The sequence below is a fragment of the Tamandua tetradactyla genome, chromosome 5 (assembly GCF_023851605.1).
Source record: "Tamandua tetradactyla isolate mTamTet1 chromosome 5, mTamTet1.pri, whole genome shotgun sequence".
Classification (NCBI taxonomy): domain Eukaryota; kingdom Metazoa; phylum Chordata; class Mammalia; order Pilosa; family Myrmecophagidae; genus Tamandua; species Tamandua tetradactyla.
The window spans coordinates 37,156,237-37,222,559 of record NC_135331.1 but is presented as its reverse complement, the minus strand read 5'-3'; the positions used below and the strand labels follow the sequence as shown (position 1 = coordinate 37,222,559).

At 52.6% G+C, this 66,323-nt stretch overlaps 1 protein-coding gene across 2 annotated transcripts; it reads left to right on the top strand.

Moving 5' to 3' along the window:
* The first annotated feature begins 8,167 nt into the window (after positions 1–8,167).
* On the top strand, positions 8,168–55,193 carry MN1 (MN1 proto-oncogene, transcriptional regulator). 2 transcript variants are annotated; one of them, XM_077160718.1, is made up of 2 exons: positions 8,168–12,480; positions 52,082–55,193. In XM_077160718.1, exons 1-2 carry the CDS (start codon positions 8,730–8,732, stop codon positions 52,261–52,263), a joined length of 3,933 nt encoding a protein of 1,310 aa, XP_077016833.1. In that variant the 5' UTR covers positions 8,168–8,729; the 3' UTR covers positions 52,264–55,193. The 2 variants fall into 2 exon arrangements, 1 of the variants encoding a protein (XP_077016833.1); XR_013175815.1 differs by lacking the exon at positions 8,168–12,480 and adding an exon at positions 49,731–50,133 and having other exon boundaries at positions 52,082–52,169.
* Positions 55,194–66,323: the final 11,130 nt, after the last annotated feature.

Sequence of the window (66,323 nt, the reverse complement as noted above, 5' to 3'; positions counted from 1 at the left end):
GAAACAGGACAGGGCTGCAGAAATGGGGACCTGTCAAACACACGTGGCCGTGCTGCCTGCTGCCGCTGCCACATGGAAGCCTGACTTCTGACTCCAGTCCGCTTGCGGGATTCCTTCTTGGGAGACAAGTCCTGGAACCCCAGGGTGCTGGCGAGCCGAGTGTGGGCGACCTCTCCCTTGCCTTGGGGACAGATTCCTCCAGCCCCTGCTCATACGCAGACGAAGGCATGCCACGGGACAGTCTTGACCAGCCCTACAGGACCAGGTGCCTGTCGGGGGGATGGGGGAATCAGAGGGACAAGGGGTGGGCTCCACCGTTGGAGAGGCTGTGCCTGGTGACTGGCTTACCCATAGTTTCCCGCATCATATATGCTTGCTTGGTTCTGTTTATGAAGCTGGTTTTCCAGCTAGATTCTCCATCGTAATGAGCCTGCAGAGCTGATTGCTTCAGGGAGAGGAAACATGGAGGTGGGAAGGGGGAGGGAAAATCAGACTAAATAGGTTTGTTGAATAATTATACCAAACTTTTGTATTTTCTGACGAATTGGGTGGCGCACTGATGCTTTCTTTACAATGTGATGCCTGGTTGTATGTGTGTGTGTGTGTGCGTGTGTGCATGTGTTTCTGAGTGGGAACTTTTTTGAGGGGAGGCTGGTTGGACAGGGCCCTGGAATCGATGGGGCCTCTGTCCCAGCCTGTGGGGTTGGTTTGAGTTATTTTGGGAGCAGGGCCTGGGTTCGGTGTGCTCCACTTAGAGAATGGAAAATAGATGTTCAGAGCTGGACGCCGTCTGGGGAAGAGAAATCCATAGAGACGGAGACGTCGGTGGAATGTGTTTGGGATCCAACGGAACCGAGTTTGAAACCAGGTCCTGCTCTGCACAAGCTGAATGCCCTTGAGGAAGGCGTCGAACTTCTGGGAGCCCCCCTTTCCTGGGATAATGGGGTGGCAGATCTCCTAGGGTTGTTTTCCATATCGGATAGGTCTGGGAGAGTTTCTGAGCTGAGAGAAGGAGCGGGTTTTCCTGATGTGACTGTCCAGGCTTTTAAGCAATGGCCCCTTTTCCCTCCAGGCCACAAGCTTAGCTTGATGTTGATACTGGCTCTGAGCTACAGTCGCGAAGATGTAGCGTGCTCAAGGGAAGGTTGGGTTGTCAACGAGAGCTTGAAGCTGGAAACACAGCTACGATGTCCTGGCCCCTTTGTGTCTGGGACTTGGAACATTGAAACAGCCTCTGGTGTTGAGAGCTCTTTTCCTGTGCAGTAACACCATCGGGCCAGGGGACTCGTCCAGGGTCTTCCAGCCAGATGAGCTGGGAAGCAGCTGTGTCTCCTTCCAGGTGTCATTCAAGGGGCGATTCAGTGGTTCCCCCATCCTGGAGCCCTGTGGTCAGGTCCTGGAGGCCTCTGGGAAGTTAAAAAGTATAATAAGGAGTGGAGAAGGAGGGGAGCCCTCCCGGGGCTGGGAGTTTCCAAGGGCCACCTGCGTGGAACAGACCCAGGCCCAAGCTGCAGATTGTGGGCCAAGCTTTCTCCTTCCAGATTTGGGGGTGTGGGTCTTTCTGATAGGACGTGGGCTGATGGCCAGTGGCAGCATGCTGCGTGCAGTGTGCACGGGCTTTGGAGTCAGCCAGGCCTGCTTTCAGCCCTGGTTCTGCCTCTCATTTGCTGTGTGACCTTGAGCAATTCCTTTCACTTCTCTGTGCTGGTTTCCTCCTTTAGAAAGTGGAACTTATGATGGAAACTGTTTCACAGGGCAACTATATAATAGAATAAATATAACGAAATAAGAATAGCAATAAGCATATGGGCTGGATGCTTTCCCACGCTTTTAGCCTCCCTGACACCTCTGGAGACTAAGTCCAGACATGGAAACTCTAGGCAGGGTTTCCCCCATGGTCAGGGGCTGGCAGAACTGGGTTTTGAACCCAGGTCTGTCTAGTTTTCTTCTAAAGCCCCTCAGTCTCCTCCAACTGAGGGATGGGAGGGAAGTCCTGCCCAATGGGGAGATATATTTGTGGTCACCAAGGCAAGAGGGGATGCCAGTCTGTATGAACAGCTCGGAGACTGGAGAGGTGGCGGGCACTGCCTGCTTTGTACTGGCTGCTCAGGGACAAAGGTGGGGACAAACTCAGGAACCGTTCCTCTCCTCTTCCCAGTTTCCAGGAAGCCAGATGTTGGCTCCTGGGGCTACCTGAAAGGACAAAGATAGGGAAACTCAAGTTTCAGGTTTTCAGGGATCTTTCTAAACCTGCCTCTAACTATGTCACTTGCTTCACTCTAAACCCTTTCAGGGCTCTCCAGAACAATGTCCAAACTTTTCCACCTGCCTTTAAGATCCTCCTGACCTGGGTTCTGCTGAGCTCTTGAGCCTCAGGTCCTGTTCTTGCCTCACTCCCTCACTAAACTTCACTGTTTCCCATGCCCTAACTCCTTCTTCTGTTTAGGAAGCCCTTTGACCGTGCTGTGATTAACAAACTCCTATTCTACCTACAAAACCCACCTTTGGGAACCCTTTAGCACAGTTATTTTTTCCCTTACAGGTGTGTAATGTAGTCTGTCTCATTTTGAATATTAGGTTTCCTTTGATCCAGATTAAGGGTTGGGGCTGCATCTTCCTCTACTTTTTTCCCTGAATTCCAAGCCCTAACTCTGGCACACAGTCAGCACTCAGTATGCGCTTATTCAATAAATGGGTAGAAGAGAGACCTCAAAATGTATCAGGCATCATGAGTAAAGCGAAGGAGGGGGTGCTGTTGCTTAGAAACTGACAGCTTGCAACATATGAGGATCCTGGATCTTTTCTGACCTCCAGCCAGCCACTCTTTGCCCTGTCCTGGACATAGCTGGGGCCTCCTTGGAGGCTTTAGCCATGCATGTGTCCTGAACAGACACTGAACCCGTACCCCAACTACAGCAGAACTGGGATGGGGGAGGATTGAAGCAGCCATCTAAGAGAGTCATGCTTTCTCTCAAAGATTAGCTGGTGAGGCAAGACCACTTGTCCAATAAACTAAATTCCAAAAGCAGAAATAATAATAATAATAATGGTAATAAAAGAGGTTACCACTCAATGAACGCCTGCCATATGCCACATTCTGTGCCACTTTATAACCTGTTTCAAATTCTTGCAGTCCATGCGGAGTGACTACTGTTCCCCTTTCCAATGGGGAAACTGAGACTTGGAGAAGGAAAATGCCTTGCCCAAGGTCACACGGCTCATAAATGGTGAAGACAAGATTTGAATCCGGGTGTACGGTGCCGAAGCCCATATTCTTTTTACCACAGACCCACTGGGGGAAGGACAGACATTCTGTGGGTAGTCTGTCCTAGGGTGTCAGGGGAAGTAGGTTCCTGCCTCCCCAGGCCAGGTCTGGGTGCCCAATACCCTCCTTTGCCTGCAAGAAAGATCGGGCTGCTGTGATTCCTGATGGTTTCCAAGCTTCAAAGGGGTTGAGGTTAGGGGAGAAGACTGAAGATATTGTGTGTGTGTGTGTGTGTGTGTGTGTGTGTGTGTGTGTGTTGGCATACATGTGTGCTGGTTTCTCAGGTTAGTGTGGGAGAGACACACAGAATAATGCTAATACAGTAATATTCAAAATAATAGTAGCAGCAGCAACAGTGGCAACTTGTAACTTTGCTTAGTACTTTCTTGCATTTATTATTCTTTTGGTACTGATGACGCCCTGTCCTCACCCCTGCTCAGATGTGACCTGCAAAAGCCAGGCCTCAGAGCCAGGCAGATTGGTCTGAGCTCTGCCACCATTTGACTTTGGGAAAGTAAGTCACGTGACCCGCCTGAGCCTCCATGTTCTCACCTGTAGAATGGGTTAAGACCTTGTGGGGGCTGTTTTGAGGAGGAAACGGGCTCATAGCTGTAAAGGGCAGTGCACAGAGCCCTTCACAGGGGGAGCCTTCAATGACCAACAGCCAATGTGCTGACACACCCACTGTGAAGGTGTGTGTGTGTGTGCTGATGCATCACCATGGAGGGGTGTGTGTGAGTGTGTATGCGTGTCTGTGTGCTGATACATTCACAGTGGAGGTGTGTGTGCCTGTGTTGGTGCTGGAACCTGAGGGGCAGGCAGGAAGGCTGTGTCTATCACGTGTCGGTTGTTTTGTGTTTCTATTGAACAGATCAGCTGATGCCAGGCTCTCAGTCCCAGTGGGGAGAACTCTGGGCAGCTCACAGGGGCCATTCCAGGCAATTTTGCCCCTGGTGCAAGGGGCCTCAGTCGAGCTGTGTCTCCTCCTTTCCCCCACCCAGGGGACACCTTCTGGCCGGAGTGGCATCCCAGAGCCCCTTGAAGAGAGGACTGGAGGAAAAGAAGGAAGGAGAAGGGCCCAGGGTGGATTCTCTGGTTCCCGCTGCTCTGGGTCTGGCCGATGGGGCTTTGAATTCGTCTGAGCGCTAGGGGGCAATGTGTCTGTTCCAAAGAAACTCCGGCAGCCCTTGCAGGCGAGTGCACACACAGGCACACGCAGGCACACGCAGGCACACACAGGCACACACACAGGCGTCCATGCCGATGCGTCCCTGGGTACGGATGGGTGCAGGCAGAGGCTCACACCCTCACACTCACAGAGAAGAGAGACCCGTGAGCAGCAGAGCAGGCACACAAGGGGCGAGGCAGCTGCATGCCCACAGGCACAGAGATACACACAGAGAATATCTGTGGGGGATACACGGCATTCAGACATGCACATACAGGGACACACCCAGACACAAGTGCGCACACACACACAGGCACATACAGCAACGCAAGCGGATATCCTGCCACCCGCACGCAGGCGGAAACGCAAACGCAGGCACATGCCACACACCCGCTCAACATTCTCAGGGCTAAGAAAAGGTGAGCCAGACACATCCTGAACTGAGACTCAAGCAGGGGTCCAAACACTTCCTCCTTTCAGACACTCACACACCTTAGAGCCCTGACGCTTGGAAGGAGGCCCCAGAAAAATATTCCCACACACTCTGTCCCTGGACCGCACAGAAGTGTTCTGCAGGAAACCTGGGCAGGGGACCCCTTCTCAGTTCCGGTGTGAAGCCCTGTGCCAGGCGGTCTGAGCATTCTAAGGGGGACTCCCTAGGCTGCAGGATCTTAAGCCACTTTTCCCTCCCCCAGGCCCCAGAAGCACCCCAGCATTTCCTGATTCCCTCCCAACATGGAGACACAGGCTCCTGACATCACTCACCAGCAGCAAAACACCGAGGTGACTCAGGCAACACTGGTTTTGCACAGACCCTTGCTCATGCCGGGTCTTCCACCTGGCAACTGTGCTCGCCACCAATCTCTTTCCTTCCAGAAGGCTCAGGGTCCCCCCACCCCACCCCTCCCACTCTCCTGCTCCAGGGCCCAGAGCCCTTGGGCACCAGGGGGGAGGGGAGGATGTCACTAGGGGTCTACCCAGACCCTTCATTTCTTTGTGCCTAAATCCGCCAAACCTCAGTCTTTTCTTTGGCTCTCACTTCCCTGTCACTTTGCTAAGTAATAATTTCCATGTCCAATTCCATTTCTTTTCTAGTTCTGAAACCTCTAAGCTATCAGCAAGAGGATAGTTCACATGAAAACTAATTACACAAAATCAATATTTAATCACAGACCAACAACCTGATCCTGCAGAAAAATCCGTTTAAAACTCCACCGCCCTGTACAAACACTTCTTCCGGCTGCTTATTTATGGAACCTATTTTGGGTGGGGATAATTTTCATTTTTAATTTCAAAAAGAAAGGGAAAAAAAATCTGTAGACAACCAGAACATGGAGAGTTCTGGGGAAGGCCCTGGGATCTGTGTTTGCTTCAGCTCTGAGTTTTAGAGGTGCTGGGTTTTAGTGTGTTTTTGTTTTTATTTGGGGGGGGGGGGGGTCTGTTTTCTTTGGAAGTGTCTCAAGACCCCATTTCCTGCTCACTCCCTCACCCCCTATGCCCCAAGTTGAGCCCATTTACCTGGCCTGTGGGTTCGGGGAACACCCAGCTCCTGCCTTCCCAGCAACCACTCCAGGGAGCAATGAATCTGTGCGCATGCCGTGGTGTTAACTTTTTAACTTGTGCCCCCAATGGTGGAGTGCTTGAGCTGAGGTTTTTAAATAAAAAGGGCTCAGGGGTTGGTTTTATTATAACGTTTATTTCATTTCAGATTTCATGCACAATTTAGCAAAGCCAGAAAGACTTGGGCGATAAACACTTTCTTTCGTGGGGGAAAAGGCATTTTTATACACCGTGCTTAACTTATTTAGATTTAATAGTGATATCGGGGATGCTTCAAGAAAGTTCTTTTTCTCTCCCTTTCTCCTAAGAATACTGGCCTGCTAGCAAAATCGACAGGTACTATCTTATAGGGAAGAAAATTAAAGGCTTTTTCCCGACTCTCCCCGCCCCCCCCACACACACACATAGACACACTTTAGGGTGTAAGACACACACACACACACACACACAGTAAACACCTTTTGTAGCTCCGATCACCTCTAACTCCCAACTTCTCATTGCCTAATTGCGAGATAGATTTCAGCCACCGCGGGGATCCGAAAGATCTAAACATTTTAACTAAGATTATTGGGATAAATATTTCATAAAGAGCAGTGCAGATATCAAATTACTTCTATTGATTTTAGTATCACAACCCAATTCCGTTCCGTGGCCTCTTCAGCTTAATTGATCTCTTAAGGAGGCCAACCTCGCGCCCGCGGAGGGCCCGGGCCTCGGCCAGGGTGCCCGAAGCAGGGCGCTCCCGGTGGGCCCGGACGTCTTCTGACCTCGCGTCTTCTCGCGGCTCCCAGCGCCTCGCCTCGCCGCTCGGGCGCTGGGCTCATCTGACGCGCCCCCCAGAAAGGGGCCGAGTGGTCTTGGCTCCTCCTGGCAGAAGCCGGCGGCTGAGAACCGCGAGCTCCAGACAGTGGGGACTGCGGACGATCGCGCATACCCTAGCGAAGGAGCAGAGCGCAGGCGTCCAGGTCTCTCGGGGAAATCCCTAACTTCGGGGTTCCAGGTCTGGTTTCGCCTCCAGGAAAATCCCGGGGCTGGCTAACTTGCGCACCGCTTGTGAGCAGGCAGAGAGGTTGGGAGCTGAGGGTTCGCTCCGGGGCTGGGGCGCAGTCCACACTTAGAGACTTTCCTTGGCGAGTCTAGGGACTTTGCCCGGCGACCCTATTGTCTGAGCGCCCCGCACCGCTCACCGCCCACCTCCCCACCCCCTGCCCACCCAGCGGGTCTCGTTCCAGTTGGGGGTGGGGAGTTGTGCGTGAGGAGGGGAGTGAACAAAGCCAAGCCAAGCCTCCCTTCTCCGTCTGCTCCCGCTCCAGCCCGCTGCGCCCCGAGGTCAGGGCCCCAGCACACTGGCGCCGGACCCCGAGGCGAGGCGGGCGCGGGGGACCCCAGAGCCGGGGAAGTGCGGGTTTCGTGGCGGGGTCCTCGGCTGCCAGGACGCAGGACCACCTTAAGAGCGAGCCCCGCCCCGGGCCCGGAGCTCGGGCGGCGCTGATTGGTGCAAATGTAATGGCTGAAATTGATTGCTGAAATGCAAAACTTGTTGCTGCTTCTCCCAGCGCTGGGCGAGAGGCAGACACAGAGAGGGGAGCCGAGACCCTCGGAGCGCCCCACGCAGAGCCCCCCCGCCAGCCGGGAGAGGGGAGAGCGGACCCCCCAGAGCTGCCCCGCCCCCCCCCATTCCGGACTCTGAGAGCGCAGCCGGAACGCCTTAGCCTGCCTGCCCGGCGGGGCCCCCCAACCCGCGTACGCCCCCCTCCTCCCAGTCCGAGCGACTCGCGGAGCACCTCGGCGCGGAGGCAGGGAACCGGAGCTTCGGAGCGACCCAGCCCCTCGTCTGGAACGGGGCGCGGAGACGTCCGCGCACTCAGACCGAACGGCGGAGAGCAGAAGCGGCTGGCCACCGACGTGGCCGCGAAGCGGCGCGCGGGGCGCAGCTCACCGGCCGCGGAGCAGGGGAGCCGGCGCCTTCCCCCACGACCCTCCGCTTCAACCCCGAACGCCGCCACCGTCTCCCCACCCCGCTGCTCCCTCGGCTCGGGGGCCGGGGCCGGCGATGCCGAGCGGAGCCTCCAGGCCTCCGACCCGCTGAAGGAGGAGCAGCCGTTCGCCCCGGGTGCGCCGGGGACTCTTCGAGCGGAACGTACTCGGCAGAGGCTCGCGCAGCGGAGCGCGGGGACTCTGGGGGGAGGGGGGAGGGACCGCTCTGTCCGTGCCCCGGCGGCAGCCGCGGCTTTGAAGGGTCTCCCCTCCCCGTCCCCTTAAACAGCTTCGCCACGGACTCCGGGAGGCTGCGGGCGGCGTCCTGGGGCTCCTCACCCTGACCCCATCGGACTTAAGAAGGTGATCGCTCTGCTCTCCCTCCCCTCTTCCCGCCCCCTTCCCCCCACTTAACTTTTTGTCTCCGCTCGCCCGCGGCTCGGTCCCCTCCCTGCAAACCCATCCGCAGCTGTGCCAACCGCCCGGGACATGGGTCCCCCCAAGCGGATCCTGGAGGCCCCACAGCCCCGCAAGATGTGAGATAGGCCCGCGGCGGGCAGAGCCAGAGCTTCGGTAAAGAAGCTGATAGCGCTCAGCCTCCCCACGCCGGGCGAGGTGGCCGTGCGCTCTGCGCTCCCGCGGTGCTGAGCGTCTGGGAGCGCTCAACCCAGGGCCGGAACGAGGAGCTGGCCGAAGGCGCGCCGCGGAGAGCAGGCTGTCATGCTCTATTGATCCCCCTCCGCCCGTCCCCCACCAAGTATGTTTGGGCTGGACCAGTTCGAGCCCCAGATCAACAGTAGGAACGCTGGCCAGGGCGACAGGAACTTTAACGAGGCCGGACTGAGCATGAATGCCCACTTTAAGGCCCCGGCTTTCCACGCCGGGGGGCCCCCTGGCCCCGTGGACCCTACCATGAGCGCGCTGGGCGAGCCCCCGATCTTGGGCATGAACATGGAGCCGTACGGCTTCCACGCGCGCGGCCACTCGGAGCTGCACGCGGGGGGGTTGCAGGCACAGCCGGTGCACGGCTTCTTCGGCGGCCAGCAGCCACACCACGGCCACCCAGGCGGCCACCATCCCCACCAGCACCACCCTCACTTCGGGGGCAACTTCGGGGGCCCGGACCCGGGGGCCTCGTGCCTGCACGGGGGTCGCCTGCTCGGCTACGGCGGCGCCGGCGGCGGCCTGGGCAGCCAGCCGCCCTTCGCCGAGGGTTACGAGCACATGGCGGAGAGCCAGGGGCCGGAGAGCTTCGGCCCGCAGAGGCCCGGGAACCTCCCGGACTTCCACAGCTCGGGCGCTTCGGGTCACGCTGTGCCCGCCCCATGCCTGCCGCTGGACCAGAGCCCCAACCGGGCCGCCTCCTTCCACGGCCTGCCCGCCTCCAGCGGCTCTGATTCCCACAGTCTGGAGCCCCGGAGAGTGGCCAACCAAGGAGCGGTCGACTCCCTGGAATACAATTATCCGGGCGAGGCGCCCTCGGGACATTTTGACATGTTTTCGCCCTCCGACTCCGAGGGCCAGCTGCCTCATTTCGCGGCTGGTCGCCAGGTTCCCGGGGGCGCTTTCCCGGGCGCCTCCGCCATGCCCAGAGCCGCGGGCATGGTGGGCTTGTCCAAAATGCACGCCCAGCAACCTCAACAGCAGCAGCAGCAACAGCAGCAGCAGCAGCAACAACAACACGGCGTGTTCTTCGAGAGGTTCGGCGGGGCCCGTAAAATGCCTGTGGGCTTGGAGCCTGGGGTAGGCTCCAGACACCCGTTAATGCAGCCTCCCCAGCAGGCCCCGCCGCCCCCGCAGCAGCAGCCCCCGCAGCAGCCGCAGCAGCCTCAGCCGCAGCAGCCGCCGTCCGGGCTTTTGGTCCGACAAAATTCCTGCCCGCCTGCGCTCCCGCGACCCCAGCAGGGCGAGGCGGGCACGCCCAGCGGCGGCCTGCAGGACGGGGGCCCCATGCTGCCGAGCCATCACGCGCAGTTCGAGTATCCCATCCACCGGCTGGAGAACCGGAGCATGCACCCTTATTCCGAGCCTGTGTTCAACATGCAGCACCCCCCTCCGCAGCAGGCGCCCAACCAGCGGCTGCAGCATTTCGACGCGCCCCCCTACATGAACGTGGCCAAGAGGCCGCGCTTCGACTTCCCCGGCGGCGCGGGAGTGGACCGCTGCGCCTCGTGGAACAGCAGCCTACACAACGGCGCTCTAGATAACCACCTCTCACCCACATCCTACCCGGGCCTCCCGGGCGAGTTCACGCCGCCTGTGCCCGACAGCTTTCCCTCGGGGCCGCCCCTGCAGCACCCGGCCCCGGATCACCAGACCCTGCAGCAGCAGCAGCAACAGCAGCAACAGCAGCAGCAGCAGCAGCAGCAGCAGCAGCAACGCCAAAATGCGGCCCTCATGATTAAGCAGATGGCGTCGCGGAATCAGCAGCAGCGGCTGCGCCAGCCCAACCTGGCCCAGCTTGGCCACCCCGGGGACGTGGGCCAGGGCGGCCTGGTGCACGGCGGCCCGGTGGGCGGCTTGGCCCAGCCAAACTTCGAGCGCGAAGGCGGCGGCGCGGGCTCAGGGCGCCTGGGCACCTTCGAGCAGCAGGCGCCACACTTGGCGCAGGAGAGCGCGTGGTTCCCAGGCCCGCACCCGCCGCCGGGAGACTTGCTCCCTCGCAGGATGGGCGGTTCAGGCCTGCCGGCTGACTGCGGCCCGCATGACCCGGGCCTGGCACCGCCCCCTCCGCCCGGTGGTTCCGGGGTGCTGTTCCGGGGTTCTCTGCAGGAGCCGCTGAGGATGCCCGGTGAAGGCCACGTGCCCGCGCTGCCCTCGCCGGGCCTGCAGTTCGGGGGCAGCCTGGCCAGCCTGGGTCAGCTGCAGTCGCCCGGGGCCGGGGTGGGGCTGCCCAGCGCGCCCTCGGAGCGCCGGCCCCCGCCGCCGGATTTCACAGCGCCCGCGCTCGGGGGCCAGCCGGGCTTCCCGTTTGGCGCCGCGAGCCGGCAGGCCACGCCGCACAGCGGCCCGGGCGTGAACTCGCCCCCAAGTGGGGGCGGGGGCGGCAGCAGCGCGGGCGGCGGCGGCGGTGGGGGCGCCTACCCGCCGCAGCCCGAGTTCCAGCCCAGCCAGCGCGCCTCGGCCAGCAAGCTGGGCGCGCTCTCGCTGGGCTCCTTCAACAAGCCCAGCTCCAAGGACAACCTGTTCGGCCAGAGCTGTCTGGCCGCGCTCTCCACCGCCTGCCAGAACATGATCGCTAGCCTTGGGGCGCCCAACCTCAACGTGACCTTCAACAAGAAGAACCCGCCCGAGGGCAAAAGGAAACTGAGCCAGAACGAGACGGATGGCGCGACAGTTACCGGCAACCCGGGCTCGGATTATTTCCCTGGAGGGACTGCCCCCGGGGTTCCGGGGCCCGGAGGCCCGCCGGGGACCAGTAGCAGCGGCTCCAAAGCTTCCGGGCCGCCCAATCCGCCCGCCCCGGGGGACGGCACCAGCCTCTCCCCCAACTACACCCTGGAATCCACGTCGGGGAACGACGGCAAGCCGGTCCCCGGGGGCGGCGGCCGGGGCCGGGGTCGCAGAAAAAGGGACAGTGGTCACGTGAGCCCCGGGACCTTCTTCGACAAGTACTCGGCGGCGCCAGACAGCGGGGGCGCGCCGGGGGTGAGCCCAGGGCAGCAGCAGGCGCCGGGCGCCGCCGTCGGAATCAGCTCCGCGGGAGAGACACGCGGGGCGCCGACGCCGCACGAGAAAGCGCTCACGTCCCCGTCGTGGGGGAAGGGGGCCGACTTGCTCCTGGGGGACCAGCCGGACCTCATGGCATCCCTGGACGGCGGGGCCAAGTCGGACGGTAGTTCCCCGCACGTGGGCGAGTTCGCCTCGGACGAGGTGAGCACCAGCTATGCCAACGAGGACGAAGTGTCGTCCAGCTCCGACAACACCCCGGCCCTTGCCAAAGCGAGCAGGAGTCCCCTGGTGACCGGCTCGCCCAAGCTCCCGCCCCGTGGGGTAGGCGCCGGGGAGCACGGACAGAAGGCGCCCCCGCCCCCGCTTGGCCTGGGTATCCTGTCTACCTCTACCTCGACCCCTGACAGCTACGGCGGCGGCGGGGGCACGGGCCACCCGGGCACGCCGGGCCTGGAGCAGGTCCGAACCCCGACGAGCAGCAGCGGGGCACCCCCACCGGATGAGATCCACCCCCTGGAGATCCTCCAGGCGCAGATCCAGCTACAGAGGCAGCAGTTCAGCATCTCCGAGGACCAGCCCCTGGGGCTCAAAGGTGCCAAGAAGGGTGAGTGCGCCGTCGGGGCCTCGGGCGCTCAGAACGGCGATACGGAGCTGGGCAGCTGCTGCTCAGAGGCGGTCAAGAGTGCCATGAGCACCATCGACCTGGACTCGCTGATGGCGGAGCACAGCGCCACCTGGTACATGCCCGCTGACAAGGCCCTGGTGGACGGCGCAGACGACGACAAGACGCTGGCGCCCTGGGAGAAGGCCAAACCCCAGAACCCCAACAGCAAAGAAGGTATATGTGCATGCCCCCCTCACACCTTCCCGGTGACCCGCTCCGGCCCCCCAGTGCAGGCGATAGTCTGCCTAGAAGGCTCCCTGCAAGGGGAGGACCCCCTGGGGTTAGGAAGGCATTGGGCGGGTGGGGGGCGGGGGGATGCACCTAATTCCCACTTAGGAGCTGCGTGGGCTGGGCCCACCTACCCGTCCCACCCCTATTCATTCCCCATTCCTCCCCCACCCCACAGGTGCTTCCAGATACATTTAAGTTCCACAGCGCAGTACTAACCTAGAAGGTAGCTCTGGGTGGGGAGTGGGGGCGGGGGAGTAAGCATTGCAGAACTGTATTACTCTCTCCCCACTTTAGCTGAGTTGCCCTAGTTGCGGCACTCAGAAAACTAGACCCCTCCCCACCTGCAACATTCAGGCTGGTGCCACTTTCTTAGAGTTGTGTGCCTCCCCTTTCTGGTAGGATGCCTGGGAAGTTGTGTTAATTCCCCCTCACCCCTCCCTAGTTAGCCGTCCCCCAGCCAGAGTTGTCTGAGGTGTGAGCATCTTTGGAGAAAAAAGTTACCAGCTCGGCTGTGGGCAGCATCACTCAGAGGCGATGCCTAATTTGACATTTGTTCCTAATGAATAGCTGTTTTGTCTCTTCTTAACTCTTAGAATTTCACTGAAGAACTGGAGACCTGTCAGGGCTGTAGGAGGCAGGCAGCCTTTTTCTGGGAGCATCTCCTTGATGTTTGGTGGGAGGGGGGCATGAGACCGGGGTGAGGTCTCTTTGACGGAGTCCAGACCCCTCGGCCAGAGCATCATTTGTGTACAGAGATATGGGTATATATTCTTAAGACACAAAGGACCCACGTTTGTCAGTATCTCTCTTGGCTTAGGTGACAGATGTCCAGTCCCAGCTCTCCTTTGCATTCTCTGCACTCCCTCTCCACCAGGCCTGGAGGCCTTTCAGGTGGGAGGTGTGGGGGTTAGTAAATAGATCTCCATTCCAGTTAAAGTGATAACAGCTCTTTTTAACCAAAAGATGACTGGGCTGCGCTGGGTTTCTGTTTTCATTTAATGGGGGCATTTCTTTTTCTTTTCTTTCTTCTTCCTTTTCTTTTTTCTTTTATAGCTAATGACTTCTTAAAACTAGGCAACAGCATTCCCTCCCCCCCCCCCGCCACCTACCTTTTCCTTTAAACCCTAGCTGAAATTCCCTTGGTTTCACTAAGTGGAATATTTCATGGCGCCAGTAACTGACGATTTAACCCTGTCTTTTTAAAAAATGCGTCCCCTGATTCTTGCCCTCTCTTACAGTTCTTTCCTCTATTGCCTTCATTTTTCCTAGCCCTCCCGGCATCCTGTCATCTCTTGACCCTGGATTTAGGAGAATGAGATAGCGGGTGAGGGAGGGAAGGGGGCTGGGGTAGGAGCTGGGCAGCTCAGAACTCGGAGCTTCCTCTGTCCCAGTCCGGGTAGCTTTCCCGCTTAGGGTTTCTCATTCATGAATGCAGCCCTGCTGCTTTCCTCTTTGTTCACTGCTCCTGCCCAGCTCCGGACGCTCTCTCTCATTTGAAGCCGGGTGTTTAGCATGCACAGCAGATGCCTCCATCAGCATCAGCATTCTCCAAGCTTCTCCCAGGCAAGGCCATAAATTGGTTAGTTTGGGACCCTCAGCTTCTTCTCCTTTTTTTTTTCTTTTTTCCTTTTTAAAATGGAGTTGGACGCAGTATCCTGCTTGCTTGGCCCCCCTTCTCTTTTATTTTCTTGTACACAACATCTCGATCCGGCCCGATCGATAGCTGGTTAGCACAAATCTCTGTCTCTGTCACTTCTACCTGGCTTGGCCTAGCTGCCCCTTCCCCCCCTTCCTCCTCAGTGGCCCCATTCCCACTCCCCCCCCCCTTAATAATTAGAACATGTTGGCCAAAATGGGGTGAGAAAAGTTAAAAAAAAAATTAAACCTGATATTTGGAATTAAGAAAGAAAAATCAGTAGTGCTTCACATGCAAGTCTTTTGAAGGGCCTATGTAGCCTAGATGGGAGAGGTATAGGGCAGTGTTTAATGAGATATTTTTAAAGCTGCCTTCCTTTACAGAAAAAAAAAATTAAATGATGCAGGCTATGAATGAAGAAGTATCATTAAAGAAATGCTTTGTTTGTTTCATTTTCACAGTCAGATGATCAATAATAATTTTGGAAACATAGTAGTCACTTGAGGGTTGATTTCCCCTGCAAGCAAAACTCAGCCCTCCCTGCACACATGGGGGGACAAGGACTTCCGTCAGGGTAGGGCGCAGGGCTGGCTGTCTTAGAAGCATGGGACTTCACCTCCTTTGTTTTCTACTTTGTGATGTGGGAAGGACAGTTTCCTAGATAAAGCCGGGAATTGAGGTTGCTCACAGACACTGCAGTCTCGTGGCTGCTAGTTAAGGCTTTATAGGGTATCTGCATCTGATTCCTGCTCCCTCACTGGTAGTAAATAAGGATGATTAAACTTTTCATTATGATAACACTCTGCAGTTCCATCTGCACACGTTGTGTAAATAGGTACACAGAGCTTTCGACAGGCCCCCGAGTCCCCTGGCTGAAAATCAGACTGAAGTGTCGAAATAGAGTTGAAAAAATTGTAAAGCAAAATGTTCTGCTTTTCCTTAAAAAAAAAAAACATACATATATATATATATATATATATATATATATATATATACATGGTCCCATCAGCCCTGGAACAGTGATGTCCAGTAGATTTGCATATACCTTCTCGGGGTTCCAGTAAACACTTCTCTTTTTGCCTCCCTTTCAGGCAGAGCCCGTTCTTGTAATGATATTTTATTTTGTCACACTGTAAAACACGCCAGTACTAATGTGATTAAATATTAACACCATTTCTGAAATTTTTCGCTCCGATGACAAAATACTAGTCAGTATTTAACAAAATGATCCCTGCTCGGATTGGAGGGAAGGAATAAGTCTTCAGAAATGCATAAGGCATGTAGCCACGAGGACGTGCCCAGATTGTCTTATGGGCTTTAGATGTCCTTTGGAAGTGAGGAGACTTTCCTGGTAAGTTGCAGTCCTTGCGAAGTCTGGGCCAGAAGCACATGTGATTATGATTTTTTTACCAGGAAAGCAAGCTTCTCCAAATTACGGGTCTCCTGACTTCTTAATCAACCCCATCAGACACCTTTCATATAATGAAATTCTCCATTTGATCATGAGGCACTGCTTGCCCAAAGTTGGGGTGGGGGAAGGGTGAGATTGTGGAAAGAGAAAAAAAAGAAAAAACAAAAAACAAACAGCAACAGCTCAGCCTGTGCTTGGGCTTCTTAAGAGCTCTGTTATATCAGCAAGGATTACAAGAGTTTAAAAATGGTTTGCAAAATCAGCCACCTGTCTTTGTAATAGGTGTGGTTATGGAGGAATTTCAAAACAGAGAGGGAGAAAGAATGATAGATGATAAATAATGGCTATTAGGGTGAAAAACTCTATTTCCCCGCTCCTATCCCTTAGAATTTTCAAAACTCAGATTCACCATATTCTGTAAGAAGTGTATCCTTGGTCAAACTTCCTTTCTGTTGTTTGCTCTCTGTCTTGAGACCCAGAGCAGTCTAGAAATGTTCTTTCACATTGAAATGGGAGAGGTCTCCGTGTAAGCTTTCGCATGCAACCCTCCCGTTTTTGGAAGTATGATATTTTTACAGTGATGCTGGAGAAATTTTTGGAATTTCTTGCTTCTTGCAACGTTCCAGTCAGAGCACAGTAAGCAGTGCTGAGAAATGCTAGGCAGGCGACTTGCCCATTGAATTTCCTTAGCCATGGGGCTGGTTTGGGAAGGAGGCAAGCACAACGCTGCTTTTTTGGAGTCATCGTCTCCTGGCCATGCCACGGAGAGACTTTCTCAGGCCCACTCCAACTTGTTTGGGGAAGGCAAGGAGCCTTGCAGTCCTCATTTCCCAGTGAAATCGCCCAGCGCGGGATGCATGCCTTCGTGTGACTTTTGGACCTCCGGAAGATGTAACCCAAAACTTCACAGGTGTTAATCAGGGGTAATGTAAACAGATAGGGGCCCCCTTTGTGCAGTTGAAGTTAGGGCCTGCCTGCTCCCTGGCTAGCCCAGGACATACAACTACTGTTCTTTGGTGCTTGTTTAATATTTCATGACTGTAATAAAACTGTCTTCTTTGCCCGCCTCCCGACATAAAACCCCAACCTAGCACACATCTGCAATTATACATTTCTACTAAATATTAATAAAGGACAAGGATGTTTTAAGGGGCTGGAGCTTAGCGGTATTGAACTTGTCGTGGTTTGTGCCACTGGATTTTTCTGGCTGTTTTGATTTTAACTAGCCATTGCCTCTTATTTTGTAATATGTACTTTTATGTCCCTATGTGTAAATATATACTTTTTTTTTAGATCGAAGGGTTTTCCTCGAGGATAGCTTTCTTTACTCTGAATTCATTTAGATTTCTTATGAGACTCCTTTAGACAGGAAGTAAGAGGCTGTTGAAATGTGCTTCTATTTTATTGAGGTTTCTAGGAAAGGGGTGGGGGTTGGTTAATCTAATTTCTCTTTCGAGCAATGAAATCCTATGATTCCTGATATGATTTTGTTTGCCCGACAGAGGTATTTAAATTGCCACAAAGAATCTTAATAGGCACCAAAAATATGACTGTCCTCACCGGGAAGTTACTTGATGCCCTCTGCTGATATAAAATATACATCTTTAATAAACAGTCCAAGAGGACTGGCTGAAATTGGAGGAGGGAAATCCTCCCCACTGTGGAAGGGCAAGCTTTGAATGTATAGTTGGCATTTCACAGGATCTCCTAAATTCACTCCCTGCTGGAAAATTGAGCAAAATCGCTCACAGTCCCGTTTCTCTCCTTTTCAGTGGCAACACTGGACGATGGGTTTTGCCCGGGAGCATGTAGGAGATGAATACTCCTAGTAAGGCATACTGTATTTACCTCTGTTGGGCTAATTTTAGAGATTAGAAGGCTGCAGCTTTATGTCATAGAATCAAATGCCAGGAGTCCCTGGTGAGATAAAATGATCCCCAACCCCACCCCCGTGCCAGAGGGGATGTGGGTTTGTTGGGGTCCCTGTAACAAGTGAGTGCACCTCATGTCCTCTCTTGCTGCCCCCCAACACCACCCACCCAAGCCTTCCGTTTGGAGGGGCCGGAATAGCCCAACTTCATCATTTTGACTCAAGTCAGGATTTTGACTTGCTGGCGATGATGTTTGTTTTAGGACGGTGTTTATTTTTAGGCGCGTCTCGGGTGGACAGATTTGAGTGTGGGATTTGATTGCTGGTTGCGGAGATGTTGATATATACATGAGTGCATGATTGAAAAGGGAGCTATTTGGGGGAAATTTCTGAAGTTTCCTCGCCTTTGCACACATGCTGGTGTAAAAACGAAGTGTTCCAGGGGTCGGCTTGGAAAAGAGGATGGCGAGGTGGGGGTGTGGGTCTCAGTCTGGAACCAGCAGTGGAGGAAAGGAGCGCCCCATGGAGTTCAGCACGTGAAGGAACCCCAGTTTCTCCCCGTCTCCCCTTCCCTTGACCCGCTCCCAGCATATGCACTTATACAGATACACGGCCACGTTGCCATTGAATAATCGAGTTACTCCTATCCACTTACCTTTAATCTGCTTTCTGAAGGCGAGCGGGAACAGGAGCTAAACCTTCCGTCTCGATGGCCTCAGCTGACAAGTTCTGATACTGTAAAGGACTGATTGAGTGCGCGCCCCTAAATATAGAGGGAGGATTTTGAAGATCCTTATTACAAATCTCGGCCTCCTGGGCCCCCCTGGGCTGTGGGTGACTTCTGCCGCGGGGTATTTCAGCCTCCTGCGCCGGGCTTGGTGGGGAACGTGCGTGGAGCTGTACCTCTGGCTGGGTTAGGCTGACGCCAGTTTTCCAGCCAGGAGTGGAATCTTTGAATAAGCCCCCCTGTGCCCCTCACCCACCACCGCCCCACCGCCCTCTACCAGTTGTGGGAAGCGGACGCTGCTTCTCATGTATGGAAATTTCTCATTTCTCTCCTTTATTGTCATCTTTGGGTGCCAACAATGTGGCAGCGACGATGCCGGGCTTTCGAATTAGTCACAGCCCTGGCTGCACGGGGGCCCACTGTGACCCAGAACGCGATGACACCTCCGCACAGCAGCCTCACCCCTGCGACCACTTTCTTTGTAGGGTGTCGATGAGAAGATGCCCCTTCGGGGGGCATAGGGGCGGGAAACCCCAGCGTACTTCATGACCGGGATAGAAAAAGCAGAGTTAAGTTTAATCGACTTCGCTAGCGAGGCACGTTTGAAAGACATCGTTCTCTTGGGGTGTCGTTTTTACAGGATGCCGCGGCCCGCTTGGTTGACCCGCCTGCATTTTAATCAGCGTCCTCCGAGGTTTGGGACGCAAGTGGGGACAGTCTGCTTCTGACATGGTGTTTGCCCAGAAAGGGCACAGGAGCGAAACTCCCGTGGGTTTCCCACATCTTGAAATCTCGGGCAGCTGTTTGGGTCCCCGACAGCCGGGGGATTGGGCCCTGACCAGGCCCCATTGGACTGGCCCCCAGGTACCTACTGAGTATGGGTGCCTGGTGCCCACAGCATCCCAAATTCTCCTTTTCCCCCTGGGCCGAGAAAGCCGGTAGGTTTGCATCATCACTGTTTCCTTGCAAAGTTGCATCAGAGAGAGCTTCACAGCGGTCGTCTGTGTATTCTTTCACCGTTTACACATCATCCCTGCACCCGAATGCCCTTTACACATAAGGTTGCTGATTGGTTTGGAAGTCTTAGCAAGTTCATGTATCTAGCTGGCTCGCTGAACATCCCAGAGTATACATCTTACATGAAATGGCCCCCAAAAAGGGGTGCAAGGCCTAACAGACACCCCAATACAAACTCATATTGTTGGGGGAAAAGCCATTTTTTACGTTCAGATCTTTAGACTTCAAATTTCTACTGAACTCAGGTTGCTGCATTTCCCCTAGAGTTGGTGGGACTGACTGCGTCTCCCCAGGCCTCTCTGTCTTACTTCTTGTCCTTGACCCCCGTTTGGGAAGTCTTGGGCTCCTCCTGACCTGTGTGGCCTTGGGATTCCGGCTTTCCTGGCCGGCTCTGGTTTTCTGACTTAGCTGTGCGGGCGGAGGTTTGGGTGACGCGAGGCATGTGGGGAATGGTTTGGGGAAACAGCCGGACCCTTTGGTGAAGACGTATTTGGGTCTCATAGGTGTTGAAAGGTTTCGGGAAATTGGGGGCTTCGAAAACATCTGGGGGAGAACCAGATCTTGTTTTCATCGTGCCTGTCACAAGCAGTCTCCACGGGGTCTCAGAGCTCGACTTTCCTTTGTCACGCCTTGGGTGGCACCGTGGGCCCAACTTCGGCGCTGAGGCACTTCGGTGGCCTTTCCCATCTCCACTCCCAGTTCCAGCAGCCTGTCTTGTGAGAACAGTTTTGCCTATAGACACATTCAGTTCTGAGGATGTCAGGTGACTTTGTCCTCCTCCTCCTCTGTCTCGCCGATAATAATTTGGAAGAGCGTTTGGGCACGAAGCTTTCCACTTGGTCTTAAAGTGCGGGACAGACATTTCACCAGAGTGACGAGGTCTCAGGGACCCCCGTGAGTTCTTCGGCTTTGAGTGATATGACAGGGAAAACCCACCTACCCCCAAGTAGAGGGTCCCAGGGAGCCTCCTGCCTCATTTCTGGTTTTCCTGGTTGTATCTGGGAGCTCTGGGGACGTGAGGTGGCAACTTAATGAGTGAACCCCTCCATACACACACGCAGGCACACACACCACTCCCACATACACATACTGTCTCTCTGTCATGCACACACACACACACACATACACACGCACCCATCCTTCGCTGCTCATCCAGAGCTGGGTGAGGTGTCAAAAAGATATGACCCTTTTCAGTCATTGTGAAGCAGTGTTTTCAGATGCTCTCGGATCTCCGAACACAAGCATTGTCGAATGATTGGCAGGGACCACCAGGACTAAAACACTTCCGAGGAGCCATCTTACGATCACAGAGGGGTGGGGGGATGTCGGCAGAAAACCTAGCCGCTTTGAAATCCCCAAAGCTCAGGCTCTTAGGGAAAGTGAGGGTTGGCTGCGAATTTTCTGAGCAGCAGGGCAGGTCCTACCCTAGCGGCGTGGGATGCTTGCAGAGGTCTTTAGTCCAAGACATGGACTCCTTCCTCCAAGTTGGATGGGGCTGGGAGAGAAACACTTCCAGTTGGGACAGCCGGATGGAGATTGGGGTGCCGTTTGCTTTCTCGGGAAAAGGAAAAGGTAGGGGAATAAATAGATGGAGAAGGGAGAGATGCATTTAAATGAGGTGAAATGTTTTGGGTATTTTTTCTGGGCCCTTGGGTGGGGGGCTTCAGGAGTGGAAGATAATTTATAAGTGTGGGAGTCATTTATAACAAATGCCTCTTGGGCAAGGCTGGGGGTGAGTGGAGTGTTGGGGGGGTGGGTATTGGAAAGTTTTTGGGGTAGCAATCCCGGCTGGGTCTGGGGCTCCCAAACATCCCGTGGATGTATTGGGGCAGTACGCATCCAGGCGGGGACTGGATGACCTCATGTGGGGTTAGTTAGTTAGTGACCGAGGAAGGCACGCGGTGCGGCGGGAAGCGGAGTGGGAGGCCGGGGGTGAGACCCTCCTTCTGGGCCCGGGACCCCTTTCTCCTGCAGTGGGGACCAGTCCCACTTGGCCTGTACAGGGTCATCGATGGGGCAGCTGCGCTCACATCTTTCCATAAAAGAGGGCTGCTGGGGGTGGGAACAGGAGTGACCTTTCCCCCGGTGACACTTGGTGGTCACCCTGACCCCACCCCACCCCACCCTGAACCCCCTTAGGCCTAATCTTGGCTTTCACAGACGTCCCTGGCAGGTCCCACTGCCTGGAAATGCAGAGTGCCCCCCATGCATTTTTTTTTCCTTTCCTTTTATGAATGGTAGGCAAAGAGGGAGCTAAATAAATGATGAATTCTGCAAGGGGAAGATTTTCTGAACCCGTGATAAACTCAGTGTGGAAAGGAGCTGGAGAAATTAAAGTCTCCCCTTCCCTTCCCCTTCAAGGGACCCCGGGGTCCGGCCACAGGAGCCCTTATTGTTTTTGTAGCGAGGCCTAATTGGCTAAAAAACAAATTGACCGTTTTCATTCCGCGCGATATAACTGGTGGTGGTTGTTTCGTAGTTGAGTATTTTGAGGCCGTGGCCCCAAATTTGGCTTTTTTAAGCAGAAGCAATTTCACGATCCTTACTCCGTGACTGTTTCTAAATTGCTCAGGCATAAAGCTCCGTATGCCTTTTGCTGGTCACACACACGCAGGCCAGAGAAGTCTTAGCAAAAAATAAAAAAATATATAAAAAAGAAAGAAAGAAAAGGAAAAATAATTTCCCCCCAAGAAGAAGCTCGTTCAAAGTTTTGGCCTTTTTCAGTTTTATGTAGCAGCATATCGATCTCGGTGAGGTCAATTTTTGCCGAATTTGTAATCCCGTTAGGCCTCCGGGAGAGGCATGATTAATATGCTTGCACGTTTCACTATTTTGGGTTCGTTTAGTTAATAAGCATTTATTTGGTGCTCGGTGTGTGGGGGAAGCACTCTGCTCGGAGTGGAACTGGGTGTGTGCGTGCGTGAGGACGCGCATGGGTGCCGATGGGTGTGCTGCCCCCCACCCATAAAGCGGCTCCCCCCATGGTGCTTCCCTCCCCCCATCTGCAAGTCAGGCAAGGAGGCTGGGGGGTTGCCTTCATCCGTCACTTGTCATGGAGGAAGAAGAACAAAAGCCCAAGAGTTTAGCAGACCCAACCTTGGAGACAGCTGAGGATCATGGGCTCCTCTCTGGTGTCTTTGTGCTGGAACCCCTGAAAGTTTCCCGGCGTTAATTGCTCATCGATGGGGGGGTGAGGGCCCATAGGGCCATGAGGTCCAGCCCCTCCATCAATTTGGGGAGCCAGAATCCTCACCATCTCTGGAGCCCCTTCCATTCCACCGCCTCAACAAACAGCAATGGCGTGGGGGCCGCAACTTCTAGAGAGACACATGGTTTGACTTCCATAGAAGGAAGAAAAAAAGCATCGTCTGAAAGCTGGGAAAAGGAAAAACAAAGCAAAACGGCCCCGCAGCCTTGACCTTTCCTAACACCGAGTCTCAAAAGGGGAGCATGTGTCATTTTGATGGTGCTTGCACTTCAGCCTGATTTTGGGGGGGGTCCCCTCCCCTTTTCTTTCTGGGTTGCCCACCGCCTTCTTGCCTCTCTCCTTCCAGATGATGGGTTAAAATTCCACTTTTTGTCTTCTTTATTTTTTTTTTGAACAGGATTTAGCCATAGCAGTTTTAGAGCAAATGGTTTCCTGAGCACCCCCTCCCCCCATTCGCTTAATTCCTTGCACATCGGGTCTTTGCAGAGTTAGGGCTGGAGGATTTTCGGCGCTGAGCCAGCCTGAAATGAACTTGAGGCGCTAAGGAAACAAGCATTTGGAGAGATGAGGATACAATTTCTTTTTTTATGTGGGCCCGTTAAAGTCTAATGGACACTGGTGTCTGGCCTTAAATTTGGAGAGGGTCTTTATCTAACCCTTAAAACCAAAGTCGTTTCCGGCAATTACGACACCCAGGCCAGACCACTAAATCTTCTAGAGGCTTGTCTGGAGGATCGTGTCAGGGTGGGGGTAGGGGGCACACCTGTTACCTGTATCAGCTATAATTATGACATTTCTGGACTCCTGGTTTTAAAGGAAGAATTTATGGGCCGGGCCAAGCTGGAAGAGAGCAGCCCGAGGCATTTCTGGCTCATGACGGAGAAAATCTCATCTCACGAGCCCCCACTCAGAGCCCATCGCAGCCCCTGCATTTTCTTATTGAATTAATTTAGCGCCCCGACATTTGGTATTAAGTAAGTAGTTATTTTTGGGAATCCGAGAGAGAGAGAGCTGGAAAGCTGGAAGACTTTCTTTTCTTTTCTTTTTTTTTTTTTAAACTTTAGAAAAGAAAACGTCTTGCATTTTGAAGCTTGAGACAACTCGTGTGTGTTGTTGTGTGTGTGTGGGGGGGGAGGACACGTTCTGGTGCTACGTGGCAGGGCTAAATGGCCTGCCCCCTCCCTGCCTGTGCTTTGCTCCTTTGCCCCTGCCCCCCTCCCATCGTTATTGGAGGCTGTGGCACCCAGATTCCATGCCGTTTGTTTGCAAGTATTGTTTAGATTACTCTGGCTTTTCAAATTGAGAGAAACTCCGTTTAATGGGAAAATAGCAGTATTGCTATCTTGGTGTGTTTGCTTTAGCGTTTAAAAATAGTTTGTTTTCATATCCCGAATTTCATCCTTGCCTTGTTTGATGGAAACCTGTGCGTGTGAGTGAGTGTGTGTGTTTGTGAGATGCCAACTCATACATCTCTCTATACATGAAGGCGGTCAAATGGTTGCAATCACACAACCAAAAAAAAAAAACACAAAAAAACAGTTGCAATTTTACAGCTGGGTTAAAGGGACCCAGAGAATTTGCTTTTAGCTTAAACCATCTTATCCCCTACCCTACTTCCACCCCCATCAGTATACTTCTCCCAAACTTACCCTCCCTGCCCCAGGCTTCCCTCAGCAGTATTTATTTCTTCCTTAAAAAAGGAATGCTGGGCTTGTTTGCCGAGGTCCCCCTTGGAATAGATTTGCAGGGGTTATGTACTAAATGTGTTTGAGGGCAATTTTAGCCTTCAGTCCCGTTGTCCCGCTCCTAATGGCAGCAGGGCCTATTACAGAGAGGCAAAGGATATTGTAAATGGCTTATGCAGAAAAACCATTTAGATAAAAATGCAATTTTCCCTTCTGCATAGAGTGCTAAGAATTAATAGCACATTCTTTCTAAATGGGTATTTTTATATTATATTTTCCCCCTAATGAAATTATTTTCCCAAACAGGAGCGTGTTTCATTTTAAAGTTTAGAGTAAAATTGATCTGTTTTTAAGCCTACAAAACCAGTGTCCTGCTTTTCAGCAGGCCCCTCTCCTCCCCACTCCATGCTCAAGATTTTTAAAGTTACACTGCCCAGGAGATAGTACCAGCCATTCGTCCCTGGACTGTCCATGTTAAGGCCTAAAATAGGAAAGTGGGCTGGGTATACCCATACTATAATTTTTTCTTTCCTGCTTCCCGGAGGAAAGTTTGGGGGTGTTTGGTGGTTTCAGCAAATAGAGAAGCTGCTCCTGAAATTCGAGCTGATTTTACTTGGTCCTGGCTTGGCCTGGGAAGGAGCCTCTCCTCTCTTGTCCCAGGGAGTTTCCCATGATCCTCTTGGTGCATCCCTCCCTCCCTGGCTTCTGCAGGGCTGCCAGGGAGACCTAGGTGCCCACTGCCCTGCTCCCCTTTACGTGATGGCCAAAAACAGGGCTACTTTCAGCCCCTGAGCACCCACACATGAGTGGTTCTATGGACCAGCTCTCCGCCAGGGCATACGTGGCCCTTTTAAGGGGAGGTGGAAATTCAGAACTTCTTAGAAGGCTGACCTCCAGCATACCAGCAGAAGCTCGAGGTGGAGTCATCATGGAAAGGCTTTGAGAGCTTGTTGCCCTGGCTGCCAAGGGCCAGTGTCTGCTGACCCAGTTTTCCCTGCCCGGATGTGTGTACGTGGAGATACTTGGTAGATTTGCCTTGGCAACTTAGATGTCCAGATGCGATGATGGTGAAAGCTGCAGTGTTGCAAACATTGAACATGCCAAAGAGCATGCTTGTAGTTTTCACTCTCCAAATGGCATGAAGGTAAAAGTTTAGGTAAAATTTCAGAATGGAAAATACCATCTCCCCTTTTTGAACTCCCTCCCCACAGCTTTTTTCAGCTGAGAGTACTGAGTCCCAGAGAGGGCAGACAACTCTGCCAAGGTCACACAGCACAGCTGCAAAGTAAGGATTGGACTATAGCTGTCCCTTGGCCTTGACCTTCTCTTCCTGTCCCTTGACCCCCCTCACCTGAGAGCAAGGATCCAGTTTTGCCTGGCTAAGCTTTGCACAGACGTAGAGCCTGGGTCTTCGCAGACCAGAAGTTTCCAGATCTTTTTAGAAACCACCATGACATGCAAGCCCTGTTGATATCAGTGCTTGTTCTCCTTCCTCCTAGGAAGGTAGATAGAGCCAAGTTATATAGGAGATGAGGATTCTTGACTTCAGGAACATTGTAACAGCCCCATATCCCACCAGATGGATGGTCTGGGTTTCAAGCCTTTGCTTCTTGGGAGCTGTATGACCTTAGACAAGTCACTATACTGCTCTCAGCCTGGTTTCCTTATTCATAAAATTGTAAAAAGGAAATAAGCTTAGCTCGTAGAAGTATTGTGAGGACTTGAATAGGTTGATGCGTTATCATGATGTGCTCAAGAGCACAGTCTCTGGATCCAGACCTCCTAAGTTCAACTTCACTTCCTAGCTGTGTGAACTTGGGTAGGTTGCTTAACCTCTCTGTGCCTCCATTTCATCAGCGAAAGAGGATAATAATAGTTCCTACCTCAGGGGTTTGGGAAGATTCAGTGACTCAATACATAAAATGAGCTAATACTCATAAGACAGCCTGCCATAGAGGGAGCAGTAGGCCAGGCCAGCATTTATTAACCACCTAGTGCATGCCAAATGTTTCATATGTAATCTCTTGATTCATTTCAGAGGTGCATGATGGCATTGCTGCTCTTATCTGTCTCATCTTAGGGATGAGGAAACTGAGGCACAGAGAGGCTGTGAAACTTGTCCTCAGCTGGTGAGTGGTGCAGGCTGGAGTGAAAGCACTCGGCATGGGGCCCCAGCATTGGGACTTGCTGAGGTAATGTTACAGCTTGCAGGGTAGGGCTGGGCTAGAACTGCTGCCCCTCCAATGGCAGGCTCAGGCCTCACAGTGGACCAGACCCGTGGCCCTGGGGGTGCGGTCCGGTGCAGCCCCTCTCCTTGTTTGGGGCAGTCAGACCCCGTGCAGAACTTGGTGGGCCCGCCCTGGCCTGGCGCGATCAGGCACGGCTGGCTGGCGGCTGGCTGGCAGCACCGTGGTATTTTTCTCGGCCTGACAGCTCTCCGGGCGCTCTGGAGGAACAGTTCCCCGATATGTCTGAGTAATGGTCAGCCTCCTCGTTGAAGGAATTCATGAGATGAGCCGGTCCCTGGCCTCTGAGCATTTTGCCAGCAGCCCGCGCCAGCCATAAACAATCTGGGAGCTGGCAATAGAAAAATTAAAGCCTTGCGTCTGGCGCCTCAGGTGGGGCCTGAGGAACCTGGCAGGCTTGGGTTTAAGAGATAGGAGGAGGGGAGAGAGAGGAAAAGAAAATGAGCTGGAGAGCAGGGTATACAGGCCTGCCCAGGTGAGGGAAGGGGTTCAGAAGTCAGATGAACCTGGGTTCGAATCCAGTCTTTGCCACTTGTGTGCTGTGTGACTTTGGGCAGGCGGTTTGCCTCTTTGAGCCTCAGTTTCCTCCCCTGTAACACAGATGTAATTGCTGAGCCTGACTCAGAGGGTTGCTGTGAGGGTTAAGATGCCCCTTGCCCTGGGGACCCCAGGCAGTGGCATCAGTTGGTGAGCACCCTGGCTTTGGAGTCAGCCGGACAGAAGGGGGTCTCTCCCACTGTTTCCATAGGGGCCCCTTGGCCAAGTCTGGGCCTCAGTGGCCTCAGCTGCAAATGGGTTGATTAACATGCCTCCCCCTGAGTGGTGGCAGTGTCCTTACCTGGGCCGTGCTGCTCCTGCAGGGAACATTTGGCAATACCTGGACACACTCTTGGTTGTTCAACACCTAGGTGGGGGGATGTGCTACTGGCTTCCTATGGGCAGAGGCCAGGGCTGCTGCTGAACGTCCTCTACAGCACAGGACAGCCCCCCACCCTGAAAATTATCCAACCCCAAATGTCCTTACTGCCGAGGCTCAGAGACCCTGAATTACAATGAAGGACTGAGGTTAGGTGCTAAATAAGACTCAAAAAAATGACAGTCAAACATGAATTCAGAAGTGCCTGGCACATTTATTCATTCAACAAACACTTTCCGGGCACTGTTCCAGGTGCTAGGATCTGATGGAGAAGCAGGCGGTCAAACCTCTTGCCCTCATGCAGTTTCCCATCTAGGAGACAGGATAGACTGGCTGACAACAAACAAGAAGAACATCATAAAGCGAGCAGGGCTGGGTTGAGAAAAGGGGATGTGTGTGAGAATTTCTGGTGCATGAGAGTATCCAGTCAGGACCACCAGGGAGGTTTCTGTGAACCGGCGATGGTTAAGCTGAGACCTGGATGAGAAGGGGCCGCCCGGGTGTGCTGGGAAACACGGAACAGCCAGCCCTCTGAGTGGGGGGCACGCTCCGATTTGGAGTGTTTCCTGATCCCATGGTGTTAACCCTCCTATCAGGTTCATTTCAAACTGGGTTGTCAGGATAGCCTTTAGCCGGCTTGCAAAATTCTTGCACATTCAACAGTGGGCTCCCAGGTGGCTGACCTGGCTCTAGGTGGAGGGGACAGGAAGTGCAAGAGCCCTGGGGCAGGGCTGAGCTGGCTCATTCCGGAAACAAAGTGTTGATCGTGGGAGGGACGGAATCTTTTTTTTTTTTTTTTAATTAGAGAAGTTTTAGGTTTACAGAAAAGTCATGCAGAAAATACAGTTTTGGTGGCACATAGTAGATGTACAATTAATAGCAGTTGAATCTGATCCCAGAGTAGGTGAGAAAATATCTGTTTCCCTTTCCTTCCCTTCTCTCGTGTTCTGTCCCCTTCTGAGGAGCCAGACACCCTCTCCCAAAGATTTGGCATTGTCCAGCCACAAGCTGGGGCAGGGGGCATTCTCACCCCTGCCCAGGACAGGGTGCTCAGACTCCAAGGAGGTCGGGGGGGGGGGTGTGTCTCAGCCTGCCACAGGCGGGGAGTGGGGCAGGCACTGGGGGATTGTCTATCTCTGAGCCGGGCAGGTCACGATTTATGTCCTGGCCTAGGGAGACTCTGTTTCCTTCTTTTCCCAGGCATTGTTCTCTAGGCCTGACAGAGGTCACCCCGACAGGAAGGTGCAAGCCAGGCTAGGGCCAGCCCAAGGAGGCAACAGGGGAGGGCTGGGCTCCTGGATGACTTATGCCTGGTCCCACCTTCCGGAAGCTTTTCTTTTGCCTTCCTCACCAACGCTCTAAGGTGCAAAATAATCGTTGAAGAGACCGTGTTTATTCAGCACCGGCCATGCCAAGCCCCATGTTACAGATGAGGGAACTGTGGGCTCAGAGAGGAGACGCCACCTGCCCAAGGTCACACAGCAGGCAGAAGGCAGAGAGCGGTTCATACCTGGGATTCCCTGGTCTCCCCTGGGACTCGATCTCCAAACCACTGAGGACGCTGAGCTGGGAAGCTGCATTCCCCACCCAGCAGATTCTTGACATTAAAGACCGATGCCCGGCCTTGCCTGCTCCCCAACAGTCGCCAGCTCATGTCCTTTGGCTGTTGGTTGTCTTCACAGTTGAGGGGGGCAGTGGGCATAGCCGCAGGCGACTCTGGAGAGGTGGTTGCGCTGAGCTCTGGGATCAGACGGGCTCAGCAGTGTGATGGGGGAAGCCCGTGCTGTCAAATGGGACAATTATGATACCTCCTAAGTCTCCCGCCTGTGTGTCTAACAGCGTGCTGGAACGATAGTGAGAACAAGACAGAGACCATGCTGGTGGCGGGGTAGGGAATTAACCAGTAAACATATAGATTAAAAGGATAATCGCATTAATATTGCACAGGAAATTGGCTGGAGGAAGAAAAGAGGGACTGGCCGGGCAACTCTAACTTGTGAGTCACGACCAGATCGAAGACAAGAAAGCGGCTCTTCCCGGCACCCCGCTCTGGCTGGGTGGCCAGGGGGCACGTACAGTAGGTGGTAAAGGAGTGAAGAAAGGGAGGATTTGGCCAGCTGCATGGGGTGCCTGGGGTGCCTCCCTGCCCTGGTCCCTGTGTTGGGGGTGAGTGCCACCTCCACACCCAGCCCTGAGCACAGCCACCCAACACCCTGGCCAACTCTGGCCCCTGAGACCTAGAAGGGCTGGTGGGGGTTACCTCCAGAGGGGCTGGGAACGGGCTGGGTCAGGGCCAGGGATCCCAGCTCCTGGTGTCAGCAGGGGTAAGTAGGGAAGGAAAGGAGCCCTCCTCCAATCTCCGCCCTTTCCGTGGGTTGTGCATGTCAGTGCAGTGGCCTGGAACCCCACCGCTGGCCCGTCTGAGCCCCGACACAGACACGGGGTCCGGCTGGACCTTCGGTGGGTGGCCAGAGGATGCCCCAATTTCCTCCCTCGGGCACCTGGCCGCTCGCCTTGGGGCTTGGCATTTATGTCCCAGGTTTAGGGGGAGGAGAGCACAGAATGTGAGACCTACCTCTGACTCGCTGTTTGCCATTCCCTGTTCGGATCCCTTCACTGCCCCAGGCTTCAGTTTCCCTGTTTGTTTTTCCACCTTCTGGTCACCCTACCCGGGGAAGGGGGTGATGCGTTGCAGTCCCCTTAGTGGAAGAGGGGGTGTCCCTGCAGGAGAGGGGCACCCCTTTATGGGATGCTCATTCTCCTGGCTTGGGCAGGGAGAAACGTGCCTGCCGAGTTTTGAAGGGCAGTCTCGGGTGCCATGGAGGGCAGAGATGCTGGCTGCTCCGCTTGGCAGAAACTCCCCAGATGACTAGAACTTTTAGAAAGCAAGTTGTTGGGAAAACGGACCTGGGATCAAAAGTGTGGATTTTTCTGGAAACCCCTAGAGTTTTAATAGACTGGCCCTGTAGACTCACGTCTTAGACACCGTGTGCGTAGGTTTTGGAAAATCAGCCCTAGCTAGTGTTAGGAAACTTTTAAACAGTAGTGGCAATGATGCTAATCATATTAAAAAGAATATTTACTCGCACCCGCTATCTTCTCCTCTGCACATCTGGGCGTTACAAGGCCAACTATGGGTGGCCCTTAAAAACTGCCTGCCTGGGAGAGAGCCCCAGTGACTGTCACCTGCTGCTCCATCACCACCCTTAGTCGGTGGCACAGGACAGCAGAGAAGCATCAGAGGACTTTCCTTCTTCTTTTCTCCCCAGATCTTTGCAACTGGGGAGTGAGCAAACACGTTTAGATGGAGGTTTTTTCTAGATGTTGCCTTTGAAAGAAATCTCTCCTGATTCTGCGCCTCAAGCATTAATTTACCGTTTAATCAAACAAAGGTGGGGGTGGTTAAGGGGGGGGAGCGAAATCATCTGCAGAGAGTGGCGCATAGAGAAGACCTCCCCCCCCCCCCCCACCCCCGTGTGTTTTTCGAGACCGTTGCAAAAACTTTCTGCACGCCAGTCCCTGGGGGTCCGAAAAATATCTCCGGCTGTGGTTCCCCAGGTGTTCGATGCGTCTCCCTCTCCCCCACCGCCGCCCCCTCCTCTTTTTCCCTTCTCTCCCTTTCATTCTGGGAACAATCGTCACAGCCGAGTTCCTTTGGGCTTCTCCGCATTCCCTGCCAAAAAACAAAAACCATTCTTAACCCCAGATGACCAGGCCTGCAGTCGTTTTGTCTGGTATGTGCTGTCCGCCCTGGGCGGGGAGGGGGGAGCGATGCATGCTTCCAATTTATATTCTGGCATGCCAGCTTCGAGGGGAGCAGGGGCTGGGGGAGAGAAAGCCTCAAGGAGAGGGGAGCCCAGAACCACCAAATTTCAAGGAGGGCGGGCAAAAGTGGAGGGGTGGGGGTGGGGTGCAAGGCCAGCCCAGGGGGGGACAGGCAGATTTCTGGGTCAGGTCAGCCCCAGCCCAGCCCCTCCAGAACCGGCCCCCCCACCCCCACCCTCAACTTCCCCCTTGTTAGCCCCGTGGTGGATTTTTGTATTCGACACTCTATGCTATTGGGTTATTACTATTTTTTAATGAGGTCAGACTGAAAATCCATCTGCCTGGGCCTGCCCACCTAGGTTTGGAGGCAATTAAACTCGAGACTAACCTCTTAATTAGGGTTTCCCTGTGTAAATCTCATTTGATAAATTCCTTATCATCCTCGGCTTTTAACTACAGCGCGTCCTGGAGGCGGGATTGAGCTCCCCCGGGGACCCTCTAAGTGAATCCCCCCAGAGAAGCCGGCCCGCTCTGTGAACGGGGCTCTTCCAGCCAGAACCCCTCACTCCCACCCCCCCCCCAGCAAGGACTGGGTGAGAGACCCCTTTCAGGGTTAATTAATCAGAAAATGTAATGGTGCCCGGTGATTCTGGAGAAATTGTGTGCCACCTTTTAATTCGCCTGTTCCCCTGTCTGCCTTCCCCTCTAGGTCTTTTTGTGTGTGTTTTTTTTTGGTGAATTGAACTCTGCTAAAGGAAATCTCCACCACCACCACCCCCTCTGGGGCCTTCCTCCACCGCCTTCTCCCCAACCTGTTTGTGCCATGTGGATGGTTAAAATTTTTTTCCGTCCCTTTTTTAAACGCAAGCGAGGCTGGGAGTGGAAATGTCAGGGGTCAGGCTGCAGGGAGCAGGGGGCAGCCTAAGCTGCCTCTTTGCCATTTGGGAGAAATCAGAGTGGAGGGTTAACCCTTTGCAGCCCAGCCCCTGCCTGTGGGGTCAGCGGCACCGGACGTCTCCTTCCATGCTCTTCACCAGAATGGGGCCCTTTGTCTTGGGAGCGCCTTCTGCAGGGGGGTGGGCTTGCTCTGCGCCAAGGCAGTCATGCCAGCTCCACTTAGAAGTGTCAAGTTGTACTTTTAGTCCCGAGAGCATGTATTGAGCACCTACTGTGTGCTGGCAACGGGGCTCGAGGTGCTGTCCATTTGGATGGGATTACAGGTGGCTGGCCTGGGTGAATTCACATGCTTTAATGTCATTAAAATCCCAGAAGACATCCTGCATTGCAGATGGGGAAACTGAGGCCCAGAGAGGCGTGGCAACTTTTCAGTCTCCCAGCTGGTAACGGGCAGAGTCCGGATGGGACAGGAACCCAGCTCACTCTGTGTGCCAGTGCTTCGAGACCAGTAAGAGGAGAGAACCTAACTCAGGCCTGGCGTTTGAACCCCATAGACCACCCTACAGTCATTCAAAACAGGGGTACTATTATTTGAGAGCCGAGTGTGTGCCAGGGCCTTCCCTGCATCGCCTCGCCGCCCTGTGGGGCTGCTCTCTCTTATGGGTGAGCAGGGCGAGGTACAGAGGGGAAGGGGCCTGCTCACGGCAGGCAGCCAGTGCAGCCAACCTGGCCCCATTCTTTCTGCCCTCTGAGCCAGGAGCTTGGGGATGATGCCAGTTCGTGGAAACGGGACTTGGACAAGTTGCACAGAGCTTGTGCCACCCGGCCACTGGGTTTCCGTTACCTGTAGACTTGCCCAAGGGAATTGGTGACACGGATGGTCTGTGTAGTGGGCTCAGGAGAGAGAACGCATGGGCTGCGGTGTTTTCAAGGTGATGGTCAAGGGCTCCCCCAGCACACGGCGTCCCATGGTGACCGGTACGAACTTTATTATCTACGAGCCTCAGTTTCCTTATCTGCAAAACAGGGGCAGTGGCCATGCCTGCCTTGTGGGGTTCTGTGGGCATTAAGCCTTTGCATACCCATAAAGCAGCGATTCAACATGAGGTGAGCTTCAGTAACGTGTTAGCTGTGGGTTATGGTTTATTTCCAGTCACAGAGAAAACAGTGCAAGCACCAAGGACATCCCAAAGGGAAGAAACTGCTTTATATGATCAGCAGCTCTGGGGAGAGGGAAGGTTTCCTGTGGAAGCAAGTGAGACCTGGGAGTGGAGGTTCTGCCCTGTTTGAGCTAGGGCTGTGTGACCTTGGGTGAATCACCTCCCCTCTCTGTCCCTGTGATGGGCAGGGAACTTTGGCTTTCTTGGTAGGTGGAGGGATGAGTCTGCAGGTCTGCAGTGCTGGGGATGGAATTGCATCATGATCTTGCCTTTAGGTGGATAGCAGCTTTGGGTATCCATCCTACCTGGGTGGGCCTCAGTTTCCCCATCTGTGGAATGGGGGCCCTGCTTGCCCCACAGAGCTCTGATGTGGCTCCCAGGAAGCAAAATGTCTGGACGTGTTTTGCAGTCTCCAAGAAAGCAGTTCAGGCTTCCAAAAGTATTATCATAATAATAAGAAATGGAATTGTTTCTCAGTAGAGTCGAGGGACGTCTCAGCACATGGGAGCCCTAGCATGGAACAGCACCAGGTCTGTCCAGAGGTCTGTTTGCCTGGTGTCTGCCCCAGGGAGGGCATCATAGGGGTGGTGAGAGAAGCTCACATAAGTAGACAAAGACCCAAGATTGATATTTCGGGACCCGGGTTCGAATCCTAACTCCTTCTCTTGCATAGCTTCAAATGAGTCCCGTTGCTACTTTGTGCCTCGGTTTCCCCATCTGACAAAGGGACATAGTAGGGTTCCCGCCACTTATTATGGGAACTAGGTGAAGTGAGCTGTGCAGGCGATGCCCACCAGGCTCCCCGCTGTGGGCCTGGGTCTCTGGTCTCGGTGATAGTGACTTTGGCCTCCCCAGGCTGCCTGAGGGGGTCTTGCATTCTCCCCTCCCGGGTCTGCGGCTTCCCTTCCTTCCCTTCTTCCCTCGCTCCACAACCAAAGCCCGGCGTCTGTTTCCCTGGGAGCTGTTTAATATTCTGCCGCGGTAAAATGAACTCATCGGAGCCACCCAAAAACAGCTGAATGAACCCCGGCGCCCAGCCGCCTTTCAGAGCCACCCCAGACCCCCTTGGCCCCTGGGGAGGCAGGCAGCAGCAGCAGCAGCTAGCAGCTGGGGGAGAGGCCCCCTTTTCAAATGCTTGGTCCCCCGGGGGAGCATGTATTTCCCAGTGGGGCTGCTGGAGGACGGAGATGGGGCCTGGAGCCTGGAGAGGGGCGGCCTGGGCGACGCAGCCTGTTCGGGGCCTCATGTATGCATCTTGGCTCGGAGGTTCTGTCTCTGGGGCCTCCTTGGGGAGGCAGAGAAAGGCCTGGAGCGGGTGAGGCCGTCCCCAAATTCTTCTCCAGATCCTCCCCCTCTCCCTGGCCCAGGGACGGCAGAAAGACCCCGCCTGCAAGGAGCACTGCTTGGTAGCAATACCTCGCTGGTGATGATGGTTTCAAGCAGCATCCCCAGAGCACTGTCTGCATGCCAGGTTTGGTGCTAAGTGCATTATCTGTGCTTCTCATCCATTTCTCCCAACCGCGGGCACACTTTGCATTCCTCACTCCTATTTGAAAGGGAGGACACTGAGGCCCGGGGGGAATGAGCTGGCTTGTCCGAGATGACACAGCCAGAAAGCAGCTGAGCAGGGCTTCTACCCACAGCTGCAGATGTCTGCTCTTGCCCCTTTGGGGCCCATGACCTCGTCTGGAAATGGGGGGACAAGAGCACATGGCCACCTGCAGGAGGGACCTGAGGTAAATGACGTCATGCCCTGGAGCCTTTTGGCACAGGCATCCAGTTGGCGCTCATTTAAGCACAAGCCAGAATCATGACTTGATTACTCCAAATCCTTTGACCACTCCCTTCTCTGCACCCCAGTTATTCCTGTGTGCCTCGATTTTCACCCCACCTCCCTGGTAAGGTGAGTGGTACAAAGTGTTTCCACGTAGAAGCCGAATTAATTTCATGTAATTATCCCTGATAAAATTAAATATTACTTACAATTAGTCTCGGGCAATTTCGCTACCGAGAGGCGGCAAGGCAGTGGGGTGATGAGGGCAGAGTTGGCACCTGCTGGGCTGGGTGCGGGGTGCTGGGTGGGCACCACCCCTGCACCCCAGCGGCAGCAATTGTCGCTCCACCAAGATGGAGAGTGCTGGGGAGGGCTGGGGTGGAAGGACACACGTGACTCCTTATCTTGTTTCTGAGGAGCCCCAGCAAACAGAAGCAGGCTTGGTTTTTCCAGGAGGCGGATGGATGATTGTTTTGTTCCTTGGCCTACCTGGGAGATCCCAGCACTCAACCTCCAGGGACAGGGTAGGAGATTTAGCTTTTTCCTCCCCAAGTTTCAAATCCTAGCAAAACCACTTCCCCAGCGGTGAGAACCGGGCAAGTCATCTCCTTCTCTGAGCCTCAGCTTTTCTTATCTGTAAAATGGGGGTCATTGTGACAATCCAATGAGCTAATGCAGGGGTCAGCAAACTTTTTCTGTAAAGAGTCAAAGAGTAAATATTTTGGTCTCTGCAGGCCACGCAAATTTCTGTCCCAACTACTCAACTCTGCCTTTGTAGCTTGAAGGCTGCCACAGACGCGATGCAAACAAATGAGGGTAGCTGTGTTCCCATAAAACTTTATTTATGCATGCTGAGTTTGGATTTCATATTATTTCATTTGCCATAAAATATTCTTTTGATTTTTCCAACCATTTACAAATGTGGAAAGCATTCTTAGCTCACTGGCTACAAGAAAACAAAACAAAGCAAAACGCCGTAAGCTAGATTTGACCTGCAAGCCATAGTTGGCCAACCCCAAATGCTTAGCACAGTGCCTGGCACAGAGAAACTGTTCGTTAAATGATAATGACTATTACATTTTTCTGGACTCAATCCCTTTTTGGGAGGTATACTTAAGAGAAAGTTAAAAATCGGTTTGTATCATGAAGTCAGACAATGATGATTAGGAGTTTTTAAAAACTTTTGAGTTTTTACACAACAACTTTACATTTTTTGTGTTCTTTGACCAAGGTGGGACCTGGTTCCTTATTGCAAGGTGACCAAAACCCAGAGAGGGAAAGTGCTTTGTTCAGTGTCACACAGCTGGGGAAAGACGGAGGCGGGACCTGAGCCCAGGGTGGTTCTCTGCCAGGTGCAGGGCTCACCTAGAAGGACCCCGGAGTCCCCTCTGGCAATTTATGCGTTGGAGAGTGCACTGGCCTGAGAGCCGGAATACCCCCTTCCCTGAGCTTCAGTTTCTCCATCTGAAATGGCTGCCCTCCAAACCCCCGTCTGTGTACTGGAGTCTGACTGCGTGTTGGGTATCTGAAATCTCTCCCTGTCCTCCTTTTAGTGGTTCTAGAATCTCGTTTACAATGGACCGACCTTTGCAGTGCTTTCTGACTAAGGATCGTGGAACGCATCTCCTGCCCTGGCTGAACGTTCGAGAGGGAGAGTCTTGTAAGCTGAGGCTGCGTAGGGATGGCCTTTCCCTGGGTTGGGTGGGGATAGTGTGAAATCCTGCGTGGTCCAGACTGAGCCCTCGGGATGCCGAGTATCACATTAGATTGCCATTTAGACCATCTTCCTTTGGGCACCGTCTGGAAAGGGGGAATAATAATGCGCCATTGCAGGATGCCATGAGAATGAAGGAAGGTACCAGTGAACACCAAGGCTTGGGGCCCGCCACAGAGCAGGTCATCGATGAGCTGGCGTTGTTATTGTCATTACTGCTGCGATCATCGGTCACTTTCCAGGATTCTGGGGACTCTGAACCCCAACTGTCCAGAGCTTTAGTGGGGGAGGTAGGGGAGGTATGGTGGGCAAATCGGGAGGCTTTTGTAGTCCTGGCGTGTGACCTCCAGCCTTGGTTTCTTCCTTTCCACGATCAGACCAGATCAGGCTCAGTGCCCAGTACAGGCTCAGTGCCCAGTGCTCATCTGGATTGATTTGTTCTGGCTGCCTGGAGTCTTGTGTTGAGAAAGACTCTGAGGCTGCACAGGAGGAAGTGGCATAGGAGGGGGTGGCTCTGCTGATGAGCTGTGTCTGCCGTGGGTTCGAGAGGAAATGTGTGTTGGTGGGAGTGCCAGTGAGAGATAACCCTGGAGGGTGACCCCGTGGCTCCTTTTGAAACCCAGAGTTACTTCAATGTATGGAAGCTTCCGTTTGAAAAGGATGGGACCCGAAACTGACAGGGCCTGCTTTTGTTTGCTAAGAGAACTAGTTGTGGTGACGCCCGCTGGCGCAGATTGGAAGAGGTTTTGTAGATTCGTTGTAGAACATTCTGCTGGCTGGAGATGTCCTATGTCTGTGCTGACCCAGTCCCCACGCCCATGCTCAGGGCTTGAACTACCGCTCCTGTGAATGAAGAACTCAGTTTAAAATGTTATTTAATTTTAATGAATTTAAATTAAAAATGCCACCTGTGTTTCTTTTTTTTGGCCAGCACAGTTCTAGACTCAGAGAACCCTGAGTTTGGATGGATTCCCCTCCCCCTAAATCGTTGACCTGCCACACTCCAAGCGCCCCTGAGCCCAGGGTGGGCGGGTGGGTGAGAGTGAATTGCCCGGTGGCAGCCTGAGGCATCGCTGTCTGTGGCTCTGCCCTGAGCAGTTGTAGTTTTGCTCAGGGGGGGCGAGCTCCACAGAGGCGGGTGAATTCTTCCCCTTTCTGCAGGGGACCCCGCGAGCTGGCGTGCGGGTGAGTGGGTGAGGTCTGGCGTGAGTGACGCGGTCCGCGGTGCGTGCGTGGCCGGCTCTGATCGCCCCAGGGCACCCGGTAAAGAGGCACGCGCTTCCAGAAGCAGAGTAGGTGGCGGAGAGGGAAGGCAGGGTGAAAGTGGGAATCAGTTTTCCTTCTTTCCTTCCCTTCTTTCTCCCTTCCACTCTGTCACCTCCCTCCCTCTCTTTCTGGGAAAGTTAGAAGAGTCTTCGGAAAGGGACTCTGTCTTATCCTGCCTCTGCTGCTCCCTAGCTGTGTGATGCTGGGCAAGTCACCCACCCTCTGTGAACCTGTTTCTGCATCCTCTGGAATGGAATAACAACCCCTCCCTCTGCAAGTTATGGTGAGGGCCCCGTGCAGCCACAGACACCCTGTGTGGTCCCCTTCCCTGGAAATAAAGCAGAAAGGGAGGTGGTGTCAGAGCATGGAAGGGAGGGTCATTTAACCACCTTAAAACTCCCCTCAGGGGTTACCCCAGTAGGTCTGGGCATGGGGCTCAGTTGGCAGAGGGGTGGGCTGGGTGGGGGTGCTGGGTCAGGGAAGGCCCCCTCCTGGGCCATCATCCCCAGCATGGAAGAAATTGCAAGCGTTCATCACTGCTAAGGGGCTGGCAGCTGAGACAGCTTACCTGAGTTTTCTCCCTGTGTTTTCTGTCCACTCAAGGCACCTGCATATTTGGCTCCCTTTCACCCCAGTGAGGTGTCAAACAAACTGGGAGAATTCTACCTGAAATCTTGGAAGAGGGTCTGGTGGCTGGGTTAGGATTTTGGCTGAGGGGAGAGGTGTGGGTGGGATTCCATGGCCTCTGGGTGATTTGTGGGAGGGTGTGGCCCCTTCTTGGTAAGTTCAAGGGGAGGAGAAGTGGGTACCCACCTCCCCACCCCCACCCAGGGAAGGGACTCGTGTCCTTGGCACCCAGACAGCTTTGGAGAGTTCCAGATGATGTGGTTTGAGTTTTCCTCACTTAGGCAGTGCTGCAGGGTTTGCTCCTGCCTTCAGGAATTAAGATGCTCAGCACGTCTTGGTTGAGGCCCTGCCATGTGCCAGGTGCTGGGGGCCACAGCGATGTACAGGAGAGTCGAAGCCTTTGGCTTCATTCAGTGCACATTCTAAGGGCTGTGGCATGAGAAGTCAGGGTGGGAACAGGAGTATGGGGGGCACTGGAATGCACTGAGGGAGCTTGGAGAGTGACCAGGTGAAAGGAGAGGAGACAATAGTGGTCCAGGGAAAGGGGCACCTGGCAAGAGTGATATTGCCACCTCTTGGTGACGGCATACCACAAACTACATGATTAAGCTTTCTGAGTGAGGAGGGGACAAAGTACTGGCTTGTATAGGCAGAGCAGAATACACACATCCAGCTACCATTCTGCCCCTGACTTGTCTCTCTCTGGCCCCAGTTTCCTCAGTGTCCAATATCTACCAGCTCAGTCTTCCCAGGGTCCAGTTTAGCTTTCTCTAGAAGATCACAAGGATGAGGGGCTATGACCTCTGCCCTGGGAGGAGAGGTCCCACCTCTCTGTACTGGAAACATAGGCCAAATCTAGAAAGTCCTTCATGGAAGTGGTATGTGAGTGTTGCAAGATGTGTCCTGGCTGGGGAAAATTTGATGGAAGGCAGGCTGGGGTAGGCTTCCATGCCCACCTCTGCACACTCCCTGCCTGGGAGGAGCGTGGACCCCTGCCTTCCCCTCGGAGGCTCACACTGCACTGCAGGTGTTGTAGGCTCAGCGAGAGCACATAGAGCCAGGCCAATCGGCCTCATCCTGTCCTCTCTCATAATGCAAGGTAGAGATTAGCAAGCATTTTCCATCAGTGCATGGGATAATTTGGGATGGGAAACACCCATTCGGGTGGCCTCCTCAGGTCATGGGGTCACAGTCCTGGCAGCTGGGACACCTGCCTCTTAGAAAGGAGATGATGGCCCAGAGAGGGCAAGCAATGCATCCAAGGACACCTACAACCAGATTTCAGCAGAGCCAGGCCTTGGTGTCCTGGGGTGGGCGGGGAGAGCCCAGTCGAGGGGAAAGCAAATTGGGGGATTATTTGTGGTGGGCACACTTCTCCCCAGAGAGCCGAAGGTGGGACCTGCTGGAACCCTTGGGAGGTGGGAGCCGAGAATGGGTGAGCCAGCACGGGGCACGCTGGGAGTTCTGTTCCTGTTGTTTTGGTGGGAATGACCAAACAGCTCCTTCCGTTGCTGAAATCAGCATCTGCTGCCCCACCCGCCTCTCTCCCCTGGATGAGGCAGATGCCAGGGGGTGGTTAAGAAGATGCAGACCCTGAACTCACACAGACCTGAGTGTGAATCCTTGGTCTGCCACGAAGAACTGCCAAGAGGATAAACAAGATGAGCCAGTGAGTGAGTTCTGGGCTCTCTCCGTCCCCGTTCTCCTGGCCTCTCACCGTCCACTTTGTCCATCCCTTGAACTATCCCCGAGTCATTCGCCAACGAGGCCAAAGGGCTCTGCCATGCAGGAGAAACTGTTGGGAGATTGCTGTGACCTGCCACTGGTCTCCTGGCCTGAGAGATGTGGACAGACTCGGCTCTGCCTCAGAGAACCAAACTTTCTCCTCTTGCATTGCATTTGTGGACATGTTCTGGAGTGATTTATTTTTAAAAACAAGAGCCCCCACCCCCAACCATCCATTTTCATGCTTTGTTGATTTTTAAGTAGGAAGGCAGAAGATTTCGGTGCAGCCCGTGAAGGAAGGTCAGAGCCATGGTAAATGAGGAGGACATTTCTGGTTTCTTTAGGGTCCCAGTGTGAGTGTTTGCTGATCAGCGTGTTGTTTACACATAGAAACATATTTCTAGAGGACCTGTATTGAGCACCTGCTGTGTGCCTGGCTGCCACTCCTTCTTGTGTTGTATTTGGATGAGTGATCTCTCTTCTCTAAGGCACAAGCTTAGGGTTGGCAAGCTTTTCCTGCAAAGGGCCCGACAGTAAATATTTCAGGCTTTGCAGGTCATGCGGTACCTGTCACAACTACACACCTCTGCCAGTGCAGCATGAAGGCACCCTAGTTAAATTTAAACAGATGAGTGTTGACTGTATTCCAATAAAACTTTATTTATAAAAACAAGCCGAGGACCGGATTGGCTCTGTGGCATGACCCTGGCATGGTCTTCGTTTGTGAAATGAGGGTACAAGAACAGAAGCTGCCTGCAAAGTTTTGATGAGGGATTAGCATGTTTGCAAGGAATTAGTGATTTTAAAGAGTGGACATGTTAACTGTATTTGTTATTATCTGTTATTGTGAATGTGATCACATGTTGCCCTCCCAGCAGCCTTGCCCTGGATATCTGTGATCCCATTTCACAGATGGGGAAACTGAGGTGCAGAGAGGTTAATTGACTTGCCCTTAACCCTTCTCACCGGTAGATGGCCTGGGACACGTCACTGCTTCTCTCCAGGTCTCGGTTTCCCCACCTACTGCCTCACCGAGGATTCATAGGTGTGAATACACAGGGCCTGATAAAAAAACCAACCTCCTTCTTGGGGTCTCATGGGAACTTTGGAGCCTTCTCTCCCTCTGTTTCCCTCTAGGCCCCAAATAGAGGCTCTTGATCTTTCTTCCAAAATAATCACACCAGGGTTTGGAGTGCCCCTCTACCTCTCTCTCCCTGCAAAGCTTTAAACTCCTCCTCTGTGACGTCTTCCCAGATCCCTACCTCTCCCCCAGGGTCCCCCGATACAGGGCAGCCTTTTGCCCCACAGGGATTAGGTTCTGCTTTTGTAGTTACCTGCTTACCAGGCCATCTCTTCCCCAGCCTGGGGATGGGTCACCTCTCGAGCCCAGTGGCCAGCACAGCCCGGGGTGCAGGCATGGTTCTGATGTGCTAGGCCATTGTCACACTGTTACTGCCATGGTGAGAAGCCCCTACAGGCTGCAACGGGCTCAGGTTCGGGGGAAATGAGCGGAAACAGCTAATGACAATGTTTCACCCCCTCTTGACCAGTCGGGAATGGCCAAACCCATTTTTCAGATGAGGAGAGGGAGCCTGTGGGACAAGGGGCCGATTGAGAGTTGCACTCTGCCAGGCAGTGCCAGGGTTGGGACTCGAACCCAGGCCTCTGCTGCAAAGCGCGTGAGTGTCACGACCGGTCCTCAAGCAAACCCCTTCCTCGGGGAACTGTCCAGGGCGAGCAGCTGCTTGCAGCCCCGCTATCCTCAGGCCCCTTCGGCACGGGAAGCACCATGGAGCCCCCTGCAGCCCCCCTGACGGGTGGGTGAGATGGGTGTCCCCGAGTACCCCCACCCAAACCATCCCTACTTTCATATATATATTTTTTTAAACTCAGGCTTGCCATTGAATCCCGTCCTTCCAATCAGCTGAAAGCAATGAGGTTCTAATTGCATGTAAATGCACGCAGATGTGTATCTTATTTTACAAAAAGAATGATTTAGTGGGACCGCTCGCCATGTGCCAGGTAGGGGGCTCTGTGGGGTATGGGTCCTGCTATGAGGTGGCACCCAGTTTACAGGTGAAGATGCTGGGGGCCAGAGAGGGCCGGTGACCTGCCCGGGCCACCCAGCGTCGGACCCCACGCTGTGGCGGTACATTGTGGGCTAGAAGACCAGAAACTGAGAGTGGGGAGGGCTGGGCTGGAGACAGGGCTGGAGAGGGTCCCCAACATCATGGTAACGATGACAATAATAATTCTAGTAGCAGGGTCGAGTTACAGGGTGCATCCCCACAGCCCGACACTGGGCTAACACCTGGCATGCACTATCCCACAGACTCTCCCACCAGCCCTTTGTGGACGATACATCTCATAGATGGGGGAAACTGAGGCTCAGGAGTTAAGTGTCTTGCCCAGAGCCGAGGCCGAAATGCGATGCTCGGGACTCCATGTGCAGTGTTCTCCCCTCCCCGTCTCCCGAGGACACTGTCAGAAGGAAGGTGTAGGTGGAAGGGCTGGCCTCCAGCCCCTGTCACATCCAGGCAGCACACAGGCCAGGAGTGGCCCGGGGGGCACGTGGGCTGCACGTGTCACAGGTCACTGGCTACGCACCCGGAGGCGCCAGGATAGGAGCTGACCCGAGCGGCTCCAGCCTGGAGCGAGGAGCTGGCCGTGTCCATCCTGCGGCTCTGGCCCTCGTATGCCACCCCAGCAGATGGGCCCTTCCAGGCTGGGGAGGGTCCTCCAGAACCCAGTATCCTCCACATTCTCCAGGCCTGCCCCCCACCGGGCTCTGACGATGCCCCTGCCACTCCCCTCAGCCCCTTCTCGATCTAAATGACAGCTCCCTTCGGCCAAGTCAACCCGCATTAATGTCGAGGTTTCCAAGGCCCTGGCCGAGTGTCAGGCCAGGCTGAGCTGCCGCAGGGGCTGGTGTGAGACCCCCTGCTCCACCCTGTGCTGGGTGCAGGATGGTGGGGCCTCACGTGGTTCCCCGGTCATCAGTGGGGGTGGGGATCTCTTTGTGCCTGGCACTGTGCCGTGGGTAGAAGGGCCACACAGGCCCTCCCTGTCCACCAGAAGCCCTTCCACATGGGCTATCAGATGGGGCTCATGGTGCATTTAAAACTTGTAGGCAGCTTCAGTGGAGAAAGCATCCCATGGGGCATGGGGTTCATGTCAGTCACTGTGTTACCCTTAGCAGATCTCATGCCCTCTCTGAACCTCAGGGTCCTTTTCTAAAAGGTGAAAGTGCTGCTGTCTGGGGGGGGTGGGGCGGGTAGGGAGAGAAGAGGGAGACAGAGGAGAGGGAGAAATGTACCTGCCACTAAAGACAGGTACATTTGTTACACTTTTTTTTTTTTACATGGGCAGGCACCGGGAATCAAACCCGGGTCCTCGGACATGACAGGCAAGCACTCTTACCTGCTGAGCCACCGTGGCCTGCCCTACATTTGTTACACTTTGCACGTAGCTTTAATCAAACCACACACTTTGCTGCCACACTTAGGAATGACCTGGGCTCTGCTGCTGGCCAGCTGTGTGTCCTCCTGGGCCTCAGTCTCCTCTTCTGTAAAACGGGCAGAGTGTTGGGCTCTGGCTCCATGGCGGGGAGTTGGTTCGCTGAGATGGGCAAGGCCTGGCTCGTAGAGAGCCCACGATTGGCATTTGCTTTATATCTTCGGTGACAGCAGACACAGACTTGCTCAGCTTTCCTGTTTCCTTTCCTCAGTTGTCAGGGTGACACCATGTGCTGGCAGCTGACAGAGGTGGGAGGGCAGAGAAGGGCCAGGTGATGCTGGCAGACGGTTGGGCTGAGTGTGGCTGCTCCCCTGGGCCACTGGATGCCTCTGTTCCTTGGTCCCTTGTCAGTGGGGGTTGTGGGTGGTGTGGTTCACTGGGCTCCCCTCTTAGGCTGAGATACCCCAGGGTCCACCACTTTGGGGCATTTTCAGTGCTAAATCTGATAGCTCCAAATAGATGGAAGGGGCTAACTGGATGTGGGTCAGGAGAGGTTATTATATGTCTCCTCTTTTAGAGAGGAGCAGACAGGCCCAGAGAGGGGGAGTGACTCACCCAAGGTCACACAGCAAGCAGGATGGGGATGAGAATGTGAGTCATATATGTTAAAACATTTAGCAAAATGCAGGGAGTGACAGCTGGGAGGCTGCGTCTGCCGCCTGGGCCTCCAAGCTGGCTCCTCCAGCCTTCACTGGATGGATTTGTTATCCTCTTCTACAGATGGGGAAACTGAGACTTGGCAAGTTGGCCTGCCCAAGGTCCTGAGCTGGTGAGGGGGGTCAGAGCTGAGATTCAAATTGAGTTGGGATTTGAATGCTGACCTCTGTGCCCAGCGTCCCGACTCCCTGCCAAGCTGCTGGCACTGGGGAGTTGTTGAGCGAGCATCTGCTGTGGGGTTTTGCTCTTTTCCTGCTTGGCTCAGGTGGGGTAGACCCTCTTTCTGCTGCTGGATATCTCACTTAGATTTGTGGTTCCCCATCCTTGAGCCTAGGGTCAGAGAATCTCCCAACCCTGTTGCCTGCCTGGAAGAGGGGATCTGACCCAGGTGTTAAACATGGACAAGGAGCTGAAGCAGGGTCCTCCTTGGAGGGGGGCCCTGTAGGAGGATTCCAATTGAATTCTGGAGGTCAGCCCCCCTACAGTCGGTCTCCCAAATCCCCACAATGGGTTCTTAGAAAAAGGCCTTAGCAGTGAGATTTTGCTTACTACTGAGCAGGACTCTATTTCCGTAACCTCTGTCTGCCCTGATAATTAGAGGCATTCCTGAGCACCAGCTGTATACCAGACACTATATAACCTCATCTCCCTTGCCAACGGGGCTGGGTGCCATCCTTATCCCCTCTGACAACGAAGGAAGCTGAGGCCCAGAAAGGGAAAGTGACTTGCCCAAGGTCACCCAGCTGGGAAAAATGCTACAGACCATGCTCCATCTGCCTCTAAAGTCCCCTCATGTCGTCTTCCTTTTTTGGTGGCCTGTTTGCAAGGGCCCCAAACTCAGGTCTCTCCCTACTCGAGTGAAATGGCGTCAGCTCTTCCCTGCAGCCGGCCAGATGGTACCACTGGCGTCATCACCACTATGGAGGCTGAGGGCAGAGTGCCGTCCACCAGCAGGGAGGAGAGTCACGCAGCTGTGGGTCGGGGGTGTTGGAGAAACATCATGGCAAGGTGACATCAAGCAGCATGGCGGGAATCAGCAGGGGTGAGGAGTAGAGGGTGTTCTAGGAGCGTGGGGTGGAGGTGGGAAAGATTAGGGTTCCACTGAGAAACTGCAGAGCTGGGGCTTGTAGTACAGAGGAGGGTTCTCAGTGGGCCAGGGACTTTACCCTGGGGCACTGGGGAGCCATGGAAGGTTCAAGCGGGAGAGAGGTCTTCTCTGGTTGATGCTTCAGGAAGCTCTTCCCAGCTCCCAGGGGAAGATGGGCTTTGGGGGCCAGCTGGATGCAGAAAGAGCATCGAGGTGGCTGCTGCAGGCAGGAGATGGCAGCAGTGGCCTGGACCAAGCTGGGCAGTGGGGCAGGGGGGAAGCAGGGGGACTCTGGAGGCAGCCTCTTCCCTTCTTGGTGCCTGGGGTGTAGAGGGCAGGGAGGAGGGGCTTGCAGTGCTCAGAGCCTGCTTGGGAGTGATGGCCAGGCGCTCACGGAGACGCCAAACCGGAGCTTCGGGATCTGAGCAGACGCGGATGCATCTGGGAGCTCGTGGCTGGGGAGAGGACAAGGGGAGGGTGGCCCAGCGGCCCAGCCCTGCAGCTGAGTGGCAGCTGTCACGGAAGCCAGCGTCTCCCCCTTGCCAGGTCCAAATAAAGGAAAAACCAAAATACATTTCCCTTTGTCGGAATCCGGCGAGGGTGAGTCGGGCGAGAGTCATTTCGCTATTGTGTTCTGGGGCCCACACGGCTCCTTACATAAGCCCTGAGTTAAAAATACGCTCGGAATTCTAATTTGCCTGCTCTGCCTGGGATCACAGCCTGGGCCCCCAGCCTCGGCAGGGACAAGGAGGGGCAGGCCTCTCAGCAGCGCCCGGGCCCCCGCCGAGACAAAGGAACTGCCCGTGGCACCAAGCTGACAAACGGCCTTGCTCACTCTGGCCACTTCCAAAGCCCTGAATGTTAAATAATAGTAATAGAAATAATCAGGAGAGCAGCTAACCTCTTTTTTGAGGGCTCATCACAGACTAAAGGTTTTACCGTAAGATCTCATATAACCTTCTACCCACACTGGGAGGCAGATTCTCTTACTGGTCTTTTTATAGCTGAAGTTGTAGCGGTTTGCCCAGGTCACACAGCCGGAAAGTAAGGGAAGGTCTTAGCCCATGTTCTGCTTCCATGTTGATCCCCAAAGCCCATTGTCCTCTCTGAGCTGAGTGAGCTTCCCGAAGCCCCAACCAGAGCAGCCCACTCTCCTGCTTGAAACTTCCATGGCTCCCCAGTGCCCCAGGGTAAAGTTTCTGGTCTTGCACGATCTGGCCTGTTCTGTGCAGCTCCCCTCGACCTCCCATGGCCCCTTCCTCCATATCCCCTGGCCTTCTCCTGGGTGGGCAGGTCAGAAGCCCCCTACCCCGAGGAAAGACTAGCCGTCAACAAGGACCCGTTAGTGGTCAGAGCTGGCACTGACGGGCCCTTACTTTGTGCTGGGCCACGTGCTAAACACCTTATGTGGATTGTTGCATTTAATCTTGCTGACTGCCTCCATGATGGCCAGCCTGACCCCGAACCACCCCCTGTCCCCTGCAACCTGTCCCCAGTTCTTATAACTGAGGTTCTGAGAGCCGAAGTGATGTGGGCAAAAGTCCCTTGCTCCGTAAATGGTAGCTGCTATCGTCGTTGAACTCAGGAAGAGAAATGAAATGCCATTAGGTATTCACGCAATCCCTTTTTTTGGCACCTGCCCACGGTGCTCTCTTTCTTTTTCTGGGATTTATCGTCCCCGTTGTGGATTGAGAAAGTGAGAGGACAAAATCTGACATGGGTCTCACGTTTGCAGTGGGAAACGCAGGAGGCCGCCTGTTCCTTGATAGCCTGGTATGGAGTTGGCTGCAAAGAGATGGCTGACCAAAAGTGCTGTGGGGGTTAAGACGGAGCTGGAGAGGAGGAAGGAAGGGGCTCGAAGAATCAGAGAGGATTTGTGTACATGAAGCAAGAGCCGGAAAGGGTCTTCGGGAGAAGGAAGAGCAGAGACGTCCCAAGTCCAGGCTGCTCCGTTGCAGCCGGAGATGTGGGCCCCTGAAACCCATCCTGCATCCCTCCCTGCCCCGGGAACCAGATGTCCCCACCCAGCCCCCTGTCCTGCGTCAATGGAGGGAGGTGCACATGGGAACAGGACAGACCGGCCCCTGGGACCCACGCCCTGCATGCAGACAGCACGAGCTCTTTCTCCCACGGGGGCCCTCCGAACTGCACTGAGCCCGCCTTCCAGGAATCACCTTCCCCAGGTGCCTTAGTTTCCTGAGGTCGCTGTCACAGGATACCGCCAGCCAGGCACTTAAAGCAGCAGGACTGTATCATGTCAAATTTCCAGAGGCCATTAGTCCACAAGCCCCAGGCATCGGGTGGGCCGTGCTGTCCGAAACCTGCAGAGGAGAACCCTTCCTTGCTCCTTCCAGCTGCTAGCCGTCATTGGCCCTCCTGAGCTGGCAGCTGCAGAACTGCGGTCTGCCTTTGCTGTCACACATGGCGTTCTGTCTGTCTCTGTGTCCAGATGTCCTCTGGACATAAAGGACTCCGGTCAGATTGGGGCAGGCCCACCTGAGCTAGTTTGGCCTCATCTTCACTAATCACATCTTCAAAGACCCTCTCTCCAAGGACGCTCCCATTCCCAGGACAGGGTGGGGTTAGAACTTGGGCTTCTCTTTTTGGGGGATGGGATTAACCCCTTAACTCCGGGGTTCAGATGAGGAAACTGAGGCCTGAGGAGAGAGGTGAGGTTCCCACAACCTGGGGGATTCTGGGGTTCGACCAGCTCGAAATCCTGGGCTGAGAGGTAGGTGAGGGTCTGGCCCAGAGCTGGGGACCTGCACCGCCCCCTGCCCCGGTGGGTGACCCTCGTGCAGCCCCCACCCCTCACCTCTTGGAGCCAAACAGACCAGAGTTGCCCCTCCCCCTGCAGCCAGTCTGATGGCGGAGGCAGGCACCTAACCAGCCGAAAAAATGACAACGATGGGACGGGTTCTGTGGTGTCTGCCGGTGCCAGGCGCCGAACAACTCCAGGGTCCCCCTCCACCCTGAGAGCTGGGCGGGCGGGTCCGGGAGGGTTGGGTTTTTTTCTTTTTTTTTTTTTTATCTCTGGGTCCCAGCGTGGGGGGCTGGCTTCCCCGCCACCGCCGGGAGGGAGAACCGGGACTGAGGGCCTCTCCCCGAGCCCAGGCAGGCCCCGACCTGAGGCTGGCTTCCGTGGCTCTGATTTATCTGCTGCAAGTCAGCAGCCTGGGGGATGGGGGGCGGGGGTGGGGGACACAGTCCCAGGGTGGGTTGGGTCCCCCCACCTGGAAGGAATCCAGCAGGAGGATGCGTTCGGTCATGCTTGGGTTGTCGAGAACTGGAGAATAAGATTCTCTCTTAAAAATACTCCCTGCAATGCCAGACGGGCGGCTCTCTCTTGCTTGGCCGAGGCAGAGCTGGGGAATCCCATGCTGGGTCTCCTAGATGTGGGGCCAGCTCCTTCGCCACCCCAGGTGCACCCTCTGGAGTGGGGAGATGTGTCACCCTATTGCTGGGCATGTGGGGTGATGGAACCAGACAATACACAGAAATATGCATCTGCGTCTCTCTAGCGTGCCCTCAGTAAATGCATGCCCCAAAATAAGGAAAGTCTCGGAATTGTTTATAATTTGGGAATAAAAGCATCTTTAGGAAATTTGGCCATCTGGGTGGGTCTGTGACAATCACGCAGCACCTCAGTTCCCAGGTGGGTCCCCCAGCCTCCTCTGCCTCGGCATGTTGCTCAGGAAACACCAATTTCCCTTCACCTCCCAGGACTTGCAGCAACCGAAAAAAGGAGTCAGCTGTCTTAATGTGGGGGACCTCTGGCCTGGGTTTTATCCCCCGAGCCCCCCCCCCCTTATCTGTAAAATGGGCACAAGCATTGCTGCTTCGGCTCCTTGAGATTATGCGTGTAAAGTGAAGGAAGGAATCCCCTTCCTAGAATTTGTCTGCTCACTGGCACCCCAATCCCCTCCCATCTCCACCTTGAAACGCTTGGGATAAAATCCCTTTCCGGAAGAGTAAGCAGTGGGGTGTCGTGGGAGTGAGGCAAGCAAGGGCTCAAGAGTACGGGTACGGGGGCTGTGTCTGTTTCACTAGACCCAAATCTGATGTCTCTGGGTTCCTGGAGGTGAAGCCCGGGTGTGTCATTAGCAGAGAGACAGCCGGCTTTGAAACCCTGGGCTCAGAACCTATTTCCCCTCTCATGAAGTGGGGCACAGGCTCTGATTTCATGGGCAGGGGACTGCCGAGAGGAGAGGTTACCTCACAATGGCCTTAGGGAACCCCTGCAAAGATTCTCACCCCCTGTGACCCTACCCCCTCACCCAGATACTAAGGACAGTTCTAGAAGCCCAAACTGAAGTTCTCTCTGTGCCAGGCCATTGTGAGGCTCTAAGGCACCTGGTTAACCAATGAGGAAATGAGGCTCAGAGAGGGAAAGTGGTGGACTCCAGGCCACACAGCTGGGATTCGGGTCCTGCACTGTGACTGCAAAGTAACTGCGCTATGACACGGCCTCCTAGCCCATCCCACCGTCACTGCAGGCTCCATGAGGAGGGCAGGGTCGGTCTGTCATGCTCCCTGTATCAGACTCCCTGCCCCCCAGACTACAACCCCAGTAAAGGCTTATTAATTGAATGAATGAGAATGAAGGACTGTCGCTCCACAGCCCTCCTCCCGGGACACAGGCCCCAAAGCTGGGTGTCTCTGGGACTCCAGGGGTGGGAGCCCCAAACCCAGGTAATTAGTCATAGCCTGGCCTCAGCTGTCTGGGCACATCCTTTGGGAGGATTTTCTCTGCAGGCCATAGCTCAGCTCTCCTGGGAGGCCCCCTGCTTAATCCCGGAGGGCGGGGTGGCTGCGGTGGTTCCCACCTGGCCCAAGGCCCTTGCTGGGCCTGCACAGGATGCCGCGGTGGGCATGCGGATTGTGGTGTTCCGTATCTAGGTGTGCTCTCTCGGCTGGAGCTGGGGTGCTTCACCCCCAATTTCAGTTTTTCTCACTTCTACTACGTCAGAAATTCACCACTAGCCATCTTCACACTTGGCTGTTTCCCTTCCCAGCTGTGTGACCTTGGTTCACAGAAAAGGAGAAAACTGAGAATACTAACTGATACATAGTAAATCTCAGAATGGAACCAGTATGTGCTTGACAGCAGTGAATTAAAAGGTCTCCAAAATGACTGCACCGTCCCTTCCGGCTTCAGAACTCCAAGTTCTCACTCCCAGCAGGGTGAGAAGGTTGCCTTCTCACCTGTTGCCTTTGTTTAACAATTCACTCTAATGGTCTAATTCATACTAAGGTGTGAAAGGCTGATACACTCCCTTCCCTTCAAGAGTGTCCAACCCATTGGACCATTTGGATTGGCCTGTAACCATACCCTTGGTGATCTGTAGTGTTCTTGGTGTTGGATGACTGAGAAGAAAATTGGGGGGATTTTCATTTAGGGGACGGGGGAAGAACAGATCCCCCCTACACACACACGTACACACACACACACACATTCCCTTCACACAGCATTTGGGGATGGGCAAAGGCACTGGTTTGGTTGGGGAATCCAGACCTTCAGTCTTTTCTGCCCTCTGCACTTCACCCTGTGTCCCCGTGTGGATAGCGCTTTACAGTTTACACAGACACTTTTATGCACGTAATGACCTCATTGACTGATCCCATTTTCAGAGAAGGGGACTTGACTGAGGCTAGAACTCGAGTCTCAGCCTGCAGGTTGGTACTGTGTGACTTCAGGAAAGTTGTTGTGCCGCTCTGGTACTTAGACTCCCCATCCATAAAATGGGGGGTGGGGGGAATAGGGGGGCTAGAAAACTGAGCTCAGAGAATGGGAGAGAGTAAAGAGAAGCAGTTACCCCAGGTACCTGCCCCTACACTTGAAGCTGCCTCAGTCAAGCCTCAGCCTTGGCTCACCAAGGAGGGGCCAAACACAAGGGGGCCAGGAGGGAACAAAGGGAGAGGTTAGGGACCTATGGACTCCCTGGCCTCCTCTAACTGTGCTGAGTTGGGTAGTTACAGGCACCTTCCCCACGGTCCCTTCTTCTCTGTGGAGGGTGCTACGTATTTTCTCGCATGTGACCCAGACATTGCCCCACCCTGGGTCTCAGTTTTCTTAGCTGTAAAGTAAAGGTGACATCCCTACCTTCTGAGATTGATGTGTGGTTTGACAGTATTTAAGGAAGTCCCAGCACATAATATGCCTTCAGCAAATGTCTTTCAAGAGGATAAGAATGTGTTCTGTGGCCCAGACAGGCAAGCCTTCCCTTTACCCCTCTTCTGCATCTGGAGAACTTGTACACATCCTTCAATACCCAATTTAAATGACTGTCATCCAAGAAGCCTTCCTTGATCAGCGTCAGACCTGGTTGTCTTCCTTTGCACTTGAGATGTCTTCCAGTTCTCCAGAGATGGGCAGACCCTGTGTTTCTCCTACCCGACTCCCCTGTTTCCCAAGGGGGAAACTGAGACGCAGCAGTGGGCCTTCTCTTGTCAAATTCAGAGCAACAGCAGAGGAATTCGAACCAAGCATCTCTAGACCCCCTCGATCCATCTTTACCCATGTACAGTGGGCACGGACGCTGCTCTCTCCTCCTCGTGCCTCTGCCACTGGGTTCCCCATTAGAACCCCCCTGACTGCTGGGCACACCACTAACGTCCTCTCTTCCTTCTTTCTCGACAGCCCACGACCTCCCCGCAAACAAGGCCTCGGCAACCCAGCCCGGCAGCCACTTGCAGTGCCTGTCTGTCCACTGCACAGATGACGTGGGTGACGCCAAGGCTCGCGCCTCTGTGCCCACCTGGAGGTCCCTGCACTCCGACATCTCCAACAGATTTGGGACATTCGTGGCGGCCCTGACTTGAACCAACAAGAAATACCCCCTCCCCTCATCAGGCCCTCCCTTCCCTCTCTCTCTTCCCCTCCTTCCCCCCAACTGACCCACTCCCTTTCCTCCACCCCTACCCCCACCCTACCCGACTTGTTCATTTGAAAGGGCCACTATTGCTGAGTGGATGATTTGTTTTTTTCTAGGTTGGTACCTGCTTAGTGGCATATGGACCGGAAAGGGTTAATTTAAAGGGGGGGGGAGGGGAAACCTCAAATTTTTTTTTTTTTTTTTAAAGAAACTCGGCTGCCACAGTATGTTACCAGTGTTAACCTTTCTGCAGTTAGCAAACTTTTGCTTAAGCCTTTTTCCTGCTAGGTAATTCCCCATTTTTTCTGTAATCTTGGCATACATTTTTTAGATGACCTCTTTCCTCATTTTATTTTCATGCTGCTGTATGTCCAAGTATTGTTATTTCATAATAAGACAAGAGTTGATTTCTTTTTTTATTCTTTTTTATTCTTCTTCTCCCCACCCCCTCTTTTTTTTCTTTTTTTTTTTTTTTTTGCTTTGTTCACTGCTTATTAAAATGGAAATCCTGGAGAACAGTAGTTCTGGAATATTGCCGGATGAAAGTCAAATTGTCATCACAATATTATATATTGACACCCAACTGTCATCAGTCAGGCAGGAGACAAACAATTAATGCCCCCCTTAGGTATTCTGCCTGGGATTTTGTTTTGTCTGCTCCCTAAGAAAATAGAGAGAGATATTTCCGTTCCTACAAATTCACATGCAGCCTCCAGCTCCGTTCTCTCTCCTGCTGGCAGCTGCCCCTCTCTGGGTTGGAGGTGAGAATGCATCCTGCTGGCTTGGTGGGAAGCAGCTGGAATGTCCACAGTGGTGTTTTCTCTCCGTTTCTGGGCCTCTCTGCAAATGTCCAGGCTCTGAATTTTCACTCTATCCTGAGCTGCCTTGGTGTGTCGGGGGTGGAGCGGGGACCGGCAGTGCCCTCCAGCTTGAGGGGCCTCTGGGTCTCTGGGCTCATGTCCCTCGTTGCAGCCAGATCGACTAGGCTTTGGGTGCTGGGATAGGGTGGGGGTGGGGGGTGAATTCTTGGCCTTTGACCTTTCCTGGCAGCTGTTACAGGTCCAGGCTTCACCAGGGAGGCAGGAGGGGACAGGGTGAATTTCTCCCATCCCTTCCATTCCATCCCCATCTACTTTCCCACCTCTAACCTGGGCAACCCACAGAGCCATTTCCTCACCGCCGCCACCACCAGGGAGAGATGAGGCCTTAGCCAGCATTTTTGAGGGGCTCATTCAGTACAGGGCTCAGCCTGCAAAACACCCTGCCTTGGAGCCTGGGTGGGTGTTTTTGTTTATTGTTTTTGCAGGGGTGTGCAGACTCCCGAGGGATAGAAGAAGGGGAAAGAAAGGGAATATAACCGATAACTTTGGTTCCTTGGTTGTTAAGCCCTGGAAATGCCCCCATTCCCCTTTTTAATCTCAGCTCACCCTTTACAAGCCTGGTGCCACATCCCAAGCATCTCAAGAGGGAATAACTTCTCCCCTTGAGCGAAGAGGGGTGGTCAGCTGAGCTGGGCAGCAGAGAGCTAGGCCAAGGCCTGTAACCATGGCCTCTGGCCCTCCCTGAGTGACGGTCATTCGAGGCCCTGGTGTTGGCAGAGAAGGGCACCTTTGAGTGCTCTTGATACCTGCGAAGGGCTCTTATGACTTAAGAGGGTGGCAGGTGTACCTTGATTCCGGAGTGGGCCAAGCGAGAAACGACCGATCATCCCCCTTCACCAAAATCGGTGACTCTGAGCAGATTTTATTTCCATTTTTGTTCCCAAGCGTGTCTTATTAAATGCTCAATTTCATGCCTCCCCCCACCTCCCGTTGGCCCCCAGAGTCTTTAGATCCAGGTTTTTTTTGTTTTGTTTTGTTTTTTGGCAAGTCACCCGAAGACTTTGGACTTGCCATACAAAACCCACACCGTTTATTTCAAAGAACTTTTCAGTGAAGGGAGAGGGGTCTAGAGAAACCTCGCTCACCGCCACCCCCACCTCCCTCCTTCTCTGCTCTCCTTGGTCAGCACCTTTGGCTCTCGTGTGCAGCTGGGCCGTCTGGGGTCCTTTGCCCAGGCAAGGCAGAAGCAGGTGGCGCGGATTCATCAGCGAGATGGTGTGTCCCGACGCCCTCTCCTGAGACTGTGCCACCAAATGAAAGCAAAGGGGAGCCAGACTCCCCTCCGCCTCCGACTGCAGGAAACCTGGCCATATTCTGGGCAAAAACTCGACGCCACCTCCCCCCACCCCCGATTCTGCAATGTACAGCTGTTTGAGAGCTTCATTATTTTCATTTTGAACCAGGAATGATTTCTCCTTAATTGCTTAAGGCCGGGGAGCAAAGTGTCCTGACTTCTGTCCTGACTTTCCCAGCCATTGAGCTCATCGGCGCACTTGGCCATCAGGGTCATGCTCCCAGCAGCCTCGGAAACCCCTGACGTTTTAAACGGTCTCGCTCCCCATGACCCCAGAATGGAACAGCTTTAAAAATAAGCCTTAAGCAAAAGGATGTTATTTCATTAAATTTGGTTTAATGGAAAGAATAAAAGCAAATTAAAAACACACCCAACACATGAGACTCCAAACACTGGTAATCGGTACCGCATAACAAACTCTTCTGGAAAGAAAACGAAAACGTTGTTGCACATGTAAAATATGAGAACTTAACTCTGCTGTGTGTTAGGCAATCCTGTAATCTTTTTTGACTCTTAAAAAAAAAAATTCATTTCTGAAATGCTTGGTTGGAAGACTGTGACAATAGCTCATGAAATTGAGTGTTATTTTTTTCTTTCTTTTTTAAAAAAAATATGTAAAGTGCAGTCTTCTGTATTCATGCAAATTGTATATACCTGTATATGTTTTCCTGAGCAGCTAAATAACAATAAATATGACGTTAATGGTGAGTGTGGTCCGTGTGTGGATGGGGTTTATTTTTGTCTCCGCCCGACCCCACTCTTCAGAGTCCACGGGGTATTGATAGGCCTGGACACTGCAGGAGCGTGCATGCGTGTGTGTGTGTGTGTGTGTGTGTTGATGCTATTCCACATCGAGGAATCTTGGGGCTTCTCAACCTTGGTACATTGACATTTTGGAGCTGGCAGTTCTTTGGGGTCGGGGGCTGTCCTGTGCATTGTAGGATGTTGAGCAACTCCCTGGTCTCTACTCACCAGAAGCCAATTAACAAACCCCTCCAGTCCTGACAACCCCAAATGCCTCCAGGCATTGCCTGGCCCCCCCCAAGTGGCCTCGACCAAGGTCACCCAGGGCCGAGAACCACTGGTGTCTAATTAGTGCAGGAGGGAGGCGGCAAGGGAAGCCGCCCCATACACACACAACGGTTGCATCGTGCGGTTATTCTTTTGGGATCTGGCATCCAGTTTCAGATGCCAGTGTGACCATTTGGTCAGCTTTGTAAACTCCTGTAAGTGATGCAGCTTCTCAGCACCTCCCTTTAGTCATTTATGAAAAGAGTCGACCAGCTCCTGGCTCATTAGAGGAAACAGTTTACATGGGGGGGGGGGGGCTAAGCACAAAGCCAGTCACGAAGGGAGGGCTCCAAGTGTGTCGCCGCCATCGTCATTGCAGCTTGGCGCAGCTGGTGCCGCTCTGACATTGAGCATTCCCGGGTTGGACGCCATCTCCCCTTCTCAGTTGCCACAGGGCTTGGGCTAGTGATTTAACCTCAAATGCAACCTGGCTGGAAGGGTTACTGGAAGGGCCTGTCTGGTTCCAGGCCCTGTAAATGTGTTGGCTTTCCCTTGGGTCCTCTTTGACCACCTGCTCTACTCCGGCACCTGCAGCCTCAGGCTCAAGGCCACTGTAGAACCTTCCCCTGCCCCTTCCTTTTGCTCCTTTAACCTCTCAGTGCTTCTCCAAGTGGGGTCCACAGATTCCAGGCAGCAGAAACACCCAAGGATGTCTGTTAACTGCAGATTTCTGGCCTTGCTCCAGACGACTGAAGCAGAACCTCTGAACGCTTACTTTACACCTAATTGTAACAGGTGTAGTGACTGTCTTTCCCAGCCCACGACAGGTCAGCTTGAGGTTGGAAGACGAGTAGAAATGATGCAAGCAGATTGAGAACTGAAGCAGGGACACTCAGAGTCAGGGTAAACAGCTCATGCACATCCACCTGTGTCTCTACAATGCCCCCCCACCCCTGAAAGCATCATGCTGACACAGCATCTTAACGGAAGCTTCCCGGGTTGGCATCAAACTGGCAAGAAATTGAACTGTGTTCAGTAAATGCCCCATCTCAGAAGAAGAGGACACATTTAGGAAGATTACCACTTGGCGTTCCTTTGACTTTGGGTCTGGACTCCTGAGTGGAAAGACCTTTTGGAATTACTCAGTCTGCAGGAGCAGCCAGGGAGCCTCAGTTTTCTTGGCACAGAAGTGGGCACAAAGTGCTACTGACCCTGCAGAGCTGTAGACAGAGCACTGAGCTCAACGTCAGGCACACAATGGGGAGCCGACAGTGACAGGTCTCTCCCACCTCTGGGGGACCCCTTCTCAGTGGCACCTGGCAAGCAAACCTCCCAGACTCTCCAGATATAAGAACATGTCTCTCCTGCTGGTACTTACCTTACTTGCCATGAAGGATGACTGCCATTTCAGAGACCTGGGTTCCCACCTCTCATCAGTAACCAAAGGACATGTACAGGTGCAGAGAATTCAAATTATTTCCCATCAACTCTACAGACAAATTTACTGAGCTCCTACTATGTATCAAGTACCAAGGATCCAAATAATAAAATTGCCATGAATTCAGGGTGTACTGCATGCCAGACTTTGTACTAGGGCTTCTGGAGACTAATATTCACATTGAATTGTCACAGCAACCTTGGGAGGTGGGCAGCATTGTCCTATTCTGCAGACCAGGAAAGAGGCTCAGGTGGATGAGGGGCCCACGGAAGAAGAAAGCAGCTTTGAGTCCAGCTGGACCCGCATCAAAGTCCAGCCTGCACTTAGAATGCTCCCAGTCTAGAAGGGGGATAGTCAAGTACATTGATAATTAAAGTGAGGGAGATGAACCCGATAACCCACGGTGGCACAAGGGATGGGTGTCACTCTGAGAAATTCATGAACCCTATTTGGGAGGCTTGGGGAAGGCTTCCTCTAGAAGATCATGTTCAGATGGGGTTTTGCAGGATGAATAAGAGTTCGCCAGGTGGTCATACAACACATATAAATTGATCCTGAGTTGGCAGAAGTTTTGTTGTCTGTTTCGTCCATTCAAATTTTAAATATTTCTTTTTATAATGCAATGACATATTTCTCAGAATATAAGGTTTTAAGGATGAGGCCTCTAGATTGATCTTCATTTGGAAAAATTTAAACATCTCCTTAACCTTTAAAGGTCTCTTGTTCAAACTGACAGTGGTATGTGATTGATCGTGTTCGGGAGCTGAAGAAAGGAAGAGATGTGAAAGAATGATGAGTATTGGATGTGGGCATTTGGGACACTGCACGTTGGAGAGGAACGAATGAGTTCATGCCTCAGAGGGCCCTAGAACCGAATGGACCATGGATTGAAAGATTTTGGAGGGCAAGTGGGAACATGTGACATGGGAGCTGAAACATCAAGCTATACTTTGGCTCTGAGGAAGGCCAGGTCTAGGAACTAGCACAAGGCTGGTCTGCCCTGCGGGCTGAACTTCTGTATTGAAATACCATCTTAACCAGATGTCCTGTCTCACAACCTCAAAATGGCTGCCTCCACCATCATCTACAATCCCAGGGGCCGAGAGGCAGAAGGTGACTGGGTGGCCGGATTAGGATAGTGGCAGCCGGCCCAGCCCCACGCACAATGCCAGGTGCTGGCGAGGAGTGCCATTGATCTGTAGTGGGTGGATGTTGAATGAATTTTGTTGTTGCAGCTTCAGAAGGGGCCACATTCTCTGGCGGAAGATTCTGGACTGAATAAAGTAGGAAATCTTTACCTGGGGAGTTTTGGTTTGGGCCTCGACTTTCCCTTCTTTACAGTGGGTGTAACCAAGGTCCCTTTGAACTTTAGCATCTGTAACTCTATGTCCTTGAGCCTTCAATCCCAAGTTTCTGACCGAATCAGCCAACCTCAACTGCAAGTTCCAGAAGCCTCATTCTGTGGCCACATTGTGCCTTTAAGGTATTTGGAGCAAAGGGCCCAGTTCTCAGAAGAGGGAAGAGAAGGAGGCTGAGAAGTAAAGATGCCACCTCCTCTTGGGGCCCGGGAATTTGGTTAGGGATCGGTGACTGGGCTGGGGATTACAGGGGGTGACAGGCTCTGGCCGGGGTGGCCCCAGACTCTCAGGGTGCAGGGGTGGACAGGTTTTGGGGATTGAATCATACCCTACAAAAGAAAGGTTCAAGGTTTAATCCACATTTCTGTGACGTGAACCCAATGGTAAATACGATATTTAAACATATTAAGGTGAGTCAGGGTAGGGGTACCTTTGTGAATAGGGCCTCTGAAGATCCCATCTGGAGAAGCCCAAGTTGGATCAGGGTGGGCTTCAGTCCATACAACTGGAGTCCTGATAAGAAACGGAAAGCAGACACGGAAGAAGACACCGGAAGCTGGAAGTAGGAGAAGCCAGGTTTGCTGTGGGAGGGAGGACTGCATTGCTAGGATGCTCCCGACTCTGAGAGAAAGCCTGGCCTCGTGCCATCATGAGTTTGGACTGACAGCCTTCAAGCCCGTGAGACCATAAGTGCTTGGTAAGACAACCTGTTGTGTGGTATTTGTCATAGCAGCTCTGGCAAGCTAAGGTAGCAGGTCATGGCACCTAGGTGGCACGCCTCTCTGCACCTCAGTGTCCTCATCTGTAAAGTGGAGAGTATGGTCACAGCAGCACGTACTTCAAAGGACGTTGTGACTTTGCAGGTGAACTCACTGCCCTTCCCCCCTTTTCCCCCCCTGCGCCCCTTCCCCCTGCCGGTACATGGGACCTGACTCTCAGGGATGTAAGTCTCCCTGGCAACGTGGGACAGAAATCCTAGGATGAGCTGGGACCTGGCATCAAGAGATTGAGAAAATCTTCTTGACCAAAAGGGGGAAGAGAGAAATGAGACAAAGTGTCAATGGTTGAGAGATTCCAAAAGAGTTGAGAGGTTATCCTGGAGGTTATTCTTATGCATTATATAGATATCCCTTTTAGTTTATGGTTTATTGGAGTGGCTGGAGGGAAGTGCCTGAAACTGCTGAGCTGCGTTCCAGTAGCCTTGATTCTTGCAGATGATTGTATAATGATATAGCTTTTACAATATGACTATGTGATTGTGAAAACCTTGTGTCTGATGCTCCTTTTATCCAGAGTATGGACAGAGGAGTAAAAAAATAAGGCTAAAAAATAAAGAATAGGGCAGGATAAAGGGTAAAAGGAATTGGGTAGTTTGAAATCCTAGTGGTCAATGAGTGGGAAGGGTAAGGGATATGGGATAGATGAGTTTTTTCTTTTTATTTCTTTTTCTGGAGTGATGCAAATATTTTAAAAAGGATCATGGTGATGAATACACAACTATGTGATGATATTGGGGGCAACGTCACACTGTGGATGGACTATATGTGAGTGAAGATTTCTCAATAAAAATATTGGAAAATAAAACACAACAACCACAGCAATCAAAAAAAAGGACTTTGTGAGTCTCCAGCGAAGAAGCCGTGTGAGAGGTTTCACCCAATCTCTGGCGCACAGGAAGTGCTCAATGACTATTTGCCATTTGTAACTCAGTGATCATGGGTTCCACTGAGCTGCTAGCATGGGCTTTGCACTGAAAATACGGAGGGGGTGATGCAGGCATACAGTAAGCGCCCACTAAATGCTTAGACCTGCGCTGTCCAATATGGCCGCCACCAGCTCCATGTGGCCCTTTAATGCTTCAAACATGGCTGGTCCAAATTCAGATGGTCCAGGTATGTAAAACACATGCCGGATTTTGAAGCCAACACCAATGTAAAAGTATCTCACTAATCAAAATTTAAGTTTTCTATGTTGGTTACCTGTTGAAATGATCATATTTGGGAACTACCTTTAATATGCTATCGATGTTAATTTCCCTTATTATTTTTTTTTACCTTTTTTTGGGGGGGGGTTCTGCTCATGGAAAAGTCAGCCATGCTTTTTTACCTTTTTAATGTGGTTTATTAATTTTCTATTGCTGCATAACAGATGATCACAAACTTAGTGACTGAAAATATACACATTTATTATCTTATAGTCAGTGCTGGTCAGGAATCTGGGCAGGGCTGAATTGGGATCTCTGCCATCAAGGGGGTTTGCTGGGTTGTGTTCTCATCTGGAGGCCTGACTGGGGAATGCTCTGCTTCCAAGCCCATTTAGGTTGTTGGTAGATTTCATTTCCTTGGGGCTGAATGAGTGAGGCTCCAGCTTCTTACTGGCTGATGGCTAGGGACTGCCTTCCATTCCTAGAGACACCCATAGCTCCCTACCATGGGCCTCCTCCATGCACAGCTCATGACAGGGCTGTTTGCTCCTTCAAGGCCAGCAGAACAGTCCTTTTCTTCAGTCTTCCAAGATGAGTCTTATATAATGTCAGGTAATTAGTCATGGGGTGACAACCCATCACCTTTGACATACGGCATAACCTATTCCAAGGAGAGACATCTCATTGCCTTTGCCATGCTCTGTTGGTTAGAAGCAAGTCACAGGGTCCACTCTGTGGGCTTGAGGAGATGGGATTATATGAGATTCACACATGTGGCTCCTAGAAACATTTTTAATTACATATGATGCCTCTATTTCTATTTTATTTCTACCTATTTCTATTGGACAGTACTGGTCTAGAAACTTCTGAATTGTGCTGTGAGGGTTACTCTGCCTTTGATTGAGGAGGAAGAGCAGAGTGGATAAAAGTGTGGAATTCGGGTAACTGCTGTGCATCATTTCGTAAGCCATTGCACCTCTCTGAACCTCTGTTTCCTCAGCTCTGAATTAAGGATGGCAGCACCTCACCCTTGAAAGATACAAAGAGGGAACATTTGTGATGTGTTTCTTAACCTGATATCTGGCACTTAGTAGTTGCTCAATAAATAGTAAGTATTATGAATATTAGGTATTGATTTCAAGCTGTTGAACTCATCTGCAGCCTGGCTCTGGTACTCATTGCCCTAGGGCCAAAGCTTTTAACGTCTCCGGGCCTCAGTTTCCCCATCTGTGAAATGAAGATGTCAGACTACATGATCTCCTTAAATCCCTGCCAGTGGGCGCATTGTGGGTTCTTTGGGCTGAGCGAAGTCAGGGAGAAGGAGCCCAGAGGGCCCATGACCACAGGCCACGAAAGAGGGAAGGATGTTTTGCCTTTAAAGGAGGAGAAAGAGGCAAAGGAAGTTATGTCAGCAGGCAAGGATTCTGGTGTGCTCCAATGTTTTAAGGGAGGGAATGGAGAATTTGGGTGACCCCCTCTGTTCTTGTAGAGCTGGGAGAGGGGGAGGGGGCTGAGATGGACACACCAAACCACTTTCTTTTTTAAAAGATTAGAAATGGATCACAAGACTAGAGTGAAAATTAAAAAGATTAGAAAAGGATCCCAAGTCCAAAGTGAACCATGGGTTTTGCCAGGATGGAGAACTCCACCCTAGGACACAGTTGAATTGTAGAGTAGGTAGACCATGCCGACCTGAGCTGGAAATGATTGAGGTGAGTACCAAATTCTGCAATTATGAAAAGTTGTAACAGGGTGGGAGTAAAATCTTAATTCTGCAATTATAGCACAGCCTGATGAGGTGACCAAGGAGCCTTGGAAGGATTTTTTTTTAAATTTCTTTAACTTAGCATCACCTCCTTTTTCTGCATTTTAAAAATTGAGGTATAATTTATGTACACTGAAATGCACAGATCTAAGGGCATGATTTGATGTGTTTTCACAAATGGATACATCTGTGTAGCACAAATCCTTATGAAGATATAGAGCATGACCAGCTCTCCGGAAAATTCCCTCCTGCCCCTTCCCGGTCAACTCCTCTACCCCCAAAGCAACCACTGATCCAATTTCTATCATTGGATTAGATTTTCCAGTTCTTGAAACTTGAATGTCTTATAAATGGAATTACACAGAATGCATTCTTCTCCATCTGGTCTCTTTCCCTCTATACGATGCGTTGGAGATTGCCTATATCAGTAGTTCATTCCATGTTACTACCGAGTAAGATTTCACTGCAAGGATATACCACAGTCTGATTAACCATTCATTGTTGATGCACAGTTGAGTTGTTTTCATTTTTGGGTTTCTAGCAATAAAGTTACTATGAACATTTACGTACAAGTTTTTTGCAGGGACTCTTGCTTTTATTTCTCTAGAAGTGGAATGGCTGGGTCACATGAGAAGTATGTTTTACTTCTTAAGAAACTGCCAAACTATTTTCCAAAGTGGTTGTACCACTTTGCATTCCCAGCAGGAGTAGGTGGAAGACTCAGTTACTTCACATCCTCGCCAACACTTGGTAGCATTTGCCTTTCAAGTCTAGTCCTTCTGGTGTGTGTGTGTGTGTGTGTAGTAATATCTTCTTTATGGCTTTAATTTGTATAATTTTTATTTCCTTATTGAAGTTGAGCACCTCTTTATGTGCTTATTTGCTCCCTTATATCTACTGTATATCTTCTTTGGTGAAGTGTCTGTCCAAATCTTTGGCCCAATTTTTTATTAGGCTGTTTGTCTTCTTTATTACTGAACGGGAAGAGTTCATTATATGTTCTGTTTATGAGCCCCTTCTCAGCTCTGTGTGGCAAATATTTTCTCCCAGTCTGTGGCTTTTCTTCACCGTGTCTTTTGAAGTGCCAGCATTTTACAATTTTGCGAAGTCCATTGTTCCAAGTTTCTTTTATGCTGAAGGCTGCTGGCGTCCTCTCTAGGATCATGCCTGCTTCTGGTAGCTTTGTGGTTTTAGCTTTTACGTTTAACTCTCTGACACCTTTTGATTTGAGTTCATATACTGTATGAGGCAATGGCAAGAGTCCTTCTTTCCAGTAAATCCAGTTCCTCCAGCATGGTTAGTTGGAATGATTTCGTCTCCCCCGTTGGATTGCTTTGGTGTCTGTTCTTGTTTCCTGTGGCTGCAGGAAGAGTTTACTCCAAACTCCGTGACCTGAAACAGCAGAAATATATTGTCTCCCAGTTCTGGAGGCCAGAAGGCTGCAGGAAGGCGTCGGTAGGGCCATGCTCTCTGCAGAGGCTGCAGGGGGAAGAATCCTCTTTTGCCTCTTCCTAGCTTCTGGCGGTAACCAGCAATTCTCAGAGTACTATGGCTCCTGGCGGCATAAGTCCAGCCTCTCCTTCCATCTTCACATGGCTTTCTCCCCGTGTCCCTGTCTCTGCTTCTCTTCTAAAGACACAATCGTGTTGGATGACGGCCTACTCTAACTCAGTATCACCTCATCTTAACTTGATCACATTTGCAAAGAACTTACTTCCAAATAACGTCCCATTCAGAGGTTCTGGGGGGTTAGGACTTCAGCAGACTTTTGAGGGGCGCAATTCAACCCATAAAAGGATCCTTGCTGAACGTCCTTTGAACATGTACCCGGGGTCCTGGGTTTGGACTCTATTCGGTTCCATTGATCTACTTGCCCGCCCTTTTGCCACATGGACAGATTTGGAGCTGGGGTTGCAGTGGCATTTTGGAGAAAGGCCAAGAGAGGGAATCTAGAAGAAAGCAGTGTGTCTGACCACAACCCTAAAATTGACGCCTCAAAGCAGGGCGACGTAGCTATTGCCTGCGAAGGCCGCACCCCAAGGCCTGCTGTCTGTTTTGTTGGAACACGAGACCAACACGTAAGCAAGAGGCGTTAAAGGCCTACTAGCACCACCTGAGGCTTTCTCCTCTTAGCATCAGAAAAGCTCAGAAAGAGCTGCAAAGGGAGTGATTTCCACACCCGGAGGTTGGGGGTTGCTTACAGCTGCATTTGCGCCCTTGTGTGCCCCTGTGCCCCAGACTTCTGAGAAACGTCGCTCAGTCTCTCCATTTCACACACAAAGAAATTGAGGTCCAGAGAATTGAGTGCCTGCTTCAAGGTCACCCAGCAGGCTGGCAAGAGAGCCGGGCCCAGAACCAAATAACACACCTCCCTTCTTCTCTCCCACTACCCATTCCTCGGGCAGAGACGTTGGCTCTAGGGTGACCCAAGAGGAGGGCAGCTCCATGCAGGAGGGAGCTTTGCTTTGTTCCACTCCCCATCCTTGGCTACCAGGCCAGGGCCTGGCACGTGGACGGTGCTCACAAGATATGGGTGGAATGGCAGCAGCCAGTGGCCTCACTCTCTCCAAGTCCGACTCTGCAAGTGAAATCACTGCCCTCCCCACTACGGGGGACCTGGCATCCAAGGGTAAAGGTCCTCCTGCCGGAGTGGGAGATGACTCCCAGGGATAAATCTGGCCCTGGCACCGTGGGATCAACAATGCCATCCTGACCAAAAGGGGAAAAAGAAGTGTAATAAAGTATCAGTGGCAGCGAGAGTTCAAACAGAGTCAAGAGGCTACTCTGGAGGTCACTCTTATGCAAGCTTCAGTTAGACATTGCTACCTATCATAGCATGTCAAACTCCAACCAAAAGCATTCTAGCCAATCCTAAAAGACACACCTAGGGCATTGTACAAGATTCTACAAGGGCTCCATGCACTAGAGTAACTTTCCAGAAACCTACAACCTCCAGATGGGTCCCTGGACCAGATAAGTCCTGAAATGCAGAGGGGCCAGCCTCTCCAGAACATCAGCTAGTTCCATCCCCATATTCCATATTACTAATAGCCCTTTTCAACATGAAAAAGTTAGAATGGCCATAGCCCAAATACCCCTAAAGAGTGGGAGAAAGATCAAAGGTGATGCTGGAGTTATAAAGAGAATGTTTGGTTTAACAAATGAGTATGAGTGCTGAATCATTATACTGATATTTCTTTTAGCCTCCAGTATCTTAGAGCAGCTAGAAATAAAAACCTTAAAGTGTGAAATTGTAACCCATACCAAACACTGAAATCTGTTCCTACAACTAATTGTTGTGCTGTGCCTTGACATTTATTGCTTTTATGAATATATGTCACTTAAAGAGAAGGAGTATAACAGACAAGACAGAATATTTTTTAACGTTTTTTAATTGTTTAATATAACATATATACAAAACAAAGAGAGAAAAAGGCAATAGCTTTCAAAGTACTCTTCAACAAGTGGTTATAGGACAGATCCTAGAGTTTATCATGGGCTCCCATACCATCCTCTCAGATTTTTCCTTCTAGCTGCTTCAGAGCATTGGAGGCTAGAAGGAATACATATTTTTTTTTATCATCACAATCGACTTTTTTTGTGTGTGTGAAAAATAACTTATATACAAAAAAGCAATAAATTTCAACTCACAGTGCAACAATTAGTTGTAGAACAGATTTCAGAGTTTGGTATGGGTTACAATTTCACAATTTTAGGTTTTTACTTCTAGCTGTTCTAAGATACTGGAGACTAAAAGAATACCAATACAATGATTCAGCAATTATATTTGTTAAACTACTTTCTCTATATAAATCCATCACCTTTGATCTTTCTCCCACTCTTTAGGGGTATTTGGGCTATGGCCATTCTAACTTTTTCATGTTGGGAGAGGTTGTCAATAATAAGGGGTAGGGAGATGGAACTAGCTGATGTTCTGGAGAGGCTGGGCCATCTAGGTTTCAGAACTTATCTGGTTCAGGGACCAATCTGATAGTTGTAGGTTTCTGGAAAATTACCCTAGTGCATGGAACTTTTGTAGGATCTTACATATTCCCCTAGGTGTTCTTTAGGACTGGCTGGAATGGTTTTGGTTGGGGTTTGGCAAATGATGATAGGTAACAATGTCTGACTGAAGTTTGCATAAGAGTGACCTCCAGAAATAATCACAAATAATCTCAGTAGATGTGGTGCTCCATAAACCTGGGACATTGGTGCATCAGGGTGAGCCACAAGGATTTCAGCATACTGGGGCCTCTCAAATTTGTAGAGCAGCTGAGTGCCCAACATCACATTGAATGTGGGATGCTTCTTGACTGTATTTAATTCTCTCAGCTAC

Coding starts and splice junctions, on each gene's coding strand:
- MN1 (XM_077160718.1), top strand. CDS start 8,730: ATGTTTGGGCTGGACCAGTTCGAGCCCCAGATCAACAGTAGGAACGCT. Junction 12,481..52,081: donor GAACCCCAACAGCAAAGAAG/GTATATGTGCAT, acceptor CTTTCTCGACAG/CCCACGACCTCCCCGCAAAC.